Source organism: Triticum aestivum, chromosome 2A (assembly GCF_018294505.1).
Source record: "Triticum aestivum cultivar Chinese Spring chromosome 2A, IWGSC CS RefSeq v2.1, whole genome shotgun sequence".
Taxonomy (NCBI): Eukaryota; Viridiplantae; Streptophyta; class Magnoliopsida; order Poales; family Poaceae; genus Triticum; species Triticum aestivum.
Genome location: NC_057797.1, coordinates 165852835 through 165924923, shown reverse-complemented (window position 1 = coordinate 165924923; position 72089 = coordinate 165852835). Strand labels below are relative to the sequence as shown.

The 72089-nt window shown below is 46.3% G+C and overlaps 1 protein-coding gene across 1 annotated transcript; it reads right to left on the bottom strand.

The window, feature by feature from the left end:
* Positions 1-34720: 34720 nt before the first annotated feature.
* LOC123188158 (U-box domain-containing protein 4) lies at positions 34721-36548 on the bottom strand. Its single transcript, XM_044600202.1, has 2 exons — positions 35395-36548; positions 34721-35293 (listed from the first exon to the last, which is right to left on the bottom strand). The coding sequence occupies exons 1-2, from the start codon at positions 36391-36393 to the stop codon at positions 35207-35209; spliced, it is 1086 nt and encodes a 361-aa protein (XP_044456137.1). The 5' UTR covers positions 36394-36548; the 3' UTR covers positions 34721-35206.
* Positions 36549-72089: the final 35541 nt, after the last annotated feature.

Sequence of the window (72089 nt, the reverse complement as noted above, 5' to 3'; positions counted from 1 at the left end):
TTCTGTTATTTTCGATAGAAAATGCAGGAATATGGTAGTAACATTTAAGAACAACTCCAAAGCGCGACATCATTTTATCCACGTACATCCGTTTGAACCAAACGGACAAAAAACACGGCCCAACACACGTCCACATACTTAAATTTTATCCGTTTGACGTCCGGCCCACCCCATTTTCAACGTAAACATATGTTCGGTTTGCATCCGCACGGACGTCGAACGGACGGGCACATGCTTGCTCCGCGCCCGCCTAGGGGACGCGTGGCGGCCGTCCACCTGCCTCCACCGCCCAAATGGAATGCGCATGCACGGCGGGACCCGGCTGTCATTGACACGGGCGTAGGTCCGCCGTCCTTCTGAATGTGGAAGTCGTGGACCGGTCACTCCACAGCTTCCACTTCCAAGTCGGCCTGCCTCCTCTATTGTCGACACGAGCAAACCCTAGCCACCTCCCCGCCATCGTACCCCGCTCGCCAACCTCCCCGCCGGCGCCATGGGCTGGCACTGGATCAAGGGGAAGCACGACCAAGAGGCCGGCCCCTCCTCTCGCCGACGCCGCTCGAGCAGATCTGCACCGCCTTCTCCGCCACCTGCTCCACCAGCTTTCCAGATGGCGTCGCCGGCGGCCGGGCATCGCGACAACCCTACATCCTAGTCGGCGTATGCCATCGTTACCGTGATGAGATCTCCACCTGCCAAACAACTGGAATCTCTTCGTCGACCACGTGATGATCCCTCCAGTGCCCGCGAGCAGACGCGCCTGTCGCAAGGAGATCAACCGACGGCGCGCCCGCCTCCCACCGGATCTACTGGCGGACTCCAGGTACACCATAGATTCACTGCTATGGGATGCGTGGCTCCGCGACTAGCACGACCAACAACGGCAATCTTTTTTTGTCAGTCGTCCTCCTGGCCTGCACCGCCCGCGTCCTCCTCGTGTTGATGACAGCCCTCCCCAAACGCGAGGCCGTAGGCGTGTGCGCGGCATCACGCCGACGCCTTCTCTGTCCCCGTCCCTGCCACCGCCTATGACCGTGGAGGAGGAGGCTTGGCTCTGGCCCTGTCAGCGGCCGGCGACATGGCCATCCCGGAGATGGACGTCGACGTCAAGGAGGAGGTGCCGGAGGAGGTGCCGGAGGAGGTGGTGGAGGAGGTGCCCATCGCCGCGTGGAACCCTCGTCTGGTGAGCCAGCGATGAAGCTGGTCATGCACGGCACCGGAGATGGCTGACTCAGTGGGTGTCGGCCCATGGTCAGCCCCGTCGTCGCGGTCACCAGAGCACAAGCAGGAGCCACGAGAGGACCGGCCTACCCGTTGGGCACACCGATAGTTGCACAACCACAAATGGACGACCGTGTCCGTTTCCCAAACGGACGAAAAGCGGATGAATTAAACGTCCGTTTGAGGTCGCGCGTTGAAGTTGGCCTAACATATGAGAGATAACAAAAAGAGTACATATAGTTGCCCAGGTAAAGAACAGTGGATCAGAAATGATGCATGGTGGCAAGCCGACCACTGACACCCATACTCCGATACTCATACGTGCCATCTAATATCCGACCATCACAACGGATAAGACCTCTACTTGTCCTCAATTAATCCTGACACCGACAACAACAAATCCTTCCCAATAATTGAGCCCGATCACGGCACCAATGGAAAAGGAATTGCCCGCACGCAGGACCACGACTGAATCCTGCACACGAGCAAGCTCATCTACAAGGACGGACATCGCATTCCAGAACAAGATCGCCATCCCGTCCCAAGAAAACATCGTGTCACCGCAACCACCGCGGAGACCTATCCGACGCGGCCGAATTGGCTCCGGTTCAGAGTGTCGCGGCCAAAGGCCAAACGATACGCGCTCTCCCGAGGATTGTGTACAGACATCTTTTTCATAAGCTGAAATGACAGCTCCATCTGTAGGTCTACCGAGGGGCATCCACATCGACGACAGCTCAGAGATCCCAGCCGGCAAAACCAAGAGAAGGTGAGATCAGGGGCGTGACACGGTCGGATCTTTCACTGATTTGATTCAAATTTATCTGCGTCCGTTTCCCTAGAGGTACTCTACTATCAAACAGCCGCGTCAGTGCTAGTGGTACGTATTCCCTTATCTGCCAGTGAATGTAACGCCTGTGGGACATAAGAACAACTGGAACTGGCGAACCAGTTCTGAATTGCAGCTTGGACGGGCGTCTGTTGATTCTATTTTGTTTTTGAAACAAGTGGACGTCTAGCGAGCAGATTCAAATATCGGCGGCGCGACATGTCAGAAGCTGTCTGGCTCTTCGTAGATATGACAAAGGTTTGGAACAGCGCAGTGCAGGAACAGTCCCGGCCTGTGATTTCTAAATTGCGTACAAGTGCCATTTGAAAACTGTACTCGGCCTACAGTATCAGATCCTGCTATTATAGTACTGATACTATGGATGCTTTCGGTTTTGTACGCTAACTATATAGTACTAGTACTTATGAAATATACTCGGCCTACAGCGTCGGCATGGTGGAACACATTTGTTTCAGATATATAGTATAATTAAAATGATAGCGTGTTTGCATCATCGGTTCCAATCCAAAACGAGAGGAAACAAACAAGAACAGTGCAGGAATTGGTCAATAAATATATAAATGCAAGTTGCCAATTATATACATGTAATCTGATACCTATCTTGTATTCTACTAGCATTTTCTTGGCCTAGATAAAGTCATGTGCATGTCTTCAAAGTTTAATCAACTACTAGCAGTACGTACACGAAAGAGAAGTATTCGTGGTCGTGGGGCAGTTCTGAAGTCGAAATCGTAATGCGCGTCCTCAACCAGGTTCTGCGCGTAGTTGTTCAAATCCGGCGAAAAGACGAGAAAAGGTCCAGATGTGAAATACCGACCACCCAGAAATCCATACCCATCCATATATTATGCGATTCTTTTTGCAAATTTCAGACTTGTGTATGAGCTTTGACCCCTTTTCAAGTGGGTCTGCTTCGCGTCTTGAGAAAAGAAAAGGTCAGACGGAGAGGGAGAGAGACCAGCGTGATCAAGCCACGCGTGCACAGACAGAACTCAACTGACGGTGCGTCCGTCCGTCCATGCCGATGTAGATAAGGCGAGAGCTTGTGCTGCTCTGCTCTGGAAGATGTCGTGACATGAAGCGCTGCAACGATGATGATCTGACGCGCGTACGTCTATGATCGTCTCGACGGATCTCAAGCTTTTTGCACGGGCAAGTGATGGTCGGATGTGACCCCGGTTTACCGGCGGTCGTACTCGTACGCCTAACCTAATCAACTCCGAAGAAAAGGAACACCAAGGACATCGAGCTCCCGGAAAAGGATCATATCGTATCATTAGCGCTTAACTCGTGTCCGGGCTTACGGCCCTGGAAAGAAGGCGAGTGGCCTGATTAATTGGACCAAGTAGTAGGTACGTAGACCGGCACGCATCGTTCCGGTGAGGCTGTCACTTTGGCGGCGGTGCATCATCGCCAATCATCATGTATTCCCTTCGTTTCAAATTACTCGTCGCAGAAATGAATGTATTTAAAACAAAAATACTTCTAGATACATCCATACTTGCGATAAATAATTCAAAACGGAGAGAGTACTTCTCTTCGATCACAGGCGGCGCGGCAGGCGGGGCGACGTGATTGTGAGGAAATACCAGACGGACGCGCCGGTGCATGCACGGGCGACCCGGCCGCCGGCCGCGCCCCACTCGTGCGTCTGTACACTGCAGTTGGTGCGCGGGTCGGCGTGGTGTCGGTGCCGCCGCCGCCGCCGCCGCGCGAGCTCCGTTGGTGCGCTGCCTCATGTCGCTGGCCGCCACGCGTGCGCGCGCACCCGCCCAGCCCCAGCTCGGTTGTGTTGTGCGGCCACGTCGCCGCTTGCCGGGCTGCGCCGCCCGGCTGCTGGCCAAAGCAAAAGGAGCTGGCGTGCATGAGGTGTGGCGCGTCCTGGTTCATCGTGGGCTGTGTCTGGCCTGCCACGTGTGGGCGTCCCGCTCTACGTGAGACCGCTCCCTCCATTACACGGGGCCCCGCCGTGCCCACCGAACTCTTCCTGACCCGATCAATGAGTGATCGCCCACCCTTGTCCCCCCTCACATGATTCCACTGAATACATAGTGTGTTACTACAAGCCTACAATGCAGATCTTCATGGTATGAACGGAGTATAATACACAGGGAGGAATCACACCGGGGGACACACGATACATATGGCAGGGCTGGCGGCGAGTCAGCTCAGAAATTGCATGCTATTGTAGTATAAAAAAAATACTACGCCTTGTTCATAGTCCACCATGTTTCCACCATTCGTACACAACACCGCCAAACGAGCTGCACATGGTAGGATCCGGAACATTTCATCAACGTAACATTAAGTATGTGTAATGCCTTGTTACACTGACAAATTCGAACTTACTAACACCGAGAGGGGGGACATGTAGAATACAGAGCAAGATACGTGCACATGTACTCGTAATGCATGTAACAGAAGAGAGGGAAGCGCTCATGTGGCACCACATGTCGCATTATTTAGCCTTGAATTCGCATGTGTTGGCAGCTCGCTGCAGAGAAGGGCGTGGGCGCCATAATAGGGCCGGCTTCCCATCATTGCCACTGCCACTACTACCTTTGCGTCGAGGTCGGCCGCTCTCAACAGCAAGCAAAGCAGCATGTTCGGCTATAGTGGCGGAATTTTATTCGGATCCGGCTCGGCGGAGGGGGCGGAGTGAGCTCACGTGTCCGTTTGCGCGCGGCGGCCGGCAGCGCATGTGTGGGTGCTCCGCTCGGCGGAGGCGGCAACCACCACATTCCCAAGGGCTGATGGTGCAGCGTTTTTTTTTTCCTTCCGAAAAGATGGCAGTGCATGCAGTGTTTCTAATCTTCCCCAGTGGCAATTTCTTTGTAGGTGCTACTAGGGCAATGCATGCTAAGCATGCACTAGGAATTTTTGGTCATCTCTCATCCCGGCACGATGTTTCGTTTCTGACAGATTCTCGTGCTTGGGTCAAAACCTACGGACGTCAAAACACGAAACGCATAAGAATGGGAATAGTCGACGTGGTGATGAACAAGTCATACTTAAGTTTTGGAAAGAGTCATGAAGCTGGAGGCAATGCGGGTCAAAAAAGAAAGTGGTTTCTGAGCCGCCGCAACATTGATAGTACTACCTTCATTTCGAATTATAATACTCTCTCGGTCCTATAACATTATAGTGTTTTTGACACTATACTAGTGTCAAAAATAATCTTATATTATGAGAGGGAGGTAGTATATTTTGGATATTTTCATATAGGCCGCATACGAACTAAAGTTAGTGAACAGACACACTAAAATGTGTCTATATTTATTCGATCCAAAAAAATGCTAGACGTCTTATAATTATGAATGGAGGGAACAATACTTAGTATACCTAAGATCGATTAAGACAGGCAATAATTTGTTGGCTCCAACCAAAACTTCACCATTAACATCAACATGTCTCGCTATCAAACAATTACTCCTACTTTTTGTTTTATCCGGCCATATCCTACTAAAGCACAATTTCAAGATTTTTTTAGGCCGCTCAATCATAGTGTATCGTTTCTTTACTCCGTCTTCCAGTGCATGTTAAATACTTCAGACTATCCTAATCGATTAAAATTAATATCTACTCCCTCAGATTGAAGGTGCACGGTCGCCTTCATCTCTTCCTCCCCGAAGAGGGGAAAATTGAGACTTGAAAGTTAGGCAGTTCTCGTGCTAAGGTCTCAAACAGCTAGCGCGCCAGAAGAGCAGTTGTCGCGGACGAAGAAAAATGTCGAGGAAGGACCATACCTCCACACACACACACACAACAAAGGTGACGAGTGTCTGCCGAATCCAAATGGATCCATTGGAGACTAACACTGATCGGATCCATGCAGATCCACCGAAACTGGGGCGGCCGGGAAGGACATTATTATGACTATGGGATGTCGCCGTTGTCTCACCATCCCGCCAGAACATGACAACTACTTCGCAGATGTGTCGTCGACCACATGAAGAGGATCAACAATAACGAAGATGGACATGTATGATGTTTAAACCCGAGCACCGCTACCACCGCAATTATGGCCACAACGTCGGATGACTAAGCGACGCGAGCTACTAGGGAGAATGGCAACCTACTACCGCGACTACCCTACTGCCAGATCTGCAACACCCCCTCCCCCCACACACATGCACACATACACGATGCTGACTAGGCCAGTGGAGGAGAGGGAAGGTCGGCGATGCGGCGGGGGAGGCAAAGAGGGCGACTCGTGTGTGCGGCGGGGGAGGCAAAGAGGAGATGGGTGGCTAGCTCATGAGCAGTTGTGCACGTGTTTGTATCCAGAGGATTTTGCGTTTCTCGGCGCTGTTATAGGTGTCTTACCTTCTTCTTCAATACATATGATATGCATGCCCATGCGTATTTCAGAAGGAGAAGAAAATTATATACAACCTTTAATGGTTGTGACAAATGCAACAATCCAATGTTTGCTTTTAGTCATCTGAGATATTGGGAAAATTGAGTATACATGGTTGAGGGTTTTCTAAAGTTGAGGTCTTTGTTGTTGGCCACACAACAAAGAGCTTGATGTGGGCAAAGCTGCCACATGGCACAGTCGAATAAAATGTGGACACCTCGTTTGAGTGCAAAGGTAATACAGTGTCATGTGGTGCTATTATGAGAGACTAGATTGGTGATTCGATTGCTTCAAGTAATAGATATATGGGAATAACTATGGATACCCACACAGTTGAAGCAATGGCATTGTGCAGCGAAGAAATGGAGGCTCGCACAACTGAAATTGGATGCCCACACAACTGCATCTATGGAATAAATGCAACGAATGACCGGTAATTCTATGGTGCCCCCTATTCTCGATGATTGCTTCAATATTTGTAATAATTTAGGTCATTTTACCGTCGAGCATTGTGCGCGTGAAATGAAGCGGTGCCCCATAAGCTAGCTAGTAGGGCGAGGGTTAATACTCCAGTTGTGTGGATTGACATTCCAGGCTTGTATGCCTAGCACTGATGTATCTATATTCGTAATGAAACAAAGCTAGCAATGATGGCGTTCCTTAGACAAAAAAAATGCCAGTAGAAGAGGTTGATGTGTCTACTCAAGTGGTTTGGCATGTAGTTCGTGTAAATGAAATCGCAATATGAAGAGTAACGTGGTCTATATAGTTGGAGAGATGATTTTCTGTATATTGACTGAACCATCGAGTTACAGAGATACATATATCCCCTCAGGGAGAGAGCAAGAGCTCCTGAAAATGTGGCATGCAGGCCACGAGCCTTGCTAGATCCTATAATCTAGGAGTGGACTAAGTTTACACTACTCAACGTTACAATTTACACAGATACATGTTTAACACCCCCCCTCAGCTGGAACTCCGTGAGGTAGGACGTTCAGGCTGGCACGGAACTCATGAAACACTTGAGAAGGTAAACCTTTGGTGAATAAATCAGCAAACTATGAACTCGATGGCACATGCAGGACACGAGCTTCACCAAGAGCCACACAGTCCCGGACAAAATGGAGATCAATCTCAATATGCTTTGTCCGTTGATGTTGGACGGGGTTGGAGGCAAGATATGTGGCGCTGACATTGTTGGAAATATGCCCTAGAGGCAATAATAAATTGGTTATTTCCTTGTTCATGATAATCGTTTATTAACCATGTTATAATTGTATTGATAGGAAACTCATATACATGTGTGGATACATAGACAACACCATGTCCCTAGTAAGCCTCTAGTTGACTAGCTCGTTGATCAATTGATGGTTACGGTTTCCTGATCATGGACATTGGATGTTGTTGATAACGGGATCACATCATTAGGAGAATCATGTGATGGACAAGACCCAATCCTAAGCCTAGCACAAAGATTGTGTAGTTCGTATGCTAAATCTTTTCTAATGTCAAGTATCATTTCCTTAGACCATGAGATTGTGCAACTCCCGGATACCGTAGGAATGCTTTGGGTGTGCCAAACGTCACAACGTAACTGGGTGGCTATAAAGGTACACTACGGGTATCTCCAAAAGTGTCTGTTGGGTTGGCACGAATCGAGACTGGGATTTGTCACTCCGTGTGACGGAGAGGTATCTCTGGGCCCACTCGGTAGGACATCATCATATGCGCAATGTGACCAAGGAGTTGATCACGGGATGATGTGTTACGGAACGAGTAAAGAGACTTGCCAGTAACGAGATTGAACAAGGTATCAGATACCGACGATCGAATCTCGGGCAAGTACAATACCGCTAGACAAAGGGAATTGAATACGTGATTGATTGAATCCTCGACATCGCGGTTCATCCGATGAGATCATCGTGGAACATGTGGGAGCCAACATGGGTATCTAGATCCCGCTGTTGCTTATTGGCCGGAGAGTTGTCTCGGTCATGTCTGCATGGTTCCCGAACCCATAGGGTCTACACACTTAAGGTTCGATGACGCTAGGGTTATAGGGAATAGATATACGTGGTTACCGAATGTTGTTTGGAGTCCCGGATGAGATCCCGAACATCATGAGGAGTTCCGGAATGGTCCGGAGGTAAAGATTTATATATGGGAAGTCCTGTTTTGGTCACCCAAAAAGTTTCGGGTGCTATCGGTAACGTACCGGGACCACCGGGAGGGTCCCGGGGGTCCACCAGGTGGGGCTACCTGCCCCAGAAGGCTGCGTGGGCCAAGTATGAGAGGGGACCAGTCCCAGGTGGGCTGGTGCGCCCCCCCACCAGGGCCCAAGGCAAAGAGAGAAGGGAAAAGGGGGAAACCCTAGGCTCAGATGGGCCTAAGGCCCACCTAGTGGTGCGCCCCCCTCTCTCCCCCCTTGGCCGCCCCCCTAGATGGGATCTAGGGCTGGCCGCCACCCCTAGGGGTGGAAACCTAGGTGAGGGCACAACCCCTCCCTTTCCCCTATATATAGTGGGGTTTTGGGCTGCCATACACACGAGAACATCTCCTTCTTGGCGCAGCCCTACCCCTCTCCCTCCTCGTCTCTTGCGGTGCTTGGCGAAGCCCTGCAGGAATACCACGCTCCTCCACCACCACCACGCCGTCGCGCTGCTGCTGGACAGAGTCTTCCCCAACCTCTCCCTCTCTCCTTGTTGGATCAAGGCATGGGAGACGTCACCGGGCTACATGTGTGTTGAACGCGGAGGTGCCGTCCGTTCGGCACTAGGATCATCGGTGATTTGGATCACGGCGAGTACGACTCCATCAACTCCGTTCACTTGAACGCTTCCGCTTAGCAATCTACAAGGATATGTAGATGCATTCTCCTTCCCCTCGTTGCTAGATTAATCCATAGATTGATCTTGGTGATGCGTAGAAAATTTTGAATTTCTGCTACGATCCCCAACAGTGGTATCAGAGCCAGGTTTATGCGTAGTTTTTATGCACGAGTAGAACACAAAGTAGTTGTGGACGTTGATTTTGTCAATTTACTTGTCGTTACTAGTCTTATCTTGATTCGGCGGCATTGTGGGATGAAGCGGCCCGGACCAACCTTACACGTATGCTTACGTGAGACCAGTTCCACCGACTGACATGCACTAGTTGCATAAGGTGGCTGGCGGATGTCTGTCTCTCCCACCTTAGTCGGATCGGATTCGATGAACAGGGTCCTTATGAATGGTAAATAGAAATTGGCAATTCACGTTGTGGTTTTGGCGTAGGTAAGAAACGTTCTTGCTAGCAACCTATAGCAGCCACGTAAAAAAAACTTGCAACAACAATTAGGGGACGTATAACTTGTTTTTGCAGCAAGTGTTTTGTGATATGATGTGGCCAAAGGATGTGATGAATGATATATGTGATGTATGAGATGATCATGTTCTTGTAATAGGAATCACGACTTGCATGCCGATGAGTATGACAACTGGCAGGAGCCATAGGAGTTGTCTTAATTTATTTATGACCTGCGTGTCAACATAAACGTTATGTAATTACTTTACTTTATTACTAAAGCGTTAGCCATAGTAGTAGAAGTAATAGATGACGAGACAACTTCAAGAAGACACGATGATGGAGATCATGATGATGGAGATCATGGTGTCATGCCGGTGACAACGATGATCATGGAGGCCCGAAGATGGAGATCAAAAGGAGAAAAATGATATTGGCCATATCATGTCACTATTTGATTGCATGTGATGTTTATCATGTTTTACATCTTATCTGCTTAGAACGACGGTAGCTTAAATAAGATGATCCCTTACTAAAATTTCAAGAAAAGTGTTCCCCCTAACTATGCACCGTTGCGAAGGTTCGTCGTTTCGAAGCACCACGTGATTATCGGGTGTGATAGATTCTAACGTTCGAATACAACGGGTGTAAGCCAGATTTACACGCGCAATACACTTAGGTTGACTTGACGAGCCTAGCATGTACAGACATGGCCTCGGAACACGGAAGACTGAAAGGTCGAGCATGAGTCGTATAGAAGATACGATCAACATGTAGATGTTCACCGATGATGACTAGTCCATCTCACGTGATGATCGGACACGGCTTGGTCGATTCGGATCATGTTTCACTTAGATGACTAGAGGGATGTCTATCTGAGTGGGAGTTCATTAAATAATTTGATTAGATGAACTCAATTATCATGAACATAGTCAAAAGGACTTTGCAAATTGTGTCATAGCTCACGCTTTAGTTCTACTGTTTTAGATATGTTCCTAGAGAAAATTTAGTTGAAAGTTGATAGTAGCAATTATGCGGACTGGATCCGTAAACAGAGGATTGTCCTCATTGCTGCGCAGAAGGATTATGTCCTTAATGCACCGCTCAGTGAGCTGACCCGCGAATGTCGGTTGTGGATGTTGCGAACATTTGACATACACGTTTTGATGACTACATGATAGTTCAGTGCGTAATGCTAAATGGTTTAGAATTGAGGCACCAAAGATGTTTTGAAACATCGCAAAACATATGAGATGTTCCAAGGACTGAAATTGGGATTTCAGGCTAGTGCCCACGTCAAGAGGTATGAGACCTTTGACAAGTTTCTTAAGCCTGCAAACTAAGGAGAAAAGCTCAACCGTTGAGCATGTGCTCAGATTGTATGAGTACAACAATCGCTTGAATCGAGTGGGAGTTAATCTTCCAGATGAGATAGTGATGGTTCTCCAAAGTCACTGCCACCAAGCTACTGGAGCTTCGTGATGAACTATAACATATCAGGGATAGATATGATCCTTGAGCTATTCGCGACACCGCGAAAGTAGAAATCAAAAGGGAGCATCAATTGTTGATGGTTAGTAAAACCACTAGTTTCAAGAAGGGCAAGGGCAAGAAAGGGATACTTCATGAAACAACAAATCAGTTGCTGCTCTAGTGAAGAAACCCAAAGTTGAACCCAAGCCCGAGACTAAGTGCTTCTGTAATAAGGGGAACGGTCACTGAAGCAGAACCACCCTAGATACTTGGTAGATGAGAAGGCTGACAAGGTTGACAGAAGTATGTATTGGACATATATTAAATGTGTGCTTTACTAGTACTCCTAGTAGCAGCAGGGAATTAGATACCGGTTCGGTTGCTAAGTGTTAGTAACTCGAAATAAAAGGCTACAGAATAAACGGAGACTAGCCAAAGGTGAGACGACGATAGGTGTTGGAAGAGTTTCCAAGGTTGATGTGATCAAACATCGCACGCTCCATCTACCATCGGGGCTGGTGTTAAACCTAAATAATTGTTATTTGGTGTTTGCGTTGAGCATGGACATGATTAGATTATGTTCATCGCAATGCGGTTATTCATTTAAGGAGAATAATGGTTACTCTGTTTATTTGAATAATACCTTCAATGGTCTTACACCTAAAATGAATGGTTTATTGAATCCCGATCGTAGTGATACACATGTTCATGCCAAAAGATATAAGATAATAATGATAGTACCACATACTTGTGGCACTGCAATTTTAGTCACAATGGTATAAAACGCATGAAGAAGCTCCATGTTGATGGATCTTTGGACTCGCTTGATTTTGAATCACTTGAGACATGCAAATCATACCACATGAGTAAGATGACTGAAAGGCCTCATTTTCAGTAAGATGGAACAAGAAAGCAACTTGTTGAAAGTAATACATCTTGATGTGTGCAGTCCAATGAGTGCTGAGGCATGTAGTGGATATCGTTATATTCTTACTTCACAGATGATTTGAGCAGATGCTGAGTATATTTACTTGATGAATCACGAGTCTGAATTATTGAAAGGTTCAAGTCATTTCAGGGTGAAGTTGAAGATCGTCGTAACAAGAGGATAAAATATCTATGATATGATCATAGAGATGAATATCTGAATTACGAGTTTGGCACAGAATTAAGACATTGTGGAAATTGTTTCACAACTAATACAGCCTGGAACACCATAGTGTGATGGTGTGTCCGAACATCATAACTGCACCCTATTGGATATGATGCATACCATGATGCCTCTTATCGAATTACCACGATAGTTTATGGGTTGGGCATTAGAGACAACCATGTTCACTTTAAATAGGGAACCACGTAATTCCGATGAGATGACACCATATGAACTATGGTTTAGAGAAACCTAAGCTGTCATTTCTTAAAAGTTTGGGGCTGCGACGCTTATGTGAAAAAGTTTTAGGCTGATAAGCTCGAACCCAAAGCGGATAAATGCATCTTCATAGGACACCCAAAATAGTTGGGTATACCTCCTGTCTCAGATCCGAAAGCAATAGGGATTGTTTCTCGAATCGGGTCCTTTCTCGAGGAAAAGTTTCTCTCGAAAGAATTGAGTGGGAGGAAGATAGAACTTGTTAAGGTTGTTGAACCTTTACTTCAACCAGAGAGTAGCGCAGCACAGGAAAAATGTTTCTGTGGCACCTGCCTCAGTTGAAGAGAAAGCTAATGATGATCATGGAGCTTCAGATCAAGTTACTATCGAACCTCATGGGTTGACAAGAGTGTGTACAACTTCTAAGTGGTAACCCTGTCTTAAAGGTCACGTTGTTGGACAACGATGAACCTATGAGCTATGGAGAAGCGATGGTGGGCCCGGATTCCGAAAATTGGCTCGAGGCCATAAAATCCGAGAGAGGATCCACGTATGAAAACAAAGTGTAGACTTTGGAAGAACTACTTGATGGTCGTAAGGCTGTTAGGTACATGTGGATTTTAAGAAGAAGACGGACGTGGACTGTAATGTCATCATCTATGAAGCTCGACTTGTGGCGAAGAGTTTTTCACAAGTTCAAGCAGTTGACTACGATGAGATTTTCTCACCCGTAGCGATGCTTAAGTCCGTCGGAATCATGTTAGCATAAGCTGCATTTATGAAATCTGGCAGATGGATGTCAAAACAAGTTTCCTTACCAGTTTTCGTAAGGAAAGGTTGTATGTGATACAATCAGAAAGTTTTTGTCGATCCTAAGGATGCTAAAAAGTATGCTAGCTCCAGCGATCCTTCCATGGACTAGATCAAGCATCTTGGAGTCGGAATATATACTTTGATGGAGTAATCAAAGTTTATGGGTTTATACAAAGTTTTGTTAGAAACTTGTATTTACAATAAAGTGAGTGGGAGCACTACAACATTTCTGATAAGTATATGTGGATGACATATTGTTGATCTGAAATGATGTAGAATTTCTGGAAACCATATAGGGTTATTTGAAAGGTGTTTTTCAATGGAAAACCTGGATTAAGCTACTTGAACATTGAGCACCAAGATCTATAAGGATAGATAAAAAATGCTTAATGGTACTTTCAAATGAGCACATACCTTGACATGATCTTGAAAGTGTTCAAGATGGATCAGCCAAAGAAGGAGTTCTTGCCTGAGTTGTTATGTATGAAGTTAAGACTTAAAGCTCGACCACGACAGAAGAAAGAGGAAGGACGAAGGTCGTCCCCTATGCTTTTTTCATAGGCTCTATACGGTATGCCATGCTGAGTACCGCACCTGATGTGTGCCTTGCCACATGTCTGGCAAGAGGGTACAAAGGTGATCTAGGAGTAGATCACCAGATAGCGGTCAAAATTATCCTTAGAGGAATAAGGATATGTTTCTCGGTTAAGGAGGTGATAAAGAGTTCGACGTAAAGAGTTACATCGATGCAAGCTTAACACCTATCCGGATAGCTCTGAGTAGAGATACCGGATACATATGATGGAGCAACAATTTAGAATAGCTCCAGGTAGAACCGTTATTTGAAATGGCTCCAAATCTAGCATAGAGATTTCAAAGTACATACGGATCTGAATGTGATAGACCCGTAGACTACAACCTCTCTCACAAATAACATGATCAAACCCAGAACTCATTGACTGTTAATCACATAGTGATGTGAACTAGATTATTGAACTCTAGTAAACTCTTTGGATGTTGGTCACATGGCGATGTGACCTGTGAATGTTAATCACATGGCGATGTGAACTAGATTATTGACACTAGTGCAAGTGGGAGACTGTTGGAAATATGCCCTAGAGGCAATAATAAATTGGTTATTTCCTTGTTCATGATAATCGTTTATTAACCATGTTATAATTGTATTGATAGGAAACTCAGATACATGTGTGGATACATAGACAACACCATGTCCCTAGTAAGCCTCTAGTTGACTAGCTCGTTGATCAATTGATGGTTACGGTTTCCTGATCATGGACATTGGATGTCGTTGATAACGGGATCACATCATTAGGAGAATCATGTGATGGACAAGACCCAATCCTAAGCCTAGCACAAAGATCGTGTAGTTCGTATGCTAAATCTTTTCTAATGTCAAGTATCATTTCCTTAGACCATGAGATTGTGCAACTCCCGGATACCGTAGGAATGCTTTGGGTTGCCAAACGTCACAAGTAACTGGGTGGCTATAAAGGTACACTACGGGTATCTCCGAAAGTGTCTGTTGGGTTGGCACGAATCGACACTGGGATTTGTCACTCCGTGTGACGGAGAGGTATCTCTGGGCCCACTCGGTAGGACATCATCATATGCGCAATGTGACCAAGGAGTTGATCACGGGATGATGTGTTACGGAACGAGTAAAGAGACTTGCCAGTAACGAGATTGAACAAGGTATCAGATACCGACGATCGAATCTCGGGCAAGTACAATACCGCTAGACAAAGGGAATTGAATACGGGATTGATTGAATCCTCGACATCGCGGTTCATCTGATGAGATCATCGTGGAACATGTGGGAGCCAACATGGGTATCCAGATCCCGCTGTTGCTTATTGGCCGGAGAGTTGTCTCGGTCATGTCTGCATGGTTCCCGAACCCATAGGGTCTACACACTTAAGGTTCGATGACGCTAGGGTTATAGGGAATAGATATACGTGGTTACCGAATGTTGTTTGGAGTCTCGGATGAGATCCCGGACATCATGAGGAGTTCCGGAATGGTCCGGAGGTAAAGATTTATACATGGGAAGTCATGTTTTGGTCACCGGAAAAGTTTCGGGTGCTATCGGTAACGTACCGGGACCACCGGGAGGGTCCCGGGGGTCCACCAGGTGGGGCTACCTGCCCCAGAAGGCTGCGTGGGCCAAGTGTGAGAGGGGACCAGCCCCAGGTGGGCTGGTGCGCCCCCCCACCAGGGCCCAAGGCGAAGAGAGAAGGGAAAAGGGGGAAACCCTAGGCTCAGATGGGCCTAAGGCCCACCTAATGGTGCGCCCCCCTCTCTCCCCCCTTGGCCGCCCCCCTAGATGGGATCTAGGGCTAGCCGCCACCCCTAGGGGTGGAAACCTAGGTGGGGGTGCAGCCCCTCCCTTTCCCCTATATATAGTGGGGTTTTGGGCTGCCATACACACGAGAACATCTCCTTCTTGGCGCAGCCCTACCCCTCTCCCTCCTCATCTCTTGCGGTGCTTGGAGAAGCCCTGCAGGAGTACCATGCTCCTCCACCACCAGCATGCCGTCGTGCTGCTGCTGGACGGAGTCTTCCCCAACCTCTCCCTCTCTCCTTGCTGGATCAGGGCATGGGAGACGTCACCGGGCTGCATGTGTGTTGAACGCGGAGGTGCCGTCCGTTCGGCACTAGGATCATCGGTGATTTGGATCACGACGAGTACGACTCCATCAACCCCGTTCACTTGAACGCTTCCGCTTAGCGATCTACAAGGGTATGTAGATGCACTCTCCTTCCCCTCGTTGCTAGATTACTCCATAGATTGATCTTGGTGATGCGTAGAAAATTTTGAATTTCTGCTACGATCCCCAACAGACATTGTCACAATAAACCACAGTAGCCCGGGTCGGAGGATACTTGAGATCATGCAAGAGTTGGCGTAGCCAGCAAGATTCTGCAACACAGTTGGCGACACCCCGGTATTCTGCTTCGGCATTGGACCTGGAGACGGTGGGTTGACGCTTTGAGGACCAAGAAATGATGTTGTTGCCAAGAAAAACGCAGAACCCAGAAGTGGACTTGCGAGTATCGAGACACCCTGCCCAATCAGTGTCGGTGTAGGCAATGAGATCATGAGAGGGTGAATTGTAGAGCTGAATGCCATAGTTGTTGGGTTTCTTAGTAAAGTCAAAAAAAATCCTACGCTCACGCAAGATCATGTGATGCATAGCAATGAGATGGGAGAGTGTTGTCTACGTACCCACGCAGACCGACTGCGGAAGCATTGACGCAACGTAGAGGAAGTAGTCGTACGTCTTCACGATCCAACCGATCAAGCACCGAAACTACGACACCTCCGAGTTCGAGCACACGTTCAGCTCGATGACGATCCCCGGACTCCGATCCAGCAAAGTGTCGGGGAAGAGTTCCGTCAGCACGACGGCGTGGTAACGATCTTGATGCACTACAGCAGCAGGGCTTCGCCTAAACTCCGCTACAGTATTATCGAGGACTATGGTGGCTGGGGGCACCGCACACGGCTAAGGAATAGATCACGTGGATCAACTTGTGTGTTCTAGGGTGCCTCTACCTCAGTATATAAAGGACCAAAGGGGGGAGGCTGGCCGGCCACAAGGGGTGCGCCAGGAGAGTCCTACTCCCTCTGGGAGTAGGATCCCCCCCCATCCTAGTTGGAATAGGATTCACGGAGGGGGAAAAGAGAGAGAGGGGGCCGGCCACCTCTCCTAGTCCTAATAGGACTAGGGAAGGGGGAGGCGCGCAGCCCATGTAGGGCTGCCTCTTCTCTTTTCCACTAAGGCCCATCATGGCCCATTTAGCTCCCGGGGGGTTCCGGTAACCTTCCCGGTACTCCGGTAAAATCCCGATTTCACCCGGAACACTTCCGATATCCAAACATAGGCTTCCAATATATCAATCTTTATGTCTCGACCGTTTCGAGACTCCTCGTCATGTCCGTGATCACATCCGGGACTCCGAACAACCTTCGGTACATCAAAATGCATAAACTCATAATATAACTGTCATCGTAACCTTAAGCGTGCGGACCCTACGAGTTCGAGAACAATGTAGACATGACCGAGACACGTCTCCGGTCAATAACCAATAGCGGGACCTGGATGCCCATATTGGCTCCTACATATTCTATGAAGATCTTTATCGGTCAGACCGCATAACAACATACGTTGTTCCCTTTGTCATCGGTATGTTACTTGCCCGAGATTTGATCGTCGGTATCCAATACCTAGTTCAATCTCGTTACCGGCAAGTCTCTTTACTTGTTCCGTAATACATCATCTCACAACGAACATATTAGTTGTAATGCTTGCAAGGCTTATGTGATGTGCATTACCGAGAGGGCCCAGAGATACCTCTCCGACAATCGGAGTGACAAAACCTAATCTCGAAATACGCCAACCCAACATGTACCTTTGGAGACACCTGTAGTACTCCTTTATAATCACCTAGTTACGTTGTGACGTTTGGTAGTACCCAAAGTGTTCCTCCGGTAAACGGGAGTTGCATAATCTCATAGTTATAGGAACATGTATAAGTCATGAAGAAAGCAATAGCAACATACTAAATGATCGGGTGCTAAGCTAATGGAATGGGTCATGTCAATCAGATCATCTAATGATGTGACCTTGTTAATCAAATAACAACTCATTATTCATGGTTAGGAAACATAACCATCTTTGATTAACGAGCTAGTCAAGTAGAGGCATACTAGTGACGCTTTGTTTGTCTATGTATTCACACATGTATTATGTTTCCGGTTAATACAATTCTAGCATGAATAATAAACATTTATCATGATTATAAGGAAATAAATAATAACTTTATTATTGCCTCTAGGGCATATTTCCTTCAGTCTCCCACTTGCACTAGAGTCAATAATCTAGATTACACTGTAATGATTCTAACACCCATGGAGCCTTGGTGCTGATCATGTTTTGCTCGTGGAAGAGGCTTAGTCAATGGGTCTGCAACATTCAGATCCGTATGTATCTTGCAAATCTCTATGTCTCCCACCTGGACTAGATCCTGGATGGAATTGAAGTGTCTCTTGATGTGCTTGGTTCTCTTGTGAAATCTGGATTCCTTTGCCAAGGCAATTGTACCAGTATTGTCACAAAAGTTTTTCATTGGACCCGATGCACTAGGTATGACACCTAGATCGGATATGAACTCCTTCATCCAGACTCCTTCATTTGCTGCTTCTGAAGCAGCTATGTACTCCGCTTCACATGTAGATCCCGCTACGACGCTTTGTTTAGAACTGCACCAACTGACAGCTCCACCGTTTAATGTAAACACGTATCCAGTTTGCGATTTAGAATCATCTGGATCAGTGTCAAAGCTTGCATCAACGTAACCTTTTACGACGAGCTCTTTCTCACCTCCATATACGAGAAGCATATCCTTAGTCCTTTTCAGGTATTTCAGGATGTTCTTGACCGCTGTCCAGTGATCCACTCCTGGATTACTTTGGTACCTCCCTGCTAGACTTATAGCAAGGCACACATCAGGTCTGGTACACAGCATTGCATACATGATAGATCCTATTGCTGATGCATAGGGAACATCTTTCATATTCTCTCTATCTTCTGCAGTGGTCGGGCATTGAGTCTTACTCAATTTCACACCTTGTAACACAGGCAAGAATCCTTTCTTTGCTTGGTCCATTTTGAACTTCTTCAAAATTTTGTCAAGGTATGTTGTTTGTGAAAGTCCAATTAAGCGTCTTGATCTATCTCTATAGATCTTTATGCCTAATATGTAAGCAGCTTCACCGAGGTCTTTCATTGAAAAACTCTTATTTAAGTATCCCTTTATGCTATCCAGAAATTCTATATTATTTCCAATTAACAATATGTCATCCACATATAATATCAGAAATGCTATAGAGCTCCCACTCACTTTCTTGTAAATACAGGCTTCTCCGAAAGTCTGTATAAAACCAAATGCTTTGATCACACTATCAAAACGTTTATTCCAACTCCGAGAGGCTTGCACCAGTCCATAAATGGATCGCTGGAGCTTGCACACTTTGTTAGCTCCCTTTGGATCGACAAAACCTTCTGGTTGCATCATATACAACTCTTCTTCCAGAAATCCATTCGGGAATGCAGTTTTGACATCCATCTGCCAAATTTCATAATCATAAAATGCGGTAATTGCTAACATGATTTGGACAGACTTAAGCATCGCTACGGGTGAGAAGGTCTCATCGTAGTCAATCCCTTGAACTTGCCGAAAACCTTTTGTGACAAGTCGAGCTTTGTAGACAGTAACATTACCGTCAGCGTCAGTCTTCTTCTTGAAGATCCATTTATTCTCAATTGCTTGCCGATCATCGGGCAAGTCAACCAAAGTCCATACTTTGTTCTCATACATGGATCCCATCTCAGATTTCATGGCTTCAATCCACTTTGCGGAATCTGGGCTCACCATCGCTTCTTCATAGTTCGCAGGTTCATCATGATCTAATAACATGACTTCCAGAACAGGATTACCGTACCACTCTGGTGCGGATCTTACTCTGGTTGATCTACGAGGTTCAGTAGTATCTTGTTCTGAAGTTTCATGATCATCATCATTAGCTTCCTCACTGACTAGTGTAGGTGTCGCAGAAACAGTTTTCTGTGATGTACTACTTTCCAATAAGGGAGCAGGTACAGTTACCTCGTCAAGTTCTACTTTACGAGGTGAGTGGGAGGAAAGTAGAACTTGACGAGGTAACTGTACCTGCTCCCTTATTGGAAAGTAGTACATCACAAAAAACTGTTTCTGCGACACCTACACCAGTCAGTGAGGAAGCTAATGATGATGATCATGAAACTTCAGAACAAGATACTACTGAACCTCGTAGATCAACCAGAGTAAGATTCGCACCAGAGTGGTACGGTAATCCTGTTCTGCAAGTCATGTTATTAGATCATGATGAACCTGCGAACTATGAAGAAGCGATGGTGAGCCCAGATTCCGCAAAGTGGCTTGAAGCCATGAAATCTGAGATGGGATCCATGTATGAGAACAAAGTATGGACTTTGGTTGACTTGCCCGATGATCGGCAAGCAATTGAGAATAAATGGATCTTCAAGAAGAAGACTGGCGCTGACGGTAATGTTACTGTCTACAAAGCTCGACTTGTCGCAAAAGGTTTTCGTCAAGTTCAAGGGATTGACTACGATGAGACCTTCTCACCCGTAGCGATGCTTAAGTCTGTCCGAATCATGTTAGCAATTGCCGCATTTTATGATTATGAAATTTGGCAGATGGATGTCAAAACTGCATTCCTGAATGGATTTCTGGAAGAAGAGTTGTATATGATGCAACCAGAAGGTTTTGTCAATCCAAAGGGAGCTAACAAAGTGTGCAAGCTCCAGCGATCCATTTATGGACTGGTGCAAGCCTCTCGGAGTTGGAATAAACGTTTTGATAGTGTGATCAAAGCATTTGGTTTTATACAGACTTTCGGAGAAGCCTGTATTTACAAGAAAGTGAGTGGGAGCTCTGTAGCATTTCTGATATTATATGTGGATGACATATTGTTAATTGGAAATAATATAGAATTTCTGGATAGCATAAAGGGATACTTGAATAAGAGTTTTTCAATGAAAGACCTAGGTGAAGCTGCTTACATATTAGGCATAAAGATCTATAGAGATAGATCAAGACCCTTAATTGGACTTTCACAAACAACATACCTTGACAAAATTTTGAAGAAGTTCAAAATGGATCAAGCAAAGAAAGGATTCTTGCCTGTGTTACAAGGTGTGAAATTGAGTAAGACTCAATGCCCGACCACTGCAGAAGATAGAGAGAATATGAAAGATGTTCCCTATGCATCAGCAATAGGATCTATCATGTATGCAATGCTGTGTACCAGACCTGATGTGTGCCTTGCTATAAGTCTAGCAGGGAGGTACCAAAGTAATCCAGGAGTGGATCATTGGACAGCGGTCAAGAACATCCTGAAATACCTGAAAAGGACTAAGGATATGCTTCTCGTATATGGAGGTGACAAAGATCTCGTCGTAAAAGGTTACGTTGATGCAAGCTTTGACACTGATCCAGACGATTCAAAATCGCAAACTGGATACGTGTTTACATTAAACGGTGGAGCTGTCAGTTGGTGCAGTTCTAAACAAAGCGTCGTAGCGGGATCTACATGTGAAGCGGAGTACATAGCTGATTCGGAAGCAGCAAATGAAGGAGTCTGGATGAAGGAGTTCATATCCGATCTAGGTGTCATACCTAGTGCATCGGGTCCAATGAAAATCTTTTGTGACAATACTGGTGCAATTGCCTTGGCAAAGGAATCTAGATTTCACAAGAGAACCAAGCACATCAAGAGACGCTTCAATTCCATCCGGGATCTAGTCCAGGTGGGAGACATAGAGATTTGCAAGATACATACGGATCTGAATGTTGCAGACCCATTGACTAAGCCTCTTCCACGAGCAAAACATGATCAGCACCAAGGCTCCATGGGTGTTAGAATCATTATAGTGTAATCTAGATTATTGACTCTAGTGCAAGTGGGAGACTGAAGGAAATATGCCCTAGAGGCAATAATAAAGTTATTATTTATTTCCTTATAATCATGATAAATGTTTATTATTCATGCTAGAATTGTATTAACCGGAAACATAATACATGTGTGAATACATAGACAAACAAAGTGTCACTAGTATGCCTCTACTTGACTAGCTCGTTAATCAAAGCTGGTTATGTTTCCTAACCATGAACAATGAGTTGTTATTTGATTAACGAGGTCACATCATTAGTTGAATGATCTGATTGACATGACCCATTCCATTAGCTTAGCACCCGATTGTTTAGTATGTTGCTATTGCTTTCTCCATTATGCAACTCCCGTTTACTGGAGGAACACTTTGGGTACTACCAAACGTCACAACGTAACTGGGTGATTATAAAGGAGTACTACAGGTGTCTCCAAAGGTACATGTTGGGTTGGCGTATTTCGAGATTAGGTTTTGTCACTCCGATTGTCGGAGAGGTATCTCTGGGCCCTCTCGGTAATGCACATCACATAAGCCTTGCAAGCATTGCAACTAATGAGTTAGTTGCGGGATTATGTATTACAGAACGAGTAAAGAGACTTGCCGGTAACGATATTGAACTAGGTATTGGATACCAACGATCGAATCTCGGGCAAGTAACATACCGATGACAAAGGGAACAACGTATGTTGTTATGCGGTCTGACCAATAAAGATCTTCGTAGAATATGTAGGAGCCAATATGGGCATCCAGGTCCCGCTATTGGTTATTGACCGGAGGCATGTCTCGGTCAAGTCTACATTGTTCTCGAACCCGTAGGGTCCGCACGCTTAAGGTTACGATGACTGTTATATTATGAGTTTATGCATTTTGGTGTACCGAAGGTTGTTCGGAGTCTCGGATGTGATGACGGACATGACGAGGAGTCTCGAAATGGTCGAGACGTAAAGATTGATATATTGGAAGCCTATGTTTGGATATCGGAAGTGTTCCGGGTGAAATCGGGATTTTACCGGAGTACCGGGAAGGTTACCGGAACCCCCCGGGAGCTAAATGGGCCATGATGGGCCTTAGTGGAAAAGAGAAGAGGCAGCCCTACATGGGCTGCGCGCCTCCCCCTTCCCCTAGTCCTATTAGGACTAGGAGAGGTGGCCGGCCCCCTCTCTCTCTTTTCCCCCTCCGCGAATCCTATTCCAACTAGGATTGGGGGGGGGGGGGGAATCCTACTCCCAGAGGGAGTAGGACTCTCCTGGCGCACCCCTTGTGGCCGGCCAGCCTCCCCCCTTTGGTCCTTTATATACTGAGGTAGAGGCACCCTAGAACACACAAGTTGATCCACGTGATCTATTCCTTAGCCGTGTGCGGTGCCCCCAGCCACCATAGTCCTCGATAATACTGTAGCGGAGTTTAGGCGAAGCCCTGCTGCTGTAGTGCATCAAGATTGTCACCACGCCGTCGTGCTGACGGAACTCTTCCCCGACACTTTGCTGGATCGGAGTCCGGGGATCGTCATCGAGCTGAACGTGTGCTCGAACTCGGAGGTGCCGTAGTTTCGGTGCTTGATCGGTTAGATCGTGAAGACGTACGACTACTTCCTCTACGTTGCGTCAACACTTCCGCAGTCGGTCTGCGTGGGTACATAGACAACACTCTCCCATCTCGTTGCTATGCATCACATGATCTTGCGTGAGCGTAGGAAAATTTTGAAATTACTATGAAACCCAACAAGTGTTCCCCCTAACTGTGCGCCGTTGCGACAGTTTGTTGTTTCGAAGCACCACGTGATGATCGGGTGTGATAGATTCCAATGTTCACATACAACGGGTGTAAGACAGATTTACACATGCAAACACTTAGGTTGACTTGACGAGCCTAGCATGTACAGACATGGCCTCGGAACACAGAAGACCGACAGGTCGAGCATGAGTCGTATAGAAGATACGATCAACATGAAGATGTTCACCGATGTTGACTAGTCCATCTCACGTGATCATCGGACACGGCCTAGTTAACTCGGATCATGTTATACTTAGATGCCTGGAGGGATTTCTATCTGAGTGGGAGTTCATTAAATAGATGAACTTAATTATGATGAACTTAGTCTAAAACATTTACAATATGTCTTGTAGATCAAATGGCCAACGTTGTCCTCAACTTCAACGCGTTCCTAGAGAAAACCAAGCTGAAAGACGATGGCAACAACTATACGGACTGGGTCCGAAACCTGAGGATCATCCTCATAGCTGCCAAGAAAGATTATGTCCTACAAGCACCGCTAGGTGAAGCACCTGCTCTCCCTGGAGAACAAGACGTTATGAATGCTTGGCAGACACGTACCAATGATTACTCCCTCGTTCAGTGCGGCATGCTTTACAGCTTAGAGCCGGGCCTCCAAAAGCGTTCTGAGAGACATGGAGCATATGAGATGTTCGAAGAGCTGAAAATGGTTTTTCAAGCTCATGCCCGGGTCGAGAGATATGAAGTCTCCGACAAGTTCTTCAGCTGTAAGATGGAGGAAAATAGTTCTGTCAGTGAGCACATACTCACTATGTCAGGGTTACATAACCGCTTGACTCAGCTGGGAGTTAATCTCCCGGATGACGCAGTCATTGACAGAATCCTTCAGTCGCTTCCACCGAGCTACAAGAGCTTTGTGATGAACTTCAATATGCAGGGGATGGAAAAGTCCATTCCTGAAGTATTTGCAATGCTGAAATCAGCAGAGGTAGAAGTCAAAAAGGAACATCAAGTGTTGATGGTGAATAAAACCACTAAGATCAAGAAAGGCAAGGGTAAGAAGAACTTCAAGAAATACAGCAAGGGAGTTGCCGCGCCCGGAAAGCAAGCTGCCGGGAAGAAGCCAAAGAATGGACCCAAGCCCGAGACTGAGTGCTTTTATTGCAAGGAAAGTGGTCACTGGAAGCGGAACTGCCCCAAATACTTAGCGGATAAGAAGGCCAGCAAAACGAAAGGTATATGTGATATACATGTAATTGATGTGTACCTTACCAGTACTCGTAGTAGCTCCTGGGTATTTAATACCGGTGCAGTTGCTCACATTTGTAACTCAAAGCAGGAGCTGCGGAATAAGCGGAGACTGGCGAAGGACGAGGTGACGATGCGCGTCGGGAATGGTTCCAAGCTCAATGTGATCGCCGTCGGCACGCTGCCTCTACATTTACCTACGGGATTAGTTTTGAACCTCAATAATTGTTATTTAGTGCCAAGTTTTAGCATGAACATTGTATCAGGATCTCGTTTAATACGAGATGGCTACTCATTTAAATCCGAGAATAATGGTTGTTCTATTTATATGAGAGATATGTTTTATGGTCATGCTCCGATGGTGAATGGTTTATTCTTAATGAATCTCGAGCGTAATGCTACACATATTCATAGTGTGAGTACCAAAAGATGTAAGGTTGATAATGATAGTCCCACATACTTGTGGCACTGCCGCCTTGGTCACATAGGTGTCAAACGCATGAAGAAGCTCCATGCAGATGGACTTTTAGAGTCTCTTGATTACGAATCATTTGACACGTGCGAACCATGCCTCATGGGTAAAATGACCAAGACTCCGTTCTCAGGAACAATGGAGCGAGCAACCAACTTATTGGAAATCATACATACTGATGTGTGCGGTCCAGTGAGTGTTGAGGCTCGCGGTGGTTATCGTTATGTTCTCACCCTCACTGATGACGTGAGTAGATATGGGTATGTCTACTTAATGAAACACAAGTCTGAGACCTTTGAAAGGTTCAAGGAATTTCAGAGTGAGGTTGAGAATCAACGTGACAGGAAAATCAAGTTCTTGCGATCAGATCGTGGAGGAGAATACTTGAGTCACGAATTTGGCACACACTTAAGAAAAAGTGGAATAGTTTCACAACTCACGCCGCCTGGAACACCTCAGCGTAATGGTGTGTCCGAACATCGTAATCGCACTCTATTAGATATGGTGCGATCTATGATGTCTCTTACTGATTTACCACTATCTTTTTGGGGCTATGCTTTAGAGACTGCCGCATTCACTTTAAATAGGGCTCCGTCGAAATCCGTTGAGACGACACCGTATGAATTATGGTTTGGGAAGAAACCTAAGCTGTCGTTTCTAAAAGTTTGGGGATGCGATGCTTATGTCAAGAAACTTCAACCTGAAAAGCTCGAACCCAAGTCAGAAAAATGCGTCTTCATAGGATACCCTAAAGAAACTATTGGGTATACCTTCTACCTCAGATCCGAAGGCAAGATCTTTGTTGCCAAGAATGGATCCTTTCTAGAGAAAGAGTTTCTCTCGAAAGAAGTAAGTGGGAGGAAAGTAGAACTTGATGAAGTATTACCTCTTGAACCGGAAAATGGCGCAACTCAAGAAAATGTTCCTGAGGTGCTTGCACCAACTAGAGAGGAGGTTAATGATGATGATCATGAAACTTCAGATCAAGTTGCTACTGAACTTCGTAGGTCCACAAGGACACGTTCCGCACCAGAGTGGTACGACAACCATGTCTTGGAAATCATGTTGTTAGACAACGGTGAACCTTCGAACTATGAAGAAGCGATGGTGGGCCCGGATTCCGACAAATGGCTGGAAGCCATGAAATCCGAGATAGGATCCATGTATGAAAACGAAGTATGGACTTTGACTGACTTGCCCGTTGAGCGGCGAGCCGTAGAAAATAAATGGATCTTTAAGAAGAAGACAGACGCGGATGGAAATGTGACCATCTATAAAGCTCGGCTTGTCGCTAAGGGTTATCGACAAGTTCAAGGGGTTGACTACGATGAGACTTTCTCACCCGTAGTGAAGCTGAAGTCTGTCCGAATCATGTTAGCAATTGCCGCATTCTATGATTATGAGATATGGCAAATGGATGTCAAAACGGCATTCCTTAATGGTTTCCTTAAGGAAGAATTGTATATGATGCAGCCGGAAGGTTTTGTCGATCCTAAGAATGCTGACAAGGTGTGCAAGCTCCAACGCTCGATTTATGGGCTGGTGCAAGCATCTCGGAGTTGGAACATTCACTTTGATGAGATGATCAAAGCGTTTGGGTTTATGCAGACTTATGGAGAAGCCTGCGTTTACAAGAAAGTGAGTGGGAGCTCTGTAGCATTTCTCATATTATATGTAGATGACATACTTTTGATGGAAAATGATATAGAGCTTTTGGACAGCATTAAGGCCTACTTGAATAAGAGTTTTTCAATGAAGGGCCTTGGAGAAGTTGCTTATATATTAGGCATCAAGATCTATAGAGATAGATCAAGACGCCTCATAGGTCTTTCACAAAGCACATACCTTGATAAGATATTGAAGAAGTTCAATATGGATCAGTCTAAGAAGGGGTTCTTGCCTGTGTTGCAAGGTGTGAAATTGAGCTCAGCTCAATGTCCGACCACGGCAGAAGATATAGAAGAGATGAGTGTCATCCCCTATGCCTCAGCCATAGGTTCTATTATGTATGCCATGCTGTGTACCAGACCTGATGTAAACCTTGTCGTAAGTTTGGTAGGTAGGTACCAAAGTAATCCCGGCAAGGAACACTGGACAGCGGTCAAGAATATCCTGAAGTACCTGAAAAGGACTAAGGAAATGTTTCTCGTTTATGGAGGTGACAAAGAGCTCGTCGTAAAGGGTTACGTCGATGCTAGCTTCGACACAGATCTAGATGACTCTAAGTCACAAACAGGATATGTGTATATTTTGAATGGTGGGGCAGTAAGCTGGTGCAGTTGCAAGCAGAGCGTCATGGCGGGATCTACATGTGAAGCGGAGTACATGGCAGCCTCGGAGGCAGTGCATGAAGCAATTTGGGTGAAGGAGTTCATCACCGACCTAGGAGTCATACCCAATGCGTCGGGGCCGATCAAACTCTTCTGTGACAACACTGGAGCTATTGCACTTGCCAAGGAGCCTAGGTTTCACAAAAAGACCAGGCACATCAAGCGTCGCTTCAACTCCATTCGTGAAAATGTTCAAGATGGAGACATAGGTATTTGTAAAGTACATACGGACCTGAATGTAGCAGATCCGTTGACTAAACCTCTCCCTAGAGCAAAACATGATCAACACCAGAATTCCATGGGTGTTCGATTCATCACAATGTAACTAGATTATTGACTCTAGTGCAAGTGGGAGACTGTTGGAAATATGCAGTAGAGGCAATAATAAAAGGATTATTATTATATTTCCTTGTTCATGATAATTGTCTTTTATTCATGCTATAATTGTGTTATCCGGAAATCGTAATACATGTGTGAATACATAGACACCAACATGTCCCTAGTAAGCCTCTAGTTGACTAGCTCGTTGATCAACAGATAGTCATGGTTTCCTGACTATGGACATTGGATGTCATTGATAACGAGATCACATCATTAGGAGAATGGTGTGATGGACAAGACCCAATCCTAAACATAGCACAAGATCATATAGTTCGTTTGCTAGAGTTTTTTCAATGTCAAGTATCTTTTCCTTAGACCGTGACATCGTGTAACTCCCGGATACCATAGGAGTGCTTTGGGTGTACCAAACGTCACAACGTAATTGGGTGACTATAAAGGTATACTACGGGTATCTCCGAAAGTGTCTGTTGGGTTGACACGGATCAAGACTGGGATTTGTCACTCCGTATGACGGAGAGGTATCTCTGGGCCCACTCGGTAATGCATCATCATAATGAGCTCAAAGTGACCAAGTGTCTGGTCACGGGATCATGCATTACGGTACGAGTAAAGTGACTTGCCGGTAACGAGATTGAACGAGGTATTGGGATGCTGACGATCGAATCTCAGGCAAGTAACATACCGATTGACAAAGGGAATTGTATACGGGGTTGCTTGAATCCTCGACATCATGGTTCATCTGATGAGATCATCGAGGAGCATGTGGGAGCCAACATGGGTATCCAGATCCCGTTGTTGGTTATTGACCGGAGAGCCGTCTCGGTCATGTCTACATGTCTCCCGAACCCGTAGGGTCTACACACTTATGGTTCGGTGACGCTAGGGTTGTAGAGATATGAATATGCAGTAACCCGAAAGTTGTTCGGAGTCCCGGATGAGATCCCAGACGTCACGAGGAGTTTCGGAATGGTCCGGAGGTGAAGAATTATATATAGGAAGTGCAGTTTCGGCCATCGGGAGAGTTTCGGGGGTCACCGGTATTGTATCGGGACCACCGGAAGGGTCCCGGGGGTCCACCGGGTGGGGCCACCCATCCCGGAGGGCCCCATGGGCTGAAGTGGGGAGGGGAACCAGCCCATAGTGGGCTGGTGCGCCCCCTTTGGCCCACCCCATGCGCCTAGGGTTGGGAACCCTAGGGTGGGGGGCGCCCCACTTGCCTTGGGGGCCACTCCACCCTTGGCCGCCACCCCCCCCCCCCCCAAGGAGATCCCATCTCCTAGGGCCGGCGCCCCCCCTAGGGAAGCCTATATAAAGAGGGGGAGGGAGGGGCAGCCGCACCCTTGACTCTTGGCGCCTCCCTCTCCCCTGCTACACCTCTCCCTCTCGCAGAAGAACGGCGAAGCCCTGCTGCGGTGACTGCTGCATCCACCACCACGCTGTCGTGCTGCTGGATCTTCATCAACCTCTCCTCCCCCCTTGCTGAATCAAGAAGGAGGAGACGTCACGCTGACCGTACGTGTGTTGAACACGGAGGTGCCGTCCGTTCAGCGCTAGGATCTCCGGTGATTTGGATCACGTCGAGTACGACTTCCTCATCCCCGTTCTTTGAACGCTTCCGGGCGTGATCTAGAAAGGTATGTAGATGCAATCCGATCACTCGTGCTAGATGAACTCATAGATGGATCTTGGTGAAACCGTAGGAAATTTTTTGTTTTCTGCAACGTTCCCCAACAGAAGCGTCAACAAAACCAGCCGGTTGTGAACAGTAAACAGTCTCCTTGAGATCACCATGAAGAAACGCATTTTTGACATCCAGTTGATGTATTGGCCAGGAGTGAGAGGTTGCAAGGCTGAGCACCACACGGATAGTGGCTGGTTTGACGACCGGACTGAAAGTCTCATCGTAATCCACACCCTCCTGTTGAGTGAATCCCCGGACAACCCACCAAGCTTTGTAGCGAGCTAAAGAGCCATCCGTGTGGAACTTGTGACGAAATATCCACTTCCCCATAACAATGTTGACACCTGCAGGCTTAGGCACCAAAGACCAAGTAGAGTTATTGATTAAAGTATGATACTCCTCTTGCATAGCATGGTGCCAATTAGGGTCCTTAAGTGTTGTTTTGTACGTGGGTGGAATAGTTGATATGGGCGTGGAAGTTGCATCAGCAAGAAAGAGACGGCGCGGCATGCAATAGCCGTGTTTGGCTCGAGTAGTCATTTTGTGGGAATTACGTGGGGGGTTTGCTGGTTGTGCATGGCGAGGGAGACGTGGCAGAGGGGGAGAGGGTGTGCATGCCTCAGATCCCGAGGAGGATTCGGTGGGGCAGGCGACAGGCGCGGAAGACTGGGCGACAGCTGAGTCAGGGCTGACAGGCGCGGAGCGCGGGGTGGATGCGACGTGAGTGGTTGATGGGGACGGGGGCACAGCTGGCGAGGTGGATCCGGACAAAGGGGTTTGCTCCGCGACGCGGGGAGTGGAGGTGGGGTCGGCATGTGGTTGGCGGCAGGTGGGTGCGGGGCTGCGCGATTGGTGGGAAGGCGGGGATGGTGGGGCGTGGGGCCAGTACGCGGTAGGCGGGGGCGGCAGATCCGAGAGATTGGGTGGGTAGCGCGTGCAGGTGGGCGGATCTGGTGCGGGGTTGGACTGTGTAGCTGGTGCTGTGTATACGGAAATGAGTTTTCGTCAAAAGTGACATGCCGAGAGACAATAACGCGGCGAGTGGATAAATCATAGCACATGTACCCCTTGTGTTCGAGGGGGTACCCTAAGAAAACGCAGCGAGTCGAGCGAGGGGAAAGTTTGTGAGGCATAGTTGCGGATGTGTTGGGAAAACACAAGCAGCCAAACACGCGTAGATGGTCATAGGATGGATGAGCGCCGTGTAGGAGAAAGTATGGTGTGTTGTCAGCGATGGCTCGAGAGGGGCGGCGATTGAGAAGGTAGGTGGCAGTGTGTAAAGCTTCGACCCAGAAAGGGGGAGTAAGGTTGGCTTGGATGAGAAGGGAGCGAACTACGTCGTTGGTAGTGCGAATGAGACGCTCCGCTTTGCCGTTTTGGGGAGATGTGGGGGGCAGGAGAAGCGATAAACGATGTCGTTGGCAGAGAAGAAGGAGCGAAGGGATGAGTTGATAAACTCCCCTCCATTATCGCATTGCATGGCTTTGATAATGACATTGTATTGGGTGTGGATAAATGTGAAAAAGCGTTGTAGCGTGGAGGAGGTGTCCGACTTGTTGCGCAAGGGAAACGTCCAAGAGTAGTGAGTGAAATCATCTAGCACAACAAGATCATATTGAAATCCGGAGAAGCTTACAACGGGAGATGTCCACAAGTCACAATGTATTAAATCAAAGGGGGCATATGTTTTGCTAAAAGAGGAGGAAAATGGGAGACGCGCTTGGCGTCCTAGTTGACAAGCAGTACATGGAGTGTGGGCACGTTTATTACATGAGCTAAGGAAATCATTGGCGATGGTAGACAGAGTGTGTGCGCCGGGGTGCCCAAGTCGACGATGCCACAGATCCATCGTGGAGACAGTGAACGCCGCCGGTGGTGCATGGTTACTACCGTAGAAGGGGTAGAGATCACCGTTGCTAACGGAGATCATGAGAACTCTCCGAGTGCAAAGATCCTTCACAAGAAAACTGCAAGGGTAAAATTTAACTGAGCAAGAATTGTCCTTAGTAAAACGATGAACGGAAATTAAGCTAGTGACAACATGAGGAGAAACTAGGACATCGGTGAGGCGAAAATTATTGGGAGGGAGGGAGGTAGAGCCAGTGGCCGTGACGGGTAAGTGGTGCCCATTGCCAACCAAAATGCTAGAGGGAACATGCTTTAAAGAATAACTAGACCGGGTGAGGTTACCTTGGTTGCCGGTCACAAGAGAGGAAGCGCCACTGTCGAAGTACCACTCGGGCGCAGGAGCGGACGGGAAGCCGTCGTTGCTGTAGGCGGCGTTGAGCATGGCCGCGTGTTCTCGGGAGGAAGGAGGATGCTGGTGGAACGGCGCATGAGTCGCCGGCGGGGCGGGCAGGAGCGGGTAAGCCTGCGCATGGGATCCGGGGCGCGGGCCAAGGACGTCGACCGCATTGGGCGGGATCCAGCCGGAGCGCGGGGAGGGGAGCGCCATCCCGAAGGGCGCGAAGTAGCCGGTGAAGGGCGACGCAAAGGGAGGAGCGGCGTGGCCACGTCCAGTGTTGTCGCCACGCCCACGACCACGGCCACGTCCACCGCAGTCACCACCATCGCGGTCACCTCGGCCACGGCCGAGGTGCGGGTGCGACTGTGGAGGAGCGACCGGGGCGCCAGTAGGAGCGCGATCCGCATGATCCGGGGCGCGACCACCCGAGGTGGAGCTGGAACCAGAGGCGCCGTCACTCGACAGGGCGAACACGGAGGCGCTCTCTTCAGCCGCGCGATGCTCCTGGGATTCCTCGGCGAGGACGACCCGGGAGAGGACGGTGTCGAAGGGCAGGTCCTGATCACCAAGGACGACCCGGATCGTGTCGAGCCGCTTGTCGAGGCCATGGAGGAACTGCGTGGTGAGGTCCACCTCGATGACGGCGCGGTCGATGTCGGCAAGAGCGTCAGTGAGGAGTTTCATCCGGCGGGCGTACTCGGAGATAGACAGATCGCCCTGCTTGAGGTTGCGATACTTGCGGTTGAGGATCATGAAGCGAGCGGCGCGATTGGCAAGAAAGTAGTCGCGGATCTTGGTCCAGAGGGCAAAAGTGGTGGTGGCGCCGACGACGTGATCACACATGGTGTCCGAGAGGGTGGCGTAGATCCACAGAACGACATGGGCATCAAGCTCAAGGTAGGTGGCGGAAGCATTGGGTGGGGGCGGGTGTTCGATGAGGTAGGAGACGCCGTAGCGGACGAGAACCAAGATGAAGAAGGTTTTCCATTTGTGATAGTTGTGGTCGTCGGGGTTGAGGAGGAACTTGATGTGGTTTGTGATGTGATCGAGGAAGATGGGGTGGCGGGGAGCAGGCGCCGGAGGAGCAGGGGGGACGGTGGTGTTGAACAGAGGGGCAAACTGGGTGCCCGCGGCGGGGGAAGTGCCGAAGACGAACGGCGGGGAGGAAGCAGAGGAGGGAGCCGCAGCAGGCGCCGTCAAAGAGAAGGAGAGGTCGCCGGGGGAGGTGGCGGAGCTCGTAGCTTCGGCGGTGGAGGAAGAGGAGGCCATGGTGCGCTATACAAAGTTGGAGAGATGATTTTATGTATATTGACTGAACCATCAAGTTACAGAGATATATATATCCCCTCAGGGAGAGAGCAAGAGCTCCTGAAAATGTGGCACGCATGCCACGAGCCTTGCTAGATCCTATAATCAAGGAGTGGACTAAGTTTACACTACTCAACCTTACAATTTACACAGATACATGTTTAACATGTATTGCCCACAAGCCGCAAATTTACACGGTAAAAAGTGTGTTGTGGTTCTTTTCCAGTGGCAAGTTTTTGTACTGGGTGTACCCCGAGGAAATAGCCGGTGTTGTGAACGGCGATTGTAACCACATTGCTTGATCAATAAATTTCCTTACCACCCAAAAACAAACAAAGAATGCTATATGCATTTTTGGTCATCTCATACCTGCTCGATATTTCGTTGCCGCTAGATTCTTGTGCAAGGGTCAAAACCCTGTTTCTTGTTGTAGAGTAGAACGGAACTTGAAAAACATAAGAATAAGAATAGTAATAGTCAAACATGCCGAGGGAGCATGCAGTCATCATACTTATGTCTCTGAAAGAGTCGTGGAGCTAAAGATTAGTCGGGTCAATGTAATTTCTTAGCCGTCGTAGTGCGTACTCGTAACAGCACTATCTAACCAATGACCCCCGCCAACTACATCAGCATGTTCCACTATCTGGCAACCATCTTTCTCAATTTTGAAATACACAGCCAAGATTTTCTTTTTTCGAGTATACGCGAAAGGCGTACCATAGCTTTATAGCCGAGATTTTCTCGGCACCGCGCAGAGATAAGGCCGTGTGGTTGGAGAGAAAAAGAAGAAGGGAAAATACACGTTGCGGTAAAGAGACGTTGCCATGCCATGACACGACGTCATCGTCCCAAAAGGGCGTAGGATCCAGCCAATCACCTACTCCTTGCTGAGAGGTGGCGACAAGTGCCATTCGACACAACGACGGATGACGTGTCCCGCTATCCGTTTCCCACACTCGAAGATATCGGCGTCGTGTGGGAGGATGGGCACGAGCTCCATGCCTCGTCGGAGGGCCCCGGGCCCGAGAACTACCGGCGGTGGCCAGATTCAGCCGAAGAGCAGCGTCCTTTTCAGCTACAGGGGACGAATAATCAACCAACCTACCGGGCGCGAGCGCGAGATCTTTCTTTTCAGCTTTACCGCTGCTGCGGGGCCATTCCGTGCTGCATCTTCTTCTAGGCCACAAGCAGCGGCAGAAGAAGCCAGCCTTTGGCGGCAACGACCGATCGACTGACCCAGCGAGCAGACGGCAGCGCGACCACTAGAAAATTCCGACCTGTCGTCCTCGGTTGAACCAGCAAAACGTTGCTGATTTAGCAAGTCACTCGCTCGCTCACCCACGGCTCACGAGCCACGCCCCGCTCCTGCCGCAGGAACCTGGGATGAGATAGATGGAGTGATAACACCGCTAGAACCTGAATGTAACAGCACGGCCGTCGTGGATTGGATTGCAGTTCAAACCAACCGGTGATTTTTTTTTCTTTCTTCTAGAGATCACACAATCTTTCTATCGTATCCACCAGAAGAAACCAAGTCCAGAACACGCTCACTCCAACAGCACAGCTCGCTGTTTCACCACACGCGAATTTGGCTCGCTTCCTTGATCCAGGAAGCAACCCAAAATGGTACTAGAAACTAATAAAAGTGAAAAAAGGAAGAAGAAGAAGAAGAAGAACAGTGGGGAGAATGAATTTACAGGGAGGCTTGGCTCCGCCACGGACCATGGTCGTCATCTCGCTTGAGGTTGAGGGAAATGTACACTCGCTCGCGGACGCAAACTCGCTGCTGGCTCGGCTATTTACACGGGCGGGCAGGCAGGCACGCCGGCCGGCTGCCCAGCCCAGCTCGTCTCGCTCTCGCCACGGGGAAAGGGGAAAACGCACGCACGCACGCCACCTGGCATGCATGGCCAAGGTGGAATTGGTAGCCGAACGGTATCATCACTCCGCCGCAACGATCGCCGCCGGCCTGGTTGCGCGCAGGCTCGCGCTCCGCGGTTGCCGTAGCATCTCGACCAGCGCCTCAGCCTACGGAATCGCAAAACAAATTAGTACTCCGTACATCGGAAGCTGTAAATTCTGTTTGTGATTGTAATGGCCGAAACGATTGTGCTTCGAACGATTGGTACCTTGGTTTTGAGCTTGGGGCGCGCGGAGGAGGACTGGGAGAGGGCGACGAGGGGAGGGATGGCGCCCTCGCGGGCGACCATGGTGCGGTACGCCGCGTTGTCGTCGCAGATCTGGAGGAGGGAGAGCGTGGCGATCTCCTTCTGCCGCGAGGTGCCGACCTCCACCATCTCCACCAGCACGGGGATGCCGCCCTCCTCCACGGTGGCGGAGCGGCCCTCGGCGAAGCCCACCAGGGAGTGGAGCACGTAGGCGGCCTTGTCCACCATGCCGGACTCCGGGTCCGACATGAGGTCCAGCAGCGGGCGCACGGCGCCGGCCTCGACTGCGCGCAGGCGGTTCTCGCGCGCGCCGCTGCAGAGCGCGTAGAGCGCCGTGGCGGCGTCCTTCTTCCCGCGCGCGCCGCCGGTCTCGAGCAGGGACACCAGCAGCGGGACGGCGCCCGCGCGGCCGACGGCGGCCGCCGCGGCGCCGTCGAGCTGGGAGAGGCGGAGCAGCGCGCACGCGGCGTTCTCCCTGGCCGCGGGCGACGCGGCCGACTTGAGCGCGCGCACCAGCGGCCGTATCGCGCCGGCCTCGACCATGAGGGCCTTGTTCTCGTCGCAGATGGAGAGGTTGAGCAGCGCCGTCACCCCGTGCTCCTGCAGCAGCGGGTCGGCGTGCGACAGCAGGGCCACGAGCGGCCGCACCGCCCCGGACGCCGCGATGCGGATGCGGTTGTCCGGGTTGTGCTTGGCGAGCAGCCGCAGCTCCATGGCGGCGCGGCGGAGCGAGTCGACCGAGGCCGAGGGCGACTCAAGCTCGGCGACGAGCGAGGAGATGGAGCCGTCGGAGGCCTCGGCCGCGCAGGAGAGCAGCAGGCGGTGGATGCCCGCGGCGGCGGCGGGCGTGAAGGAGAGGTCGTCGCTGCCGCACTCGCTGAAGGGCTCGGAGCAGGAGGAGTCGCCGCTGTCGCTGTAGCAGCTCCGCCGCCGCGGGGACACGGAGGCGTCCGAGTCCATCCCCTCCGCCGTGCTCTACCGGACGCAAATGCCGCGGCGGGCAGAGAACCTCGGAGGCGAGGGAGAGAGAGCTGGGCTGGGGGATGGAATGGAGGAGGAAGAATTGGGTGCGTTGCGTTCTCGGGGAGGAGACGAGCCGATGAAATAAGCGAGGGGGGATCGGGTGGGCTGCTTAAATTAATCGCGCTAATTATTATATTTAAGATAATCAGCCAATGGCCCTTCCGTCACTACTTTTCTGCCGCTTCTTTGGCTGGTACGAGCACCGCCACCGTCGGATCGGGAATCAGACGGCCCCGCTACACCACCCACCGTCGGAAAGGTACGTGGCGGATGCCGCGAGCGCCCGGCCGTCCGATGGGCATCCGGCGGGGGACGCGGGCCGCATCTCGTTAGGGACGGGCGGGACGAACCGGTAGCGCGGTGGGGGCGAAGAGTTCAGCGCGCGACACGTGCGACGACGGCCGCGTACGTACGGGGTCGCCCACGCACGTGAGGCCGGCAGGACGCGTGCAGGGCGAGCGGGCCGCACCACGCCGCGCTGCCTGCCGGTGGGCTGGGCCGGGCGGCTCGTGGCCCCACGGCGCGGCGGGGCTTGGGGTGGGGGGCAGGGATCGGGTAGGTGCCGCGGCGGTCGGCAGGGGGTGCCCCGTCCCCCGGTTCCCCTGATTTTGACGGTTTTGGCTGTCTTCGTCGTGAAAGTGAGGGGAATTGCCGCGTCCGGAATTGGAGGCAGCGTCTGCACACCTCGTGCCGTTTTGGCTTCTACCGCGTCATATACACAACGAATCATACTACCACGTACTAGTACGTACCCACAGGAGCATTTTTGCATGCCCCCATGGTGTCGGCTCCGAGTCGCCCGAGTCCAAGTCCTTGGATGTTTCTGCGCTGGCCTATCATCACACCGTGAAATCAGGCCAACTCCATCGTGCGGCTCCAAACAAACGTTCGTTTTATTTGAATTTTGTCCATTTGAGAGTGGGAATGAGGCCGTGTTTGTCTGGATTCGTGGATGCGTCAGCCATGCGCCCTACACACGGCCGCATTTCGGCCGCATCTTGTCCTCGTGCATGCAAATGTGAAACAAAGGATCTAAGCCGCGATCACGGTTCGCGCTATTTCACGTCGGCTGGCAACACAATCGGCGGCCTACAATCTGACGCCGGCAACAAAACCAGCGGTTGGCACAGGAGCCAGCCTTCAAAAAGACACGTTTCACGCCGGCAACAAAGCCAGCGGCCAGCACAGGAGCCAGCCTTCATAATGGACAAGTTTTGTCGTTGGCAACAAGGCCAGCTGCCGGCACAGTAGCCAGCCTTCAAAAGAGATAAGTTTTCTTGCCGACAACAAAGCCATCGGACGGCATAGGAGCCAGCCTTCAAAAAGGACTGCCATCGCGGCCGTCGTCTCACCTAGATCATGTCGTCGCGGTCTTCACAATGGCGTGATGTTGAGGTCGATGACGCCAGCGGGCGTAGTTGAGTCGACCACCACGCAGTCCGACGATGTAGAGAATCGCGTCTGGCCATGGTCATATGTTGGCGGAGCACAAAAATTCGGCGTGCCGTGTGAGACGGATGGGCTAGGGGAACGGTGTTGCGGCGGTCGATGGGACCGACGAGCCTGTGCTGGCCGCGGCCATGGCAGCGGCAGAGAGAATGGCTGGCATGGGGCGGGCCATCCCACCTATCGTGAGGTGGGCGTGTGCCTTGTAGACGATGGTCTCCTTGTCGTCAATCTCGGCCTGGTGTTGCATCGCACGCCGCAGGGTACACTCGGATGCGTACTGTGCGACGGCCTTCTTCTCCTTTTCAACGGCTCGTCGGTCCCTCCTCTTCGTCGATTCCCTGTCGAGCTTGGCGGCGGATGCTGGCGAGAGCTCCGGCCGCAGCTTCTTCGCCACAGGCTTGTTCGCGGTAGGTGATGGGTCGCTGGGATTTCGCGTCGTCGGCCATGACGGACGAAGAGAAGGGAAGGCCGGGGGCGCGGGAGGCTTTGGAGAAAAAGAAGGGAAATTGGCCGGTTGTGCCACCGCCGGGCGAATCAGGGGAGGACAAGGGCGCGCGTCCCGCTCGCCCACGCGCTGTCCCTCAGCCGCAAATAGGCTCAAACTTAGACTGAGAATGGATCGAAAGTGGACACAAAACGGACGACGGTCCGTTTGCGGCCGCGTGTTATAAAACTACCCATGAGAACCGTCAAGTACAATTATATCCGCTAAAATAAACTCGTTACTTATTTGTACGCCACGTGCTCCATAACTCATTATTTTTCTCTCCCTCCATGTAGATCAGCTCGACGAGTCGCTGTGCGAACTCCCATGGGCGCGTTAACTCGTTGTTGGAGCACCTTTTGGCTCGTTTTTTCGCATTATGCACAAAAAAGCAAAGCATAATGCGAAGAAGAGAAGAAGGATACCTTCCGTCCGGGAGCGGAACGTCTGAACGTCCACCGCGACCAGTACGAAAGCGCCAAAAGGTGATTAAGTGGTCTGCATCGCTTGGGAAAGGAGGAGCCACGAAAGTACTACTACTACTACACTGATTAACAGATTAAAGGCGGCACTAGAGACCAGTAGCACGTCCTTGCGTCCCCGGTTGTACTTGAATTGACACGCGGTATGGCATGGCGCGATTGACCGGCCAATGAACGCGTGAACGAAAGGGGAGCTTTGGAGCACGGGCTCGAGCTCTCGGTCGCTGTGGAGGTGCTGGCGACCTCACCGGTCACCGGGCAGCACCCCGTGCGCAAGAGAGACGACGATTCCTGACGTGTTGAAAGCGACGCGGGCGGTAGCTACGCAAGGCGAGATCGTCGGCGTACCCGCCGCGGCGTCTATATCTCGCACTCATCAAGACCGTAGTATTAGTCGGGCAGGCCCATTTTACGCACAGTTAATTAAGAAAAGAAAAATGAAAAGGGGAGTTCCAGGTAGATAGTGAACGGTGATAGCCATCGCGCCAACTGTACTTGTCATCTAATGGGGGGCGCCACCTACTTGAACCAAGTCTAGTGGGTTTTCTTCGGATTTCTTTTTTATTCCCCAGTTTTCTTATTTTTTTATTTGTTTCTTCAGTTTTTTCGTTTTTCTTTTTCAGTTGGTTTAATTTGTTTATTTTCTTTGGTTTTCTTTGTTTCTTTTTGTTTTAGGTTCTACATTTTCTGTACATGTCAACAACATTTTTCTAATTTACGTTGACCATTTTTTCAATCAAAATTTAACACTTTTTAATACATGGTCAACATTTCTAAACACACATTTTAACATTTTTCAAATGCTTCATTAACATTTTTAAAATACAAGATTAATATTTTTTAGTACAAGGTCAACATTTTATCGATACATATTTTAAACATTTTCAAATGCTTGATTACCATTTTTCAAATAGAAGATTAATTTTTTAATAAAGGGTCAATATTTTTTCTATGCACATTTAAAAATTACAAACGCTTCGATTATCATTGTTTTAAATGCAATATTAACATTTTTCTATACACATTCAACATTTTTTGAATGCTTCACTAAATTTTTTGAATACTTGCTCAACAATTTTTTCAAATGCTTTATTAACATTTTTATATACATGATAAAAAATTCAACATTTTTTAATACATGGTAAACATTTTCTATATACATATTTAACATTTTTCAAATACTTGTTCAATATATTTAAATGCTGGATTAACATTTTTATATACATGATAACAAAATTTCATAATTTTTTAATATTTTTCAAATGCTTGATCAACATTTTTCAAATACTTGTTCAACTTTTTTTCAGATGCTTGATTAACATTTTTATATACATGATAAAAATCATCATTTTTTAATACATGGTCAACATATTTCTATACACATTCAACATTTTTCAAATGCTTGATCAAAAAATTTCAAATACTTGTTAAAAGAAATTCAATTTCTTGATAAAAAATAGATACGTGATAAAACATTTTATACATGATAAACATTTTTCTATACACATTTAACATTTTTCAAATACTTGGTCCACATATTCCAATTGTTTTTTATAGAATGTTTTTTGTAATATAAATATCTACTTAGAATATTTTAAAGTATAAACTTATTTCAAAAAATAAAGCAAAAAAGGAAACAAAAAAGGGAAAAATATAAGGAAAAGGAGGTTGTGCGCTCCTGAGAGACTTTTAACTGATGCGGTGTATTCTCTAAAGTCGGCTCCTCTCAGCGAAATGGCGGATATGTGAAGCGACCATACTGAGTCTCCTTGGTGCGGCAGCACACGCTCCTAGTTCCTGGCGGTGACTTACTGATGCCAAGCGTCGTCATGATGCTCCTCAACCATGGTTCCTGATCTACGACAATAGGTCGGGCCTTCTCTGCGGTGAGGGAGTTGGCCTCCCTAGTTGTTCTGGTGGGCCAGCCGGACGGGGACTTGGGTGGCGAGACTGCTTACGGGCGTCGTTGCCTTGATGGAGGTGTAAAAAATTAGTTCTTTCCTCCTTACGTCTATTACTCCAGGGGAAAACCCTAGGTCGAGCCCTCGAATGAGACGATGACATCACATGTGTCGTGGTGTCCTCTTTCGGGCATCTTTTTTAAAGACGGTTCTGGCTAGAGGGACCCGGGGTGGGGTGATGCTTGCACTGGAACTGCCACTCCGCTGTCTCTTCGGCGTCTAGTTTGGGTGTCTATCACATGGAGATGGTGTGTGGCGGTGCGTGGTGACGACCCATTACAGCGGGTAGTCGTGAGGCATTGCGGTTGTGTGGTGTTGCAGAGGTGGTGCACAACGGTAATGTCTGGAAGCAGTGCGAATGGTCATGCATGGATCGACATGCTCGGCGGCGCTAGTGCTGGCAGATGACGACCATCGCGGTGCAACGACGACTCATGGTGTATCCTCAATGAGCCAATGGTCATGCCCAAATTTATGACCACGTACACTTGCCAGGATCGTGGGAGCATCTCCAGTGTGGTATTTTGACAGTATCATCCTCTCTCGCTAGTTGAGCTATGACATTTGCCATGTGCTTCGATGAATGTCTTGGCTTCTGATACGTCTCCAACGTATCTATAATTTTTGATTGTTCCATGCTATTATATTATCAACCTTGGATGTTTTATATACATTTATATGCTATTTTATATAATTTTTGGGACTGACCTATTAACCCAGAGCCTAGTGCCAGTTTTTGTTTTTCCCTTGTTTCAATGTTTCGCAGAAAAGGAATATCAAACGGAGTCCAAATTGAATGAAACCTTCGGAAAAGTTATTTTTGGAAAGAAAGCAATACAGGAGACTTGGAGTGCACATCAGGGGATCAACGAGGAAGCCACGAGGCAGGGGGCGTGCCCACCCCCCTGGGCGCGCCCTCCATCCTCGTGGGCCCCTCGTGGCTCCCCTGATGTATTTCTTCCGCCTATATATATCCATATACCCTAAAACGATCGGGGAGCACAATAGATCGCCGCCATAAGCCTCCGTAGCCACCGAAAACCAATCTAGACCCGTTCCGGCACCCTGCCGGAGGGGGAATCCCTCTCCGGTGGCCATATTCATCATCCCGGCGCTCTCCATGACAAGGAGGGAGTAGTTCTCCCTCGATGCTGAGGGTATGTACCAGTAGCTATGTGTTTGATCTATCTCTCATGTTCTTGAGGTGGCACGATCTTGATGTATCGCGAGCTTTGCTATTATAGTTGGATCTTATGATGTTTCTCCCCCTCTACTCTCTTGTAATGGATCGAGTTTTCCCTTTGAAGTTATCTTATCGGATTGAGTCTTTAAGGATTTGAGAACACTTGATGTATGTCTTGCGTCGGATACCCGTGGTGACAATGGGGTACTCTTTTGATTCACTTGATGTATGTTTTGGTGATCAACTTGCGGGTTCCGCCCATGAACCTATGCATAGGGGTTGGCACACGTTTTCTTCTTGACTCTCCGGTAGAACTTTGGGGCACTCTTTGAAGTACTTTGTGTTGGTTTGAATAGATGAATCTGAGATTGTGTGATGCATATCGTATAATCATACCCATGGATACTTGAGGTGACATTGGAGTATCTAAGTGACATTAGGGTTTTGGTTGATTTGTGTCTTAAGGTGTTATTCTAGTACGAACTCTATGATAGATTGAACGGAAAGAATAGCTTCGTGTTATTTTACTACGGACTCTTGAATAGATAGATCAGAAAGGATAACTTTGAGGTGGTTTCGTACCCTACCATAATCTCTTCGTTTGTTTTCCGCTATTAGTGACTTTGGAGTGACTCTTTGTTGCATGTTGAGGGATAGTTATATGATCCAATTATGTTATTATTGTTGAGAGAACTTGCACTAGTGAAAGTATGAACCCTAGGCCTTGTTTCAACGCATTGCAATACCGTTTGTGCTCACTTTTATCATTAGTTACCTTGCTGTTTTTATATTTTCAGATTACAAAACATTTATCTACCATCCATATACCACTTGTATCACCATCTCTTCGCCGAACTAGTGCACCTATACAATTTACCATTGTATTGGGTGTGTTGGGGACACAAGAGACTCTTTGTTATTTGGTTGCAGGGTTGCTTGAGAGAGACCATCTTCATCCTACACCTCCCATGGATTGATAAACCTTAGGTCATCCACTTGAGAGAAATTTGCTACTGTCCTACAAAGCTCTGCACTTGGAAGCCCAACAACGTCTATAAGAAGAAGGTTGTGTAGTAGACATCAAGCTCTTTTCTGGCGCCGTTGCCGGGGAGGTTAGCGCTTGAAGGTATATCTTTAAATCTTGCAATCGAGTCTTTTTGTTTCTTGTTTTAGCACTAGTTTAGTTATAAAAGAAAACAAAAAATTGGAATTAAGTTTGCCTCATACGCTTCATCTTTTTAATATCTTTCGTGAGTATGATGGAAAGGAAAATTGTGCCCAAGTATTAGAAGAAGAATGCATTAAAATGTTTGGCACTAAATCTTTGAATGATGAGCATGATTTCAATGTTGTTAGTATGAATTCCTTGAATACCCATAGTACTAATGATGATTGCACTAGTTATGATGAAAATGTCTCCTATAAACATGTCAATTTTTGTGGAGTGCATTGGGTTTGCAAGTACACACCGAATAGGGAAGATAGATATTGCAAGAGGCATAAGTACTTCGAAACTAAATGGTTGCAAGAAAGTCTAGATGTTTGTGCTGAAAATTTAAATTTTCTTAGCCGTACTTGTGAACTTTGCAATGAACATGATCATTTCAGTACCCAATGCAAATTGTTTCATGATCATATCATATCCAAAAATTGTGATGACTTGATTTCCCTTGCACATCATAATGAACTTAGTTTGCTCTTGGGTTATGAAAAAATGAAACGTATAACTAAGGATATTCCAAAATTTGCCCTTGATAGAGTTCTTCATTTTGATCTAGAGAAAATTTATATGTATTGTGCGGTGAATTGTATTGAAAATCCTTATATTGCCAACTACATAAAGAAAAGAAAACAAATAGAAGATGAAGAGAATACTAATGAAAGGGAAGAGATTTCCCAATACCCTCCTATTATTTCTTATGATGAATCAGGTAACGAGGAGGAGCCTCCTATTCAACTAATCTCATTAATAAGGAGCTCCAAAAAGAGGATTGAACCCACACATGATGTGGTGAAGAAGAAGAAAAGAAAAAGAAAGAGAGGTAAAAAGATATCTCTCCCAAATAATGCTGCTCCAATTACTATTGTGCCCCATGAAAATATAATTGTGGAAGATAATGATACTTCTTATCTTGAAAATCTTTTTGGCACTTGCTTGGAAGAATATGATAATTGCTATACTATTGGTGCTATCCATACTATTAACGATGAGAGTGATTATGCTTATGATATGAAAAGGCCCAAGCCTGTGGATGCTATGTTTGATGAAGATGATGTTTTTGAGAATATATTTGCTGTAATTAATGTTTGTCCCAAGCTTGGGGATGCTACGTTTAATGAAGATGATATTTTTAGTCTCCCAAGTTTTGATATGCAAATTTATAATGATGATGGCATGCCTCCTACTTATGATGATTATTGCGATGATATATATGCTATAAAAAGTAGTGATGATTATATTTATAAAACTTGTCATTACTATGATTACCCTTTTTCTGAACATTACTCTTTTAATGTGGAAACAATTTATAGTATTCGAGTCTCTTATGATACTCCCACTATTCCGAATGAGAAGAATCTTGCTTATGTGGAGAGTAATAAAAATTCTATGCTTGTAGATCATGAAAAGAATGCTTTATGTGATAGTTATATTGTTAAATTCATTCATGATGCTACTGAAAATTATTATGAGGCAGGAATATATGCTTGTAGGAATTGCAATAATACCAAGTTTCCTCTCTATGTGCTTAAAGTTTTGAAGTTATGCTTGTTTTGCTTTCATATGCAAGTTGATTCTTGTTCCCATAAGTTGTTTGCTAACAAAATCCCTGTGCATAGGAAGTGGGTTAGACTTAAATGTGCTAGTCATATTCTTCATGATGCTCTCCTTATGTTACAATTCTTATCTACTATATGCGCATCATTGAAATCATCATGCCTAGCTAGGGGCATTAAACGATAGCGCTTGTTGGGAGGCAACCCAACTTTATTTTTGTTCCTTACTTTTTGATCCTGTTTAGTAATAAATAATTCATCCAGCTTTTGTTTATATGTGGTTTTATGTTTTAATTAGTGTTTGTGCCAGGTAGAACCTTTGGGAAGACTTGGGCGAAGTCTTTATGATCATGCTGTAAAAAACAGAAACTTTAGCGCTCACGAGAATTGCTGTCATTTTTTATTGGAGAGTGATATTTAGTTAATTATTTTTGCATATGATTAATAGACAAATTCCTAAGGTCCACCAATTTATTTGAGAATTTTATGAGTTCCAGAAGTGGTCGAAACCTACAGATTACTTCAGACTGTTCTGTTTTTGACAGATTCTGTTTTTCATGTGTCATTTACTTATTTTGATGGATCTATGGCTAGTAAAAGAGTTTGTAAACCATAGAGAAGTTGGAATACAGTAGGTTTGACACCAATATAAATAAAGAATGAGTTCATTACAGTACCTTGAAGTGGTGTTTTGTTTTCTTTTGCTAACGGAGCTTACGAGTTTTCTGTTAAGTTTTGTGTTGTGAAGTTTTCAAGTTTTGGGTAAAGATTCGATGGACTATGGAATAAGGAGTGGCAAGAGCCTAAGTTTGGGTATGCCCAAGGCACCCCAAGGTAAAATTCAAGGACAACCAAAAGCCTAAGCTTGGGGATGCCCCGGAAGGCATCCCGTCTTTCGTCTTCGTTCATCGGTAACTTTACTTGGAGCTATATTTTTATTCGCCACATGATATGTGTTTTGCTTGGAGCGTCATTTTATTTTCTTTTGTTTTGCTTGCTGTTTGAATAAAATACCAAGATCTGAAATTATTAAATGTTAGAGAATCTTCATATAGGTGCATAATTGTTTGACTACTCATTGATCTTCACTTATATCTTTCGGAGTAGTTTGTCATTTGCTCTAGTGCTTCACTTATATCCTTTTAGAGCATGGTGGTGGTTTTATTTTATAGAAATAGATGAACTCTCATGCTTCAGTTATATTATTTTGAGAGTCCTTAGAACAACATGGTAGTTTGCTTTGGTTATGAAACTAGTCCTAATATGATGGGCATCCAAGAGGGATATAATAAAAACTTTCATATGAAGTGCATTGAATACTAAGAGAAGTTTGATATTTGATAATTGTTTTGAGATATGGAGATGATGATATTAGAGTCATGCTAGTTGAGTAGTTGTGAATTTGAGAAATACTTGTGCTAAAGGTTGTGATTCCCGTAGCATGCACGTATGGTGAACCGTTATGTGACAAAGTCGAAGCATGATTTATTTATTGATTGTCTTCCTTATGAGTGGCGGTCGGGGACGAGCAATGGTCTTTTCCTACCAATCTACCCCCTAGGAGCATGCGCATAGTACTTTGTTTCGATAACTAATAGATTTTTGCAATAAGTATGTGAGTTCTTTATGACTTATGTTGAGTCCATGGATTATACGCACTCTCACCCTTCCACCGTTGCTAGCCTCTCTAGTACCGCGCAACTTTCGGCGAAACCATAAACCCATCATTTACCTTCCTCAAAACAGCCACCATACCTACCTATTATGGCATTTCCATATCCATTCCGAGATATATTGCCATGCAACTTTTCACCGTTCTGTTATTATGACATGCTTCATCATTGTCATATTGCTATGCATGATCATGTAGTTGACATTGTATTTGTGGCAAAGCCACCGTTCATAATTTTTTTCATACATGTCACTCATGAATCATTGCACATCCCGGTACACCGCCGGATGCATTCATATAGAGTCATATCTTGTTCTAAGTATCGAGTTGTAATTCTTGAGTTGTAAGAAAATAAAAGTGTGATGATCATCATTATTAGACCATTGTCCCAGTGAGGAAAGGATGATGGAGACTATGATTCCCCCACAAGTCGGGATGAGACTCCGGACGAAAAAAAAAGAGGCCAAAGAAGCCCAAATAAAAAAAAGAGGCCATCAAAAAAAGAAGACCCAAATAAAAAAATAACAAAATATATATTAAAAAATGAGAGAAAAAGAGAGAAGGGGCAATGCTACTATCCTTTTACCACACTTGTGCTTCAAAGTAGCACCATGATCTTCATGATAGAGAGTCTCCTATGTTGTCACTTCCATATACTAGTGGGAATTTTACATTATAGAACTTGGCTTGTATATTCCAATGATGCGCTGATGGGGAACGCAGTAATTTCAAAAAAATTCCTACGCACACGCAAGATCATAGTGATGCATAGCAACGAGAGGGGAGAGTGTTGTCTACGTACCCACGCAGACCGACTGCGGAAGCGTTGACGCAACATAGAGGAAGTAGTCGTACGTCTTCCCGATCCGACTGATCCAAGCACTGTTACTCCGGTACCTCCGAGTTCTTAGCACACGTACAGCTCGATGACGATCCCCGGTTCCGATCCAGCAAAGCGTCGGGGAGGAGTTCCCTCAGCACGACGGCGTGGTGACGATCTTGATGTTCTACCGTCGCAGGGCTTCGCCTAAGCACTGCTACAATATAATTGAGGTGGAATATGGTGGCAGGGGGCACCGCACACGGCTAAGGAACAATCTCAATGATCAACTTGTGTGTCTAGAGGTGCCCCCTGCCTCTGTATATAAAGGAGCCAAGGGGGGAGGGGGCCACCGGCCAGGAGGAGGGCGCAGGAGGAGTCCTACTCCTACCGGGAGTAGGACTCCCCCCCCCAATCCTAGTTGGACTAGGATTCCCCGAGGGGGAAAGAGAGAGAGGGGGGCCGGCCACCTCTCCTAGTCCTAATAGGACTAGGGGAGGGGGGAGGCGCGCGGCCACCTTGGGCTGCCCCTTTCTCCTTTCCACTAAAGCCCATTAAGGCCCATATGGCTCCCGGGGGGTTCTGGTAACCTCCCGGTACTCCGGTAAAATCCCGATTTCACCCGGAACACTTTCGATGTCCAAATATAGGCTTTCAATATATCAATCTTTATGTCTCGACCATTTTGAGACTCCTCGTCATGTCCATGATCACATCCGGGACTCCGAACTAACTTCGGTACATCAAAATGCATAAACTCATAATAACTGTCATCGTAACGTTAAGCGTGCGGACCCTACGGTTCGAGAATAATGTAGACATGACTGAGACACATCTCCGGTCAATAACCAATAGCGGGACCTGGATGCCCATATTGGCTCCTACATATTCAACGAAGATCTTTATCGGTCAGACCGCATAACAACATACGTTGTTCCCTTTGTCATCGGTATGTCACTTGCCCGAGATTCGATCGTCGGTATCCAATACCTAGTTCAATCTCGTTTCCGGCAAGTCTCTTTACTCGTTCCGTAATACATCATCTCGCAACTAACTCATTAGTTGCAATGCTTGCAAGGCTTATGTGATGTGCATTACCGAGAGGGCCCAGAGATACCTCTCCGACAATTGGAGTGACAAATCCTAATCTCGAAATACGCCAACCCAACATCTACCCTTGGAGACACCTGTAGAGCTCCTTTATGATCACCCAGTTACGTTGTGACGTTTGGTAGCACACAAAGTGTTCCTCCGGTAAACGGGAGTTGCATAATCTCATAGTCATAGGAACATGTATAAGTCATGAAGAAAGCAATAGCAACATACTAAACGATCGGGTGCTAAGCTAATGGAATGGGTCATGTCAATCAGATCATTCAACTAATGATGTGACCTCGTTAATCAAACAACAACACCTTGTTCATGGTTAGGAAACATAACCATCTTTGATTAACGAGCTAGTCAAGTAGAGGCATACTAGTGACACTAAGTTTGTCTATGTATTCACACATGTATTATGTTTCCGTTTAATACAATTCTAGCATGAATAATAAACATTTATCATGATATAAGGAAATAAATAATAACTTTATTATTGCCTCTAGGGCATATTTCCTTCAGTCTCCCACTTGCACTAGAGTCAATAATCTAGATTACATTGTAATGATTCTAACACCCATGGAGCCTTGGTGTTGATCATGTTTTGCTCGTGGAAGAGGCTTAGTCAACGGGTCTGCAACATTCAGATCCGTATGTATCTTGCAAATCTCTATGTCTCCCACCTGGACTAGATCCCGGATGGAATTGAAGCGTCTCTTGATGTGCTTGGTCCTCTTGTGAAATCTGGATTCCTTTGCCAAGGCAATTGCACCAGTATTGTCACAAAAGATTTTCATTGGACCCGATGCACTAGGTATGACACCTAGATTGGATATGAACTCTTTCATCCAGACTCCTCCGTTCGCTGCTTCCGAAGCAGCTATGTACTCCGCTTCACATGTAGATCCCGCTATGATGCTTTGTTTAGAACTGCACCAACTGACAGCTCCACCGTTTAATGTAAACACATATCCGGTTTGCGATTTAGAATCGTCCGGATCAGTGTCAAAGCTTGCATCAACGTAACCTCTTACGGTGAGCTCTTTGTCACCTCCATATACGAGAAACATATCCTTAGTCCTCTTCAGGTATTTCAGGATGTTCTTGACCGCTGTCTAGTGATCCACTCCTGGATTACTTCGGTACCTCCCTGCTAAGCTTATAGCAAGGCACACATCAGGTCTGGTACACAGCATTGCATACATGATAGAGCCTATTGCTGAAGCATAGGGAACATATTTCATTTTCTCTCTATCTTCTGCAGTGGTCGGGCATTGAGTCTGACTCAACTTCACACCTTGTAACACAGGCAAGAACCCTTTCTTTGCTTGATCCATTTTGAACTTCTTCAAAATCTTGTCAAGGTATGTGCTTTGTGAAAGTCCAATTAAGCGCCTTGATCTATCTCTACAGATCTTTATGCCTAATATGTAAGCAGCTTCTCCGAGGTCTTTCATTGAAAAACTCTTATTCAAGTATCCCTTTATGTTATCCAGAAATTCTATATCATTTCCAATCAGTAATATGTCATCCACATATAATATCAGAAAAGCTACAGAGCTCCCACTCACTTTCTTGTAAATACAGGCTTCTCCAAAAGTCTGTATAAAACCAAATGCTTTGATCACACTATCAAAGCGTTTATTCCAACTCCGAGAGGCTTGCACCAGTCCATAAATGGATCGCTGGAGCTTGCATACTTTGTTAGCTCCCTTTGGATGGACAAAACCTTCTGGTTGCATCATATACAACTCTTCTTCCAGAAATCCATTCAGGAATGCAGTTTTGACATCCATCTGCCAAATTTCATAATCATAAAATGCGGCAATCGCTAACATGATTCGGACAGACTTAAGCATCGCTACAGATGAGAAAGTCTCATCGTAGTCAACCCCTTGAACTTGTCGAAAACCTTTTGCGACAAGTCGAGCTTTGTAGACAGTAACATTACCATCAGCGTCAGTCTTCTTCTTGAAGATCCATTTATTCTCAATTGCTTGCCGATCATCGAGCAAGTCAACCAAAGTCCATACTTTGTTCTCATACATGGATCCCATCTCAGATTTCATGGCTTCAAGCCATTTTGCGAAATCTGGGCTCACCGTCGCTTCTTCATAGTTCGTAGGTTCATCATGATCTAGCAGCATGATTTCCAGAACAGGATTACCGTACCACTCTGGTGTGGATCTCGCTCTATTTGATCTACGAGGTTTAGTAGTATCTTGTCCTGAAGTTTCATGATCATCATCATTAGCTTCCTCACTAATTGGTATAGGTGTCGCAGAAACAGTTTTCTGTGATGTACTACTTTCCAATAAGGGAGCAGGTACAGTTACCTCGTCAAGTTCTACTTTCCTCCCACTCACTTATTTCGAGAGAAACTCCTTCTCTAGAAAGAATCCATTCTTAGCAACGAATGTCTTGCCTTCGGATCTGTGATAGAAGGTGTACCCAACAGTCTCCTTTGGGTATCCTATGAAGACACATTTCTCCGATTTGGGTTCGAGCTTATCAGGTTGAAGCTTTTTCACATAAGCATCGCACCCCCAAACTTTAAGAAACGACAACTTTGGTTTCTTGCCAAACCATAGTTCATAAGGCGTCGTCTCAACGGATTTTGATGGTGCCCTATTTAACGTGAATGCGGCCGTCTCTAAAGCATAACCCCAAAACGATAGCGGTAAATCTGTAAGAGACATCATAGATCGCACCATATCTAATAAAGTACGATTACGACATTCGGACACACAATTACGCTGTGGTGTTCCGGGTGGCGTGAGTTGCGAAACTATTCCACAATTTTTCAAATGTACACCAAACTCGTAACTCAAATATTCTCCTCCATGATCAGATCGTAGAAACTTTATTTTCTTGTTACGATGATTTTCAACTTCACTCTGAAATTCTTTGAACTTTTCAAATGTTTCAGACTTATGTTTCATTAAGTAGATATACCCATATCTGCTTAAATCATCTATGAAGGTGAGAAAATAACGATATCCACCACAAGCCTCAATATTCATCGGACCACATACATCTGTATGTATGATTTCCAACAAATCTGTTGCTCTCTCCATAGTACCGGAGAACGGTGTTTTAGTCATCTTGCCCATGAGGCATGGTTCGCAAGTACCAAGTGATTCATAATCAAGTGGTTCCAAAAGTCCATCAGTATGGAGTTTCTTCATGCGCTTTACACCGATATGACCCAAACGGCAGTGCCACAAATAAGTTGCACCATCATTATCAACTCTGCATCTTTTGGCTTCAACATTATGAATATGTTGTTACTACTATCGAGATTCAACAAGAATAGACCACTCTTCAAGGGTGCATGACCATAAAAGATATTACTCATATAAATAGAACAACCATTATTCTCTGATTTAAATGAATAACCGTCTCGCATCAAACAAGATCTAGATATAATGTTCATGCTCAACGCTGGCACCAAATAACAATTATTTAGGTCTAATACTAATCCCGAAGGTAGATGTAGAGGTAGAGTGCCGACCACGATCACATCGACTTTGGAACCGTTTCCCACGCGCATCGTCACCTCGTCCTTTGCTAGTGTTCGCTTAATCCATAGTCCCTGTTTCGAGTTGCAAATATTAGCAACAGAACCAGTATCAAATACCCAGGTGCTACTGCGAGCTCTAGTAAGGTACACATCAATAACATGTATATCACATATACCTTTGTTCACCTTGCCATTCTTCTTATCCGTCAAATACTTGGGGCAGTTCCGCTTCCAGTGACTAGTCTGCTTGCAGTAGAAGCACTCGGTCTCAGGCTTAGGTCCAGACTTGGGTTTCTTCTCTTGAGCAGCAACTTGTTTGCCGTTCTTCTTGAAGTTCCCCTTCTTCTTTCCTTTGCCCTTTTTCTTGAAACCAGTGGTCTTGTTGACCATCAACACTTGATGCTCCTTCTTGATTTCTACATCCGCAGTTTTCAGCATTGCGAAGAGCTCAGGAATAGTCTTGTTCATCCCTTGCATATTATAGTTCATCACGAAGCTCTTGTAGCTCGGTGGCAGTGATTGGAGAATTCTGTCAATGACGCAATCATCTGGAAGATTAACTCCCATCTGAATCAAGTGATTATTATACCCATACATTTTGAGTATATGCTCACTGACAGAACTGTTCTCCTCCTTCTTGCAGCTATAGAACTTATTGGAGACTTCATATCTCTCAATCCGGGCATTTGCTTGAAATATTAACTTCAACTCCTGGAACATCGCATATGCTCCATGACGTTCAAAACGTCGTTGAAGTCCCGATTCTAAGCCGTAAAGCATGGCACACTGAACTATCGAGTAGTCATCAGCTTTGCTCTGCCAGACGTTCATAACATCTGGTGTTGCTCCAACAGCAGGCCTGGCACCCAGCGGTGCTTCTAGGACGTAATTCTTCTGAGCAGCAATGAGGATAATCCTCAAGTTACGGACCCAGTCCGTGTAATTGCTACCATCATCTTTCAACTTTGTTTTCTCAAGGAACGCATTAAAAATCAACGGAACAACAGCACGAGCCATCTATCTACAATCAACATAAACAAGCAAGATACTATCAGGTACTAAGTTCATGATAAGTTTAAGTTCAATTAATCAAATTACTTAAGAACTCCCACTTAGATAGACATCCCTCTAATCCTCTAAGTGATCACGTGATCCAAATCAACTAAACCATAACCGATCATCACGTGAGATGGAGTAGTTTTCAATGGTGAACATCGTTATGTTGATCATATCTACTATATGATTCATGCTCGACCTTTCGGTCTCCGTGTTCCGAGGCCATATCTGCATATGCTAGGCTCGTCAAGTTTAACCTGAGTATTCTGCGTGTGCAAAAACTGGCTTGCACCCGTTGTAGATGGACGTAGAGCTTATCACACCCGATCATCACGTGGTGTCTGGGCACGACGAACTTTGGCAACGGTGCATACTCAGGGAGAACACTTCTTGATAATTTAGTGAGAGATCATCTTATAATGCTACCGTCAATCAAAGCAAGATAAGATGCATAAAAAGATAAACATCACATGCAATCAATATAAGTGATATGATATGGCCATCATCATCTTGTGCCTGTGATCTCCATCTCCGAAGCACCGTCATGATCACCATCGTCACCGGCGCGACACCTTGATCTCCATCGTAGCATCGTTGTCGTCTCGCCAATCTTATGCTTCTACGACTATCACTACCATTTAGTAATAAAGTAAAGCATTACATCGCGATTGCATTGCATACAATAAAGCGACAACCATATGGCTCCTGCCAGTTGCCGATAACTCGGTTACAAAACATGATCATCTCATACAATAAAATTTAGCATCATGTCTTCGCCATATCACATCACAGCATGCCCCGCAAAAACAAGTTAGATGTCCTCTACTTTGTTGTTGCAAGTTTTACGTGGCTGCTACGGGCTTAAGCAAGAACCAATCTCACCTACGCATCAAAACCACAACGATAATTTGTCAAATAGACTCCGTTTTAACCTTCGCAAGGACCGGGCGTAGCCACACTCGGTTCAACTAAAGTTGGAGAGACAGTCGCCCGCAAGCCACCTATGTGCAAAGCACGTCGGGGGAACCGGTCTCGTGTAAGCATATGCGTAATGTTGGTCCGGGTTGTCTCGTCCAACAATACCGCCGAACCAAAGTATGACATGCTGGTAGGCAGTATGACTTATATCGCCCACAACTCACTTGTGTTCTACTCGTGCAAATAACATCAAACCATAAAACCTGGCTCGAATGCCACTGATGGGGAACGCAGTAATTTCAAAAAATTTCCTACGCACACGCAAGATCATGGTGATGCATAGCAACGAGAGGGGAGAGTGTTGTCTACATACCCACGCAGACTGACTGCGGAAGCATTGATGCAACATAGAGGAAGTAGTCGTACGTCTTCCCGATCCGACAGATCCAAGCACCGTTACTCCGGTACCTCCGAGTTCTTAGCACACGTACAGCTCGATGACGATCCCCGGGCTCCGATCCAGCAAAGCGTCGGGGAGGAGTTTCGTCAGCACGACGGCATGGTGACGATCTTGATGTTCTACCGACGCAGGGCTTCGCCTAAGCACTGCTACAATATAATCGAGGTGGAATATGGTGGCAGGGGGCACCGCACACGGCTAAGGAACAATCTCAATGATCAACTTGTGTGTCTAGAAGTGCCCCTGCCTCCGTATATAAAGGAGCCAAAGGGGGAGGGGGCCGCCGGCCAGGAGGAGGGCGCAGGAGGAGTCCTACTCCTACCGGGAGTAGGACTCCCCCCCAATCCTAGTTGGACTAGGATTCCCCGAGGGGGAAAGAGAGAGAGGGGGGCCGGCCACCTCTCCTAGTCCTAATAGGACTAGGGGAGGGGGGAGGCGCGCGGCCACCTTGGGCTGCCCCTTTCTCCTTTCCACTAAAGCCCATTAAGGCCCATATGGCTCCCGGGGGGTTCTGGTAACCTCCCGGTACTCCGGTAAAATCCCGATTTCACCCGGAACACTTCCGATGTCCAAATATAGGCTTCCACTATTCCGAATGAGAAGAATCTTGCTTATGTGGAGAGTAATAAAAATTCTATGCTTGTAGATCATGAAAAGAATGCTTTATGTGATAGTTATATTGTTAAATTCATTCATGATGCTACTGAAAATTATTATGAGGCAGAAATATATGCTTGTAGGAATTGCAATAATACCAAGTTTCCTCTCTATGTGCTTAAAGTTTTGAAGTTATGCTTGTTTTGCTTTCATATGCAAGTTGATTCTTGTTCCCATAAGTTGTTTGCTAACAAAATCCTTATGCATAGGAAGTGGGTTAGACTTAAATGTGCTAGTCATATTCTTCATGATGCTCTCCTTATGTTACAATTCTTATCTACTATATGCGCATCATTGAAATCATCATGCCTAGCTAGGGGCATTAAACGATAGCGCTTGTTGGGAGGCAACCCAACTTTATTTTTGTTCCTTACTTTTTGATCCTGTTTAGTAATAAATAATTCATCCAGCTTCTGTTTATATGTGGTTTTATGTTTTAATTAGTGTTTGTGCCAGGTAGAACCTTTGGGAAGACTTGGGCGAAGTCTTTATGATCATGCTGTAAAAAACAGAAACTTTAGCGCTCACGAGAATTGCTGTCATTTTTTATTGGAGAGTGATATTTAGTTAATTATTTTTGCATATGATTAATAGACAAATTCCTAAGGTCCACCAATTTATTTGAGAATTTTATGAGTTCCAGAAGTGGTCGAAACCTACAGATTACTTCAGACTGTTCTGTTTTTGACAGATTCTGTTTTTCATGTGTTATTTACTTATTTTGATGAATCTATGGCTAGTAAAAGAGTTTGTAAACCATATAGAAGTTGGAATACAGTAGGTTTGACACCAATATAAATAAAGAATGAGTTCATTACAGTACCTTGAAGTGGTGTTTTGTTTTCTTTCGCTAACGGAGCTTACGAGTTTTCTGTTAAGTTTTGTGTTGTGAAGTTTTCAAGTTTTGGGTAAAGATTCGATGGACTATGGAATAAGGAGTGGCAAGAGCCTAAGCTTGGGTATGCCCAAGGCACCCCAAGGTAAAATTCAAGGACAACCAAAAGCCTAAGCTTGGGGATGCCCCGGAAGGCATCCCGTCTTTCGTCTTCGTTCATCGGTAACTTTACTTGGAGCTATATTTTTATTCGCCACATGATATGTGTTTTGCTTGGAGCGTCATTTTATTTTCTTTTGTTTTGCTTGCTGTTTGAATAAAATACCAAGATCTGAAATTATTAAATGTTAGAGAATCTTCATATAGGTGCATAATTGTTTGACTACTCATTGATCTTCACTTATATCTTTCGGAGTAGTTTGTCATTTGCTCTAGTGCTTCACTTATATCCTTTTAGAGCATGGTGGTGGTTTTATTTTATAGAAATAGATGAACTCTCATGCTTCAGTTATATTATTTTGAGAGTCCTTAGAACAACATGGTAGTTTGCTTTGGTTATGAAACTAGTCCTAATATGATGGGCATCCAAGAGGGATATAATAAAAACTTTCATATGAAGTGCATTGAATACTAAGAGAAGTTTGATATTTGATAATTGTTTTGAGATATGGAGATGATGATATTAGAGTCATGCTAGTTGAGTAGTTGTGAATTTGAGAAATACTTGTGCTAAAGGTTGTGATTCCCGTAGCATGCACGTATGGTGAACCGTTATGTGACAAAGTCGAAGCATGATTTATTTATTGATTGTCTTCCTTATGAGTGGCGGTCGGGGACGAGCAATGGTCTTTTCCTACCAATCTACCCCCTAGGAGCATGCGCATAGTACTTTGTTTCGATAACTAATAGATTTTTGCAATAAGTATGTGAGTTCTTTATGACTTATGTTGAGTCCATGGATTATACGCACTCTCACCCTTCCACCGTTGCTAGCCTCTCTAGTACCGCGCAACTTTCGGCGAAACCATAAACCCATCATTTACCTTCCTCAAAACAGCCACCATACCTACCTATTATGGCATTTCCATATCCATTCCGAGATATATTGCCATGCAACTTTCCACCGTTCCGTTATTATAACATGCTTCATCATTGTCATATTGCTATGCATGATCATGTAGTTGACATTGTATTTGTGGCAAAGCCACCGTTCATAATTTCTTTCATACATGTCACTCATGAATCATTGCACATCCCGGCACACCGCCGGATGCATTCATATAGAGTCATATCTTGTTCTAAGTATCGAGTTGTAATTCTTGAGTTGTAAGAAAATAAAAGTGTGATGATCATCATTATTAGACCATTGTCCCAGTGAGGAAAGGATGATGGAGACTATGATTCCCCCACAAGTCGGGATGAGACTCCGGACGAAAAAAAAAGAGGCCAAAGAAGCCCAAATAAAAAAAAGAGGCCATCAAAAAAAGAAGACCCAAATAAAAAAATAACAAAATATATATTAAAAAATGAGAGAAAAAGAGAGAAGGGGCAATGCTACTATCCTTTTACCACACTTGTGCTTCAAAGTAGCACCATGATCTTCATGATAGAGAGTCTCCTATGTTGTCACTTCCATATACTAGTGGGAATTTTACATTATAGAACTTGGCTTGTATATTCCAATGATGGGCTGATGGGGAACGCAGTAATTTCAAAAAAATTCCTACGCACACGCAAGATCATAGTGATGCATAGCAACGAGAGGGGAGAGTGTTGTCTACGTACCCACGCAGACCGACTGCGGAAGCGTTGACGCAACGTAGAGGAAGTAGTCATACGTCTTCCCGATCCGACTGATCCAAGCACCGTTACTCCGGTACCTCCGAGTTCTTAGCACACGTACAGCTCGATGACGATCCCCGGGCTCCGATCCAGCAAAGCGTCGGAGAGGAGTTCCGTCAGCACGACGGCGTGGTGACGATCTTGATGTTCTACCGTCGCAGGGCTTCGCCTAAGCACTGCTACAATATAATTGAGGTGGAATATGGTGGCAGGGGGCACCGCACACGGCTAAGGAACAATCTCAATGATCAACTTGTGTGTCTAGAGGTGCCCCCTGCCTCCATATATAAAGGAGCCAACGGGGGAGGGGGCCGCCGGCCAGGAGGAGTCCTACTCCTACCGGGAGTAGGACCCCCCCCCCCCCAATCCTAGTTGGACTAGGATTCCTCGAGGGGGAAAGAGAGAGAGGGGGGCCGGCCACCTCTCCTAGTCTTAATAGGAATAGGGGAGGGGGGAGGCGCGCGACCACCTTGGGCTGCCCCTTTCTCCTTTCCACTAAAGCCCATTAAGGCCCATATGGCTCCCGGGGGGTTCCGGTAACCTCCCGGTACTCCGGTAAAATCCCGATTTCACCCGGAACACTTCCGATGTCCAAATATAGGCTTCCAATATATCAATCTTTATGTCTCGACCATTTCGAGACTCCTCGTCATGTCCGTGATCACATCCGGGACTTCGAACTAACTTCGGTACATCAAAATGCATAAACTCATAATAACTGTCATCGTAACGTTAAGTGTGCGGACCCTACGGTTCGAGAATAATGTAGACATGACTGAGACACATCTCCGGTCAATAACCAATAGCGGGACCTGGATGCCCATATTGGCTCCTACATATTCAACGAAGATCTTTATCGGTCAGACCGCATAACAACATACGTTGTTCCCTTTGTCATCGGTATGTCACTTGCCCGAGATTCGATCGTCGGTATCCAATACCTAGTTCAATCTCGTTTCCGGCAAGTCTCTTTACTCGTTCCGTAATACATCATCTCGCAACTAACTCATTAGTTGCAATGCTTGCAAGGCTTATGTGATGTGCATTACCGAGAGGGCCCAGAGATACCTCTCCGACAATTGGAGTGACAAATCCTAATCTCGAAATACGCCAACCCAACATCTACCCTTGGAGACACCTGTAGAGCTCCTTTATGATCACCCAGTTACGTTGTGACATTTGGTAGCACACAAAGTGTTCCTCCGGTAAACGGGAGTTGCATAATCTCATAGTCATAGGAACATGTATAAGTCATGAAGAAAGCAATAGCAACATAATAACTATCGGGTGCTAAGCTAATGGAATGGGTCATGTCAATCAGATCATTCAACTAATGATGTGACCTCGTTAATCAAACAACAACACCTTGTTCATGGTTAGGAAACATAACCATCTTTGATTAACGAGCTAGTCAAGTAGAGGCATACTAGTGACACTAAGTTTGTCTATGTATTCACACATGTATTATGTTTCCGGTTAATACAATTCTAGCATGAATAATAAACATTTATCATGATATAAGGAAATAAATAATAACTTTATTATTGCCTCTAGGGCATATTTCCTTCATGGGCTTCCTCAAAATGTCCTAGGTCTTCGTGAGCAAGCAAGTATGATGCACACCCACTAGTTTCTTTTGTTGAGCTTTCATACACTAATAGCTCTAGTGCATGATACGTCTCCAATGTATCTACTTTTCCAAACACTTTTGCCCTTGTTTTGGACTCTAACTTGTATGATTTGAATGGAACTAACCCGGACTGACGTTGTTTTCAGCAGAATTGCCATGATGTTGTTTTATGTGCAGAAAACAAAACTTCTCGGAATGACCTGAAACTCCACGGAATACCTTACAATAAATAATAAAAAATCCTCGCCAAAGATGAAGACCAGGGGGCCCACACCCTTCTCACGAGGGTGGGGGGCGCCCCCCCTAGGGCTCGCCCCCCTACCTCGTGGGCCCCCTTTTGCGTCTTCGACTCCAACTCCACCTCCATATAACTGCTTTTGGAGAGAAAAAATAAAGAAGAAAAAATCATCACATTTTACGATACGGAGCGGCTGCCAAGCCCTAAAACCTCTCAGGAGGGCTGATCTGTAATCTGTTCGGGGCTCCGGAGAGGGGGATTTGTCGCCGTCGTCATCATCAACCATCCTCCATCACCAATTTCATGATGCTCACCGCCGTGCGTGAGTAATTTCATCATAGGCTTGCTGGACGGTGATGGGTTGGATGAGATTCAGCATGTAATCGAGTTAATTTTCTTAGGGTTTGATCCCTAGTATCCACTATGTTCTGAGATTGATGTTGCTACGACTTTGCTATGCTCAATGCTTGTCACTAGGGCCCGAGTGCCATGATTTCAGATCTGAACCTATTATGTTTTCATCAATATATGAGAGTTCTAGATCCTATCTTGCAAGTCTATAGTCACCTATTATGTGTTATGATCCGTTAACCCCGAAGTGACAATAATCGGGATACTTACCGATCATGACCCTAGTTTGAGGAGTTCATGTATTCACTATGTGCTAATGCTTTGTTCCGGTTCTCTATTAAAAGGAGGCCTTAATATCCCTTAGTTTCCATTAGGACCCGCTGCCATGGGAGGGTAGGACAAAAGATGTCATGCAAGTTCTTTTCCATAAGCACGTATGACTATATTCGGAATACATGCCTACATTACATTGACGAATTGGAGCTAGTTCTATGTCACTGTAACGCCCTCGATGCGGCTATATCTCCCACGTGTCGAAGTACGACTTAGAGGCATAACCGCATTGAAAGCAATGTCGCAAGTGAGGTAATCTTCACACAACCCATGTAATACATAAGGGAAAGAGATACATAGTTGGCTTACAATCGCCACTTCACACAATTACATGAATACAAACATTACATCATCCAGATACAATCAAGGTCCGACTACGGAACCAAAATAAAAGAAGACTACCCCAAATGCTACACAGATCCCCGATCGTCCCAACTGGGCTCCACTACTGATCAACTGGAAACGGAACAACATAACGAACACGATCTTCATCGAGCTCCTCCTTGAGCTCGGTTGCGTCACCTGCACGGCATCATCGGCACCTGCAAACTGGTTTTGGAAGTATCTGTGAGTCACGGGGACTCAGCAATCTCACACCCTCGCGATCAAGACTATTTAAGCTTATAGGAAGGGTAAAAGGTATGAGGTGGAGCTGCAGCAAGCGACTAGCATATATGGTGGCTAACATACGCAAATGAGAGCGAGAAGAGAAGGCAAAAGCACGGTCGAACAACTATGATCAGGAAGTGATCCTAGAACAACCTACGTTAAGCATTACTCCAACACCGTGTTCACTTCCCGGACTACGCCGGAAAGAGACCATCACGGTAACACACGCGGTTGATGTATTTTAATTAAGATCAACTTCAGGTTTTCTACAACCGGACATTAACAATTTCCCATCTGACCATAACCGCGGGCACGGCTTTTGAAAGATCAAATCCCTGCAGGGGTGTCCCAACTTAGCCCATCACAAGCTCTCACGGTCAACGAAGGATATTCCTTCTCCCAAGACAATCCGATCAGACTCGGCATCCCGGTTACAAGACATCCTCGACAATGGTAAAACAAGTCCAGCAAGACCGCCTAATGCGCTGACATCCCGATAGGAGCCGCACATATCTTGTTCTCATGGCAACACTGGATAAGCAATCCGTACAACTAAAACCAGCCCTCGAGTTTCCCCGAGGTGGCGCTGCAAGGGGCTCTAGTTTGGACCAACACTTAGACAAGCATTGGCCCCGGGGGGGGGGTTAAAATAAAGATGACCCTCAGGATGCATGACTCCCAAGGGAAAAAGGCTAGGTGGCGAATGATAAAACCAAGGTTGGGCCTTGCTGGAGGAGTTTTATTCAAAGCGAACTGTCAAGGGGTTCCCATTATAACCCAACCGTGTAAGGAACACAAAATCCGGGAACATAACACCGATATGATAGAAACTAGGGCGACAAGAGTGGAACAAAACACCACACATAAGGCCGAGCCTTCCACCCTTTACCAAGTATATAGATGCATTAATATAAATAAGAGATATTGTGATATCCCAACAAAATATCCATGTTCCAACTAGGAACAACTCCAATCTTCACCTGCTACTAACAACGCTATAAGAGAGGCTAAGCAAAGCAGTAACATAGCCAAACAACGGTTTGCTAGGACAAGGAGGGTTAGAGGCTTGGCTTAGCAATATGGGAGGCATGATATAGCAAGTGGTAGGTATCGCAGCATAGGCATAGCAAAAGAGCGAGCATCTAGAAAGCAAAGATAGAAGTGATTTCGAGGGTATGGTCATCTTGCCTGAGATCCCGCAAGGAAGAAGAACGAGTCCATGAAGAAGACAAACGGACGAAGTCGAACGGATACTCACAAACGCAATGTTACCGGATTACCGAGAAGAAGTACACCGGAAAGGAGGCAACCAACATAGTAAACAACCAACACATGAACATGGCATGATGCACAAGCAAGTATGATGCATGACCGGTTTAAGGAAGCATGGCATGGCAAAGTGCACAAACAACCCTACAAATTAAGTGGAGCTCAATATGCAACTCCGTTGCATATTGATGAAACACCAAGTGACTTATTTAGTTCGATCTTGTTATGAACCCAACAATATTAAATGTTCTTAACATGGCAAGAGGTGAAGCAAAAGAAAACTACCTATCTAGGCAAGTTTAAATGAGGTCGGATCAACAACCAACAAGTCTGAAAACTCCTCATGCGCAAATTTTAAGGTTTGGTGCTGATCTTCCCTAAACATAATTTTAGAGTTGTTAAACACGCTAGATGAGTGCATCATGTTAAACTAGGCATTTTTCTACCCCATTTACATATAAAGATTAATTAAATCCGAGCTACGGTTAATTAGTTATGAATTAAAGCATTTTAGCAAGTTATTCAAGCAAATTTAAACAAACAGCAATTTAAAATTTTCAAACATGGATGAAAGTTGCATTTTATTAAACTAGACAAAATCCTAAGCAACTTTCATATATAAAGTTTTTACATGTGATGCTTAGTTTGTGAGATATTAAATGTATGAACATGAGGGTCTTTTCTGTAAAACTGGCACTCTCTGGAAAAAGCTAAAATCACAGATCTAAAAAAAACAAATGGGCCGAATCTGAACAGTGCACTAGGCAGTGGGTCTGCGGTGGCTCACCAAGGCCAACATCAACTGGGCCGGTTCTGTGGGCTGCAACTGGCAGGCCGCGGTGGAGGGGAGCGGCTGGGCCGGAGCGACTTGCTGGGCCGCGGGCAGGGCGCGATGAGGCACGAAGCGAGGTTGGCCCAGACACTCGATCGGGAAGCAGCGAACGGGCTGGTCAACACGCTCATCGTCCTGCTCGTTCCCTTCGGGCAAAACAGGGGCGCGACTCTCAGTGCGAAGCAGGAAAGGTCGCCGGCGGCGCTTGGTGACAGGGACGGCTGGAGGCGGACGAGAGGGCGGCGGGAAGGCGGATCTCCAGGACGATGGATCTGGACGGCGTCGAGGAGCTCCAGGCGGCACATGGTTGGGTTAACGCAAGCGCTCAGCAAGTGCAGTAGGCAGCAGAGCGAGCGGGCGATGGCAGGAGGCTGCTCCCGTGCGTTCTGGCGGCAGGGTTCTCCTGACCACGGGAGAGAGACAGAGATAAGAGACAAGCAACAGGAGAAACACAGGAGGAAAGGAAGATGGGAGGAGGGAGACGACGACCTGCGGGGCTCCGGTCTGCTGCTCCTGTTTGAGTGGCAGGCAACCACCGGCGAGGCAAAGGCGCGCGAGGCCGTGGCCTCAATCCATCCTGGATCGGGCACCGGCTGGCTGCGGGGAAGACTGAGGAAAAAGGAGGCGGGGCTGCGGATGAGGCTGGCGATGGAATGGATGCAGTTGGATGGATGGATCGATCGAAAACAGTGGCGATTGGCCGGCGTTTAATACAAGGAGAGTGGTGGTGGATGGGATGGATGGAAGGGACAAACTGCCTAGGATCTAGGGTTGGTCTAGTTTATATAGTGAGTGGGTTAGATTAGGGGCTATCTCGTCCCTCCGATCAAAATCGGACGGCCGGGAAAAAATAGGCTAGGGAGCCCAAATAAGAAAACGGAGACGTTTTTTAGTTGTTTGGGGATGATCCGGACACAACGGTGGCGGCAGTCCGGGTCGGGTTCGGGACAACTTTCGGACGCGCGCGCGAGGAGGGCCGCGGGCTGACGAGAGAGGTTAGGTTGGGTCTGGAAGATTGTGGAGAGCGGGTTGATCTGGGAGAAGAGGGGAGAGATGCAGCCCGGCACGGTTTCCGGAGACCGAAAACGTCCGACGAAAAGACCGACTATACTGCCGCTATAGTTATCCATTGGGGCGCCAAACGGACTCCAAATGCGATGAAACTTGGCAGGCGGCCTACCTACACTATAATAAGACCGCACGCCAACTTTCAACCAATTCCGAGAACATTTTCTGGCCACTTATAAAAATACTATTTCTGACATGCCGCGGGCACGTGCAAGTGTGGTTGGGCTCGGAACGGACAACGGACGGAACTGGGGAACCCGTACTGATGCAAGTTTCGAAAACACAATGGTGCAATGTGCATGATGACATGACAGGATGCAACACGCAAGCAAATGACAAGGCAACAACAGCGAAATAACTGGAGGACACCTGGCACATCGGTCTCGGGGCGCTACAACACTCCACCACTATGAGAGGATCTCGTCCCAAGATCTAGAATGGCACCGGAGGGAAAACGGAAGAGAAAGAGAAGAGGTAAAACTAAGTTGTTTCTTTGACAAATGAGTGAAACCAAAGAACCTTGAAAAGGTTAAGCCATTCTCGAGAAAATAATACAACGGAGATGAACGAAGTTGAAAACCACTCCGTTAGAAAAGAGGAAGAAGGAACATTACCAGAACCTTGTCGGTTGAAAGACATGAGAAAAGGGTTGCAATGGACAAGAAGTACATCCAAACACTCCGGTAGAAACGAGATGAAAGACTTGATAAGATGAAAAGAACTTGAGCAAAGGGCACAACACTCCGGTTATATGGATAAGCAAAAAGAACGATCACGATCCTGACAAAACAAGAAGATGGGTTGAAGAGAGCAACAACCTCCGGAAGGAAGAAATAGAAAATAGATAATTGAAATAAAAGAATGGAGAGGAAAATGCCAACTTGTGCCACAATTGAGCTTGAAAAGGCATCCTTAGGAGAATGGTCGAACGGAGTTGTTGGAAAACCAACAACGAAAAGAGTAAGCTTATTGTGGGCTTATGGGAAAACATCTCAAGATTATGAGGTGACAACCGGCCACTAACGGGAACAAGATTATATAGATATCAACAAGGAGATGAGAAATTTATTTCATCGGGAGGATAAATGAAGAACTTGGGTCATTTATGAGTACACAATTAGCAACAATCCTTAGGGATGGCTTTAGGTGAAATATAACCCAAGATAACTCCAATGACGAGGTTGATGGATTTAATATATCTCATTTTTGATAACTTGAGAATCATGAAACATGAACTCAAATTATTAAGAATGACATAATACCACCTCCAATAATATGGTAGAAAGAATTGCACTCTGGATTGCACAAAGAAGAATACTTGAGCTCCTTAGAAAAGAATGTTGATGAACACTCGAGAAGGAAATTAAATCCTTGATGAAAACATCATGTAGAACCTTCATGAAGAACTCCGGTAACAAAAGGATGATCAAACGGAAGGTAAGAGAAGTTGAAAACACAAGGTGAATCCTTGTAAAGATTTAGATGAATCTCCATGGTGACATAATTACGAAAGCTTGGAACTCTTGGTAAAGAAAAGATAAGGCATCTCGAACCGAGAATGTGATATGATGAACCACTCCGGAAAGCAGGAATTGAATTTACTCGATGAAACAAGAATAAGAATTATGTTATGCATATCCTTCACCAATTAAATTGATGACAAGCAATGGATTGAATACCACTTATTCTCGTAAAAAGGATTAAGATAGGAATAGCGCAAACTTGAGAAAGGTCTCCAATGAACCACCGATCGGGTTGAAACAATGAATAAATTGATATGGTAAGCATGGAAGAGAATCGTGAGGAAACCACTGTAAGAATTAAAATGTTAAAGGAAAAGATATCGAAACACCGGGAAAAATTAGCAAATGAATGAAGATGCTTGAGAGAATTTAGATACAAGTGAAACGAAGAGATCACGAGCTGATAAGAGAATACTTGAACGATGCACCGATATGATTTTGGAGAATGATAGCTGAAAGCTGAGAATGAATAATCCTGAATTGATGGCCTCCGAAGAATCAAACTGAAAAGACTCTTGAATTGCTCTGGAAGGAAGAAAAGAATTGTCATAATCGAAAACAATTATGAGAGGATGACATAAGGCTAGCACCATGAATGTTGAAGAGAATGGAGCAAGATTAAAGAGAAACTCTTCTTCGGTATTCAAATGTTGAGAATGATGACGAGAAACACCACCATGAATTGTTGAGATACTCCGGAAAGAAAATTAGACAGGTTGAACCAATGATGAAAAGAATTTGAAAGATCTTGGAGAAAGACATTTGACTGATGATAAATCATTCTTACATCAAACTTCGAAAAGAAATTTGAGGATAGCTCCGGGAAAATTAGAAAAGTCAGGTAAGATCCTAGAAAATACCTATGGGTTAGGGCCCACTGAAAAGATAAACCGTTGAATGATTTTGAAGAGCGATTTGCACCAGTTGAACTAAAATGACTTGAAAGAGATAACATCCTCGAAAAGTGCTTGAGTGGATCTTGAATGACAAGACGAGCCCTCTGAGATATCTTGAGCACTCCGGAATAATTGAATAGCGAGAAGTGGATGATTCAGGGGTGCACCGGCATGGAAAAAGCATTAGACGCGAGGAAAAGGAATATACTCAACACTGAAAACTTGAATTGAATCCACGGGAGGGGGAAAACGAAGAATGATGAACGAGTAGAGCATCTTCAAGAGAACCACCGTGTAAGAACGTTGATTGAAAAGAGTGGAGAGACTTCACATCCATAAAATGGATAACGAATTAAGAAAACTGATTCCTTGAAGAAAAAACAAGGGAGGAAGGATGGGAAAACAAAGTCAACTTGGAACGGATGAAACGAACACCGTTGCAAAGAACTGAGAATTGATCTCGCGACTGTCAAAAATGAACGGATCCACTTGATGAGAAGCACACCGGTTCAGAAGAAATTGAGATGGCAAGCTCGAAGATCAAGAAGGATTGCATTCACATAGGAGTATGAGAACACCGCTTAGGAAAGGTATGTAATCAACATTTGACTTCGAAGCAACTCGAATACCACAACTGAAAACAAAACAAAGGATTGGCTTGCAAAATAAGCCGGAACAAACATATGATAGAGATTTCATCCGAAGTTTTCGTGGTGGGGCCCACACGGGCTCGATCGTACAACAACATCATGTAGAAGGCAGTGCACATGACATACGAAGCGTCCCCGAGTCAGCATAGCCAAGGACTCTTTAAGACACAACGAGACCACTGTAAAACCAACCGTGGATAGGCGTACCACTAGACGTCGAACCCCAATTTCATATCACACATCTGTCGGAAAGATATGCTAAGAGCTACTTGAATTCCCACTTATAAACTCCCGAAACTTTCTAGTTATGCAATCAGGTGTTGGGGATACAGGGGAAGCATAATATCTCACCCAAAACTAGCAAATCCTACATCCAGCTGTATCCATCCTTCAACACATAACCAAGAAACCTTCAAAAATCGTTTACCTCAACCTTCGAAAAGCATCCGTTATACGAGTTATGGCAATACTCCTGAACTCCCGCCCCAGTACTAGGTGGCGTCGAGGTTATCTCACCAACAACTGCATAAAAGAGATTTTCGATGTCGGCGAAACTTAGGTATTCCAGAATTACAATGATAAAATTGTGACGACAACACCTCGAAGCTCAACTCTCTGGGACACTGCCACAACCCCTAAATGTTAGGAGGCACCAAGAACAATGTTCTCGTCACAAAACCATCGGAACGATTCCAAGATACCCGCGTGATCCTAAAAAACAAATTAGTGAAATTTGAGAAGAGAAGAGTCAAAACTCTATGGCAGGATGCCTCACTAGAGTGATGAAGGGATTGAGGAGTAAAAAAAATCCTACTCTCCGATATATATAATCCTAAATGACTCAAAACATTTTTCTAGACTCAACAACACCAGCGATTCGATCAAGCAGGGGGCTCCTAAGTCGGGGAAGGCTCTGATTACCAACTTGTAATGCCCTCGATGCGGCTATATCTCCCACGTGTCGAAGCACGACTTAGAGGCATAACAGCTTTGAAAGCAATGTCGCAAGTGAGGTAATCTTCACACAACCCATGTAATACATAAGGGAAAGAGATACATAGTTAGCTTACAATCGCCACTTCACACAATTGCATGAATAAAAACATTACATCATCCAGATACAATCAAGGTCCGACTACGGAACCAAAATAAAAGAAGACTACCCCAAATGCTACACAGATCCCCGATCGTCCCAACTGCGCTCCACTACCGATCAAATGGAAACGAAACAACATAACGAACATGATCTTCATCGAGCTCCTCCTTGAGCTCGGTTGCGTCACATTCACGGCATCATCGGCACCTGCAAACTGGTTTCGGAAGTATCTGTGAGTCACGGGGACTCAGCAATCTCACACCCTCGCGATCAAGACTATTTAAGCTTATAGGAAGGGTAAAAGGTATGAGGTGGAGCTGCAACAAGCGACTAGCATATATGGTGGCTAACATACGCAAATGAGAGCGAGAAGAGAAGGCAAAAGCACGGTCGAACAACTATGATCAATAAGTGATCCTAGAACAACCTACGTCAAGCATTACTCCAACACTGTGTTCACTTCCCGGACTACGCCGGAAAGAGACCATCACGGTAACACACGTGGTTGATGTATTTTAAATAAGATCAACTTTAGGTTTTCTACAACCGAACATTAACAAATTTCCATCTGCCCATAACCGCGGGCACGGCTTTTGAAAGATCAAATTCCTACAGGGGTGTCCCAACTTAGCCCATCACAAGCTCTCACGGTCAACGAAGGATATTCCTTCTCCCAAGACAATCCGATCAGACTCGGCATCCCGGTTATAAGACATCCTCGACAATGGTAAAACAAGTCCAGTAAGACCGCTCAATGCGCCGACATCCCGATAGGAGCTGCACATATCTCGTTCTCAGGGCAACACCGGATAAGCAATCCGTACAACTAAAACCAGCCCTCGAGTTTCCCCGAGGTGGCACTGCAAGGGGCTCTAGTTTGGACCAAAACTTAGACAAGCATTGGCCCGGGGGGGTTAAAATAAAGATGACCCTCGAGATGCGCGACACCCAAGGGAAAAAGGCTAGGTGGCGAATGATAAAACCAAGGTCGGGCCTTGCTTGAGGAGTTTTATTCAAAGCGAACTGTCAAGGGGTTCCCATTATAACCCAACCGTGTAAGGAACGCAAAATCCGGGAACATAACACCGATATGACGGAAACTAGGGCGGCAAGAGTGGAACAAAACACCAGGCATAAGACCGAGCCTTCCACCCTTTACCAAGTATATAGATGCATTAATATAAATAAGAGATATTGTGATATCCCAACAAAATATCCATGTTCCAACAAGGAACAATACCAATCTTCACCTGCAACTAACAACGCTATAAGAGGGGCTGAGCAAAGCGGTAACATAGCCAAACAACGGTTTGCTAGGACAAGGAGGGTTAGAGGCTTGGCTTAGCAATATGGGAGGCATGATATAGCAAGTGGTAGGTATCGTAGCATAGGCATAGCAAAAGAGCAAGCATCTAGCAAGCAAAGGTAGAAGTGATTTCGGTATGGTCATCTTGCCTGAGATCCTGCAAGGAAGAAGAACGAGTCCATGAAGAAGACAAACGGACGAAGTCGAACGGATCCTCACAAACGCAACATTACCGGATTATCGAGAAAAGTACACCGGAAAGGAAGCAACCAACATAGTAAACAACCAACACATGAACATGGCATGATGCACAACCAAGTATGATGCATGACCGGTTTAAGGAAGCATGGCATGGCAAAGTGCACAAACAACCCTACAAATTAAGTGGAGCTCAATATGCAACTCCGTTGCATATTGATGAAACACCACGTGACTTATTTAGTTCGATCTTGTTATGAACCCAACAATATTAAATGTTCTTAACCTGGCAAGAGGTGAAGCAAAAGAAAACTACCTATCTAGGCAAGTTTAAATGAGGTCGGATCAACAACCAACAAGTCCGGAAACTCCTCATGCGCAAAATTTAAGGTTTGGTACTAATCTACCCTGAACATAATTTTATAGTTGTTAAACATGCTAGATGAGTGCATCATGTTAAACTAGGCATTTTTCTACCCCATTTACATAGAAAGATTAATTAAATCCGAGCTACGGTTAATTACTTATGAATTAAAGCATTTTAGCAAGTTTTTTAAGCAAATTTAAACAAACAGCATTTTAAACATTTCAAACATGGATGAAATTTTCATTTTATTAAACTAGACAAAATTCTAAGCAACTTTCATATATAAAGTTTTTACATGTGATGCTTAGTTTGTGAGATATTAAATGTATGAACATGAGGGTCTTTTCTGTAAAACTGGCACTCTGTGGAAAAAGCTAAAATCACAGATCTAAAAAAAACAAATGGGTCGAATCTAAACAGTGAAATGGGCGCTGGGTCTGCGGTGGCTCACCAAGGCCAACATCAACTGGGTCGGTTCTGTGGGCTGCAGCTGGCAGGCCGCGGTGGAGGGGAGCGGCTGGGCCGGAGCGACTTGCTGGGCCGCGGGCAGGGCGCGATGAGGCACGAAGCGAGGTTGGCCCAGACGCTCGATCGGGAAGCAGCGAACGGGCTGGTCAACGCACTCGTCGTCCTGCTCGTTCCCTTCGGGCAAAACAGGGGCGCGACTCTCAGCGTGAAGCAGGAAAGGTCGCCAGCGGCGCTTGGCGACAGGGACGGCTGGAGGCAGACGAGAGGGCGGCGGGAAGGCGGATCTCCAGGACGACGGATCCGGACGGTGTCGAGGAGCTCCGGGCGGCACGTGGTTGGGTCAACGCAAGTGCTCAGCAAGTGCAGTAGGCAGCAGAGCTAGCGGGCGATGGCAGGATGCTGCTCCCGTGCGTTCTGGCGGCAGGGTTCTCCTGACCACGGGAGATAGACAGAGATAAGAGACAAGCAACAGGAGAAACGCGGGAGGAAAGGAAGATGGGAGGAGGGAGACGACGACCTGCGGGGCTCTGGTCTGCTGCTCCTGTTTGAGTGGCCAACAACCACCGGCGAGGCAGAGGCGCGCAAGGCCGTGGCCTCAATCCATCCTGGATCGGGCGTCGGCTGGCTGCGAGGAAGACTGAAGAAAAAGAAGGCGGGGATGCGGATGAGGCCGGCGATGGAATGGATGCAGTTGGATGGATGGATCGATCGAAAATAGTGGGGATTGGCCGGCGTTGAAAACAAGGAGAGTGGCGGCGGATGGGATGAATGGAAGGGACAAACTGCCTAGGATCTAGGGTTGGTCTAGTTTATATAGTGAGTGGGTAAGATTAGGGGCTATCTCGTCCCTCCGATCAAAATCGGACGGTCGGGAAAAAAAATAGGCTAGGGAGCCTAAATAAGAAAACAGAGATGTTTTCTAGATGTTTGGGGATGATCCGGACACAACGGTGGCGACAGTCCGGGTCGGGTTCAGGACAACTTTCGGACGCACGCGCGAGGAGGGCCGCGGGCTGACGAGAGAGGTTAGGTTGGGTCTGGCGGATTGTGGGGAGCGGGTTGGTCTGGGAGAAGAGGGGAGAGATGCAGCCCGATACGGTTTCCGGAGACCGAAAACGTCCGTTGAAAAGACTCGCTATACTGCCGCTATAGTTATCCATTGGGGCGTCAAACGGACTCCGAATGCGATGAAACTTGGCAGGCGGCCTACCTACACTATAATAAGACCGCGTGCCAACTTTCAACCCATTCTGAGAACATTTTCCAGCCACTTATAAAAATACTATTTCGGTCAAGCCGCGGGCGCGTGCAAGTGTGGTTGGGCTCGGAACGGACAACGGACGGAACTGGGGAACCCGGACGGATGCAAGTTTTGAAAACATGATGATGCAATGCGCATGATGACATGACAAGATGCAACACGCAAGCAAATGACAAGGCGACAACAGCAAAATAACTAGAGGACACTTGGCACATCGGTCTCGGGGAGCTACAGTCACCCTATGTTATGACTGTTACATGATGAACCGCATCCGGCATAATTATCCATCATTGATCCGATGCCTACGAGCTTTTCATATACTG

What these genes read in the sequence shown, in the direction of transcription:
- LOC123188158 (XM_044600202.1), bottom strand. Translation starts at nt 36,393, where the DNA reads ATGGACTCGGACGCCTCCGTGTCCCCGCGGCGGCGGAGCTGCTACAGC. An exon ending in GCCCCAAGCTCAAAACCAAG is followed by an intron (nt 35,294 to 35,394) that starts GTACCAATCGTT and finishes GCGATTCCGTAG; the next exon opens with GCTGAGGCGCTGGTCGAGAT.